At 38.5% G+C, this 70060-nt stretch overlaps 1 protein-coding gene and 1 long non-coding RNA gene across 2 annotated transcripts; one reads left to right on the top strand and one right to left on the bottom strand.

The window, feature by feature from the left end:
• Positions 1 to 20094: 20094 nt before the first annotated feature.
• Positions 20095 to 41508, bottom strand: mef2a (myocyte enhancer factor 2A). The gene is given in 6 exon segments (NM_001142033.1): positions 20095 to 20770; positions 23475 to 23697; positions 24921 to 25037; positions 37990 to 38193; positions 39869 to 40045; positions 41136 to 41508. Coding segments are annotated over 5 exon segments (660 nt in total). The 5' UTR covers positions 39923 to 40045; positions 41136 to 41508; the 3' UTR covers positions 20095 to 20708.
• Positions 41509 to 54611: 13103 nt separating this feature from the next.
• Positions 54612 to 59695, top strand: LOC101730683. The gene is made up of 4 exons (XR_001924255.2): positions 54612 to 55426; positions 55601 to 55928; positions 58180 to 58273; positions 59125 to 59695. It is a non-coding gene; the product is annotated as an uncharacterized LOC101730683 (long non-coding RNA).
• The last annotated feature ends 10365 nt before the right edge of the window (positions 59696 to 70060 follow it).

Raw genomic sequence — 70060 nt, 5'->3', positions numbered from 1 at the left:
TATCAAGTGAGCACGACAAAGGCCAGCTTCTGTCGCCAATGAATATACATCTGCACACTGAGAACAGCTTAGAGCAACTACAAACATTTGTCAATCTGTTTATTTAAATATCATCATTTACATGAAGCTAACAGTATCCACTAGGTATACAAAGTGAACTAACCCAAGCAAGAGATATTTGTGGTTTATCGGGGAGGGATCCTGTACAGCGTTTTTATAAACCCATTCCCGGTAAGTGGCTCTAAAGTAAGTATGCCGACACCTTCCACTTCATTGGTTACACTTGTGTGCGCACTATGCTTTTCTTGTGTGCAGATATCAAGTCATATTAAACATATTTTTACTGGATTAAAAAAAAAATGAAATAAAATTGTGTGGATGAGATACTGTACATAAATCAGCTACTGAAGCCTGGAGCTGGCAGTTTATACAGCAGGTTACTTTAGACTCTTGGTGTAAAAAACAGACAAGTGTGATCCGTCATCAGTTAAGGCTTTATAGGTTTCTAATTAAATAGAACAAGAATCTTAGCATCAGAAATCTTTGTTGGCAGAAAACAAAGGATTTTGGATCAATTCCAGGACCAAACAAACTTTTGCCAAATAAGGCAATAACTATTTTATGCATAGTTGTTACTGCTGTTCATTATGCCCCCCCCCCCCCACCTCTGATCAATCGGCCATTTTAAATAAGCCAAAAGCCTTTCAATAAATGTCCCAACTTGTTAAAACACTTCCCCTGATCGGAGAATTTACTGTAAAAGAATTCAGATTTCTAGGAATCGATAAAATATTCCCCAGTTCTAATTTTCATAAATCTGCCCATTTGTTTCCCTATACAAAGTCATGTTCAGGTCTCTACACACAAATATTCAAAATATATTATTTAGTTTGGAATGGGAAGGAGTGCCCAATTTTTATCCATTGAATAGTAGGGGAATTATAACCAGGGAAAATGTTTTATTACATAATGTAGACAAAAATACATAAGTTGGCAAAAAAGCGCAACTGATGATAACTGTAACCCTTTGCTTATTACATAATGACCAGTCTGACATCACTGGAATCAGTCTAGTATGTTAGCCATAACAATTGGTGCTTATAACGTACTGACAAATATAAACCAATAGTGCACAATGGGTTGAATTCTCTCTGTATTTCTATAGCCAAAAAATAATGAGAAATGTGAATCATTATATTTGTCTTTTCTCTTACTTCTAGAAAAAATGTTTCCTCTTGGAAACTGCTTTGTATATAGAAGCCATTGTATTGTCCCTCTCCCATGATCCTTATTTCCTTCTTCATCTCTCCAGTCACCCTTACCCTACAGTTATAACCTGAAGACAAAACAATGGCTTAGGGGCTTTACTTGGCATCACTGGAGGTATGGGCAATTAAGATGTTTGAGTCAATAAAAACTCAATCCCTTACCAACCCAAAGCAACAAAACCTTAACCTATACCTAATGTGAAAAATGTTGCCATTATAGGACCCGGACCCAACCCATACCCGTGTCTTTCTGCTCTGTATGCTACTTCTGCATGCATCTTAGGTTCCAAAACAGGAAATCTTCGGGAGTAGAGGAAAAGTGTACTTCCCCAGCCTCAACCCAATCCCACAGCGCTCACCTAAATTTCAACCCTAACCTGCCTGACCTGAAGGTTAAACCCACAGGGCCCAAGGTTGCAGGTCAAACCGCACATCACTAATGGACAGCACCAACCACCAACGGCAAAAAGATGGACCAGCAAATTCAGTGCAAACCCCAGTATTACACAAACAGAACACCTTTTGTCCTAGGCACAGTCAGTTTATAAATTCAGGGGCACAAGTATCCAAGGAATGAGGTGCGTGTACAATAAGGCTAATGTGAGCTAATCCAGTTTCCCTTGCTTTATAAATGATTCACCAATGTATCTCTGAAATCAATGGAAACAGAATAATGCAATTTTAGGAACCAAATATTCAATAGTTTTGTTTCTTGTAAAGTCAAATAAAACCCCGAATTACTGCAAATGTTCAAGTGTAATTTCTATGATCAAACTTAATCATGGTTAACAAATCAGAAACAAACCACAGAAAAATTCCCTAACTCTCTATGGGAGTATTAGAAGTGTATTTATCAATGGGTGAAAGTTAAGAGTCCACCGTTTGATAAATATGCTTCTAAAAATCCCACAGGGATCTCACGCTTTGATGAATATGCCCCTTAAAGTACCTTTACATGATAACGTTATTCTTGACATCTTAGTTATCTCCAAAGGTTCACTGAATGCTATCACCTGTTATATTGGTTAGGAAATTGGATGACTGCTAGAAGAAAGTAAGATGCAATCACATAGAACTGAATTTCTTTTAAAACTAATTTTTGGTCTTGTGGGCATTAATGTGAACTTACCAAGTAACCAGTGTACTTTGTTGCCACTACAAGTCCCACTCGTAGGAAGCTAGCCTCACGGTGGGCGATAAACATGTAGAGAATTTCATTTACTTGACCTTAAAATGAAGATAAAATGGTTCATCTGCATAGGAGCTTCGCATACAGTCAGCATAGCCATTTTCTTAAGGCACACAATAGACAGTAAAGTGGAGTGTGGTTTCTTGTATGTACACCGAAATAAAAATAAAAGCAGATTACCCTTTAACAACAACTCCCTTTACAAAGGAAAAGTCTCAGTATGGAACCACTGGAGTGTTTAACTCACTTCATAAACAGGAAGGCGGCAAAAAGCAATAGGAGGACTTTTTGCACAATATTATGCTCATATACCTGGGAATGATGAATGCAGATTTTGCATGATGTAACTGTGGCTGCAAGGTGTTTATACAGCATGGGTTATGTTAATAACAGTAGAAGAATAGTAAGAATAGCGTTTTCTTACATTTATAACATTACTTGTATTGCAAAGGGATAATAATTCCCAGAGTAAAGTGTATAAGAATTTATCATCTAGGTGCTATGACCTGTACCAAGCGAGGAACAGTGCTCGTCTTTATACACATCAGGCAACACAAACACAATACATTCCATTTATCCCCCCGCTACCACTCAAAATTCTAATTGTAAATTCAAATATGAGCTGTAAAAAACAGTCACATTAAAAAAAAAACATGATTTTTCGAACTGTATCCCACATTTATCATTCTTTTATAACTTTTTAAGCAAAAGAAAAAGATGGAAAAAGTATGGCGTTGCATAGGTCTCCCCATATAGCACTGTGTTTAATTCCACAGCTACATAAACTCTTCGCCATGACAACTTTCACCTGACAGAATCTGGAGCAGACTGCCATGGTTTTAACTGTTTGTCTCAATTTAAGTATTCTCCATAAATACCCACAGATCATCACCATGTGTTTATGGGAACTCGATGGTACTATTTTACTGATGTCTACAGTATAGAGGATACTTCAATATAGTTACTTCAATGGCAGCTCACACATAAATATTAATGTAAGTATGTAGGTAAATGATTTGCGCTAAGATGTATTAATTAGAGTAGTATATGTATAGGATTGATTACCCAGAATACTTGGGACCTGGGGTCTTCCATATAAGGAAAAATTTCATAATTTGGATCACCCTGCCTTAAGTGAACAAAACATGATTTAACATTTTATCACTGAAATAAACCCAATAGGACTGCCACCAACATAGATTCATGCAGCTTAGTTACCATCAAGTAAATATTAGAATTATTTGCTTATAAGATGGGCATCCTGTAATTCAGATCTTTCAGGTTAAAAGTTTTCTGGATAAGGGATCCTATACCTGCAGTTGCAAACCCCTTGAGGCTAATCCTTTGCCCTGGTGCTCCTTAAATCCAATACATATACTGTGAGTTTGATGGTGCTTTATTGTGCATGTGCAGGATGATATTGTTAATATAGCTTGAGAAAGGGTCCGGAGGGGCCCGAAACTTTGCTCTTGTTTTTTGTATGTACTTGGGCAAATAAAAACTTTTTTACACGGTTTGCAACTTCAGTGTGCTACTGGATTTTTTTTGCTGTTGGATATTGTTAATATAATCCTGTAATTTTGTTGCATTGTGCCTGAGTCTGAGCTTTCAGAAGGAGCCAGCACTACACATTAGAACTACTTTCAGGCAACCTATTGTTTCTCCTACTCCCATGTAACTGGAGGAGTCCCAAGCCAGACTTGGATTTCTTACTATTGTGCTATTCTGATATCTACTGGGAGCTGCTATCTTGCTCCCTTCCCATTGTTCTGCTGATCGGCTGCTGGGAGGGGGGTGATATGATATCACTCCAACTTGCAGCTCAGCAGTAAAGTGTGACTGAAGTTTATCAAAGCACAGGTCACATGGCTGTGGCACCCTGGGAAATGGAGACTATGGGGCAGATTTACTAATGCACAAACGGACCGAAAGCGTTTTTTCGTTATGATCGGTATTTTTTGCGACTTTTACGTTGCCGTCGCAACTTTTTCATATGTCCTGCAATTTATTCGTCGCCGTTACGACTTTATTGTATATTTTCCGCGACTTTTTCGTCGCCATCGCAAAAAAAACAAAAAATACAAAAAAAATCGTGACAGCGACGAAAAGGTCACGCAAAATATATGATAAAGTCGTAACGGCGACGAAAAAATTGCAGGACATACGAAAAAAACGCAACGGCGACGAAAAAGTCGCAAAATTTTACTTTCCAATTAAATTTTTTCCCATTCGGGATTCGGATTTGTGGATTAGTAAATGTGCCCCTATGGCTAGCCCCAAATGAAATTTCAAAATTAAATATAAAAAATCTGCTTGTTTGAAAAACAGATTTCAATGCAGGGTTCTGCTGTAGAAGCTCTATTGACAGATGTGTTTTGAAGAAAAAAAACATGTTTTTCCATGACAGTATTCCTTTAAATAAATATATCCTGCCCAGTACAATAAAAAATGATGCATTTGTGCATCCCTAATAACACAGGACAAAGAAAGTCAGTCCTTAAGGGTTACAGCACTGTTCTGCCTTCCCTTGCTCTTTGCTTGGATACCTGGGAGAATATAATAAAAAATAAAACAGGTATGGGATTCATTATGCCAGTAAGGAAATAATATAAACAATATGGGATACTGAACAGGGGATTTCTCAAGAACATATCTACATACTTGTTTTTTCCTATAAAAGTTATGTTTAATGGGTGGCACAAGCTATCTATTTTTTGTTCTTTTCAGGCATATGTAATTAAAGATCACCTTGCGCCCCAGAGTCCAGTTACATTTACAAGAAAACCCACTGTTAATAATTGTAACGAGATCCATATATTACTTTTTGCCGCTTCTCTGTGTACAGAACATTAGAACACGTAGATTAAAACATGGTACTGTGATTACAGCAATACCCAAACAATTTCTATAGTGCTCCCGAGGGGAAAATAAATGTGTAACAGTACTGGCAATTACCACCTAAAAGGGGAGTACAGCATATCTGACAGAATCATACATATTACTCACAGAATACTCTTCTACTCTTTAAGAATATCACCTTTAACATTTCAAGTCCTGGTGACATATTTATGATTCTATGTACAGAAAGTTTGGCTCAAAGTTTAAATTACAGATACAATATAATAAGCGTATCATGGCTTTTATCTTTCTAAAGTTGTTGCATTTTAATTTTTTGTACATTTTCTATTTGTTTTACTCTCAAAGCAAGAAAAACAAAACAAGACAAAAAAAATCTATAAAAAAAAATCAGGAAAGAACAGAATAAATCTATAGTCTACAAAAAAGCTCAAACGTACAGCTTTGGTTTATATAAATAATTCATAGCAGAACGTGTTCAAAAGTATATAACTTTTTATATATATATATATATTTATAGTCAATAAGGGCATTGTTTTCCCATAATATAAAATATACACAAGCTAAAATCAGTTCTCTGTCTTTAAGGTATGAAGGTAAAAAGAAACTTTAACATATCCCCAATTATAACTTAATATATTAATTTTATATGCCTTTTTTTCAAGGCTTATAGATTTTGTATTTTTTTTTTTTTTTTTTAAATCTCCCAACCCCCCCTACCCCAACAAGATGCCCTATGACTCCCTAGGTTTGAAACATAAAACTCACTTTTCTGACCTGATATAGTTGGTTTGTGTCGCACGTGCAAAAATAGTTCTCGTGGCTTCAGCCCTTCACCTGCTCCCTTTTAAAGAGGGATCCGTAGGTATGATTATTTTGGATAAAACATTTTTTTTTCATATACAGTATTGCTTTCTTTGTTTCCTGCATTCATTGTCCTGTTTGTTCTATCAAGCCAAGTGTCAAACCCATGTGCTTCCAGATGGGCTAATGCAGTTCACTGAATGCCCTCTTGTCAGCATAGGGGTTAAAGCACACTGAGGCAGGGAAAAGGAAGGGGAGATGTGATCTTTAAGGACCCCCCCCAGGTGCAGATAGGTCTCAACCCTCCACACTACCCTTTCAAAAGGGTGATTTACTATTGAGAGCTATGACAGGATTACACAGAGGCCTATTGCATTGCTTCCCCCCATAGTTGTTAGAAAGTCCACATTAAGTGCCACATCACTGCAGAAAGTTGTAGGTCTTTCCAGTCATTGCAGCAGGTACCTGATCGATGTGTGTATGACGCAAATGCGCACACACGAAGGATGGTCTTGAGCACCTGTGACATACAGTTTTAGATATGCTCAAGGGCTCCTTGCCACTAAGGTTTCCAGAGAAAAATTTATGTCACCCAAGCATCCATCCTCATGCGTTTAACAGAGGGGCTGTCCCTGTCCTCGTTATTGGAGGGCCTTCCCAAGCCAATTGGTGAATGAAAGTCATTTCTGACATCCTCTCGGTCGCTGCCATCATAGGAACTGCTGGAGCTGCTCAAGCTGTCAACAGGTGACCGGCCCATTTCTGGGCGAGGTTGGTGTTGGTGGTGCTGATGGGGCTGAAATCCAGAAGGAGTTACCCTATCACGAGGTGGTGATATGGGCTCAGACTTGATATTGATGTTTTGGTTTGTGTTGATGGACAAATTAGAACCCTGAGATAATTGTCCAGTAGCCCTGGGAAACCAAACAGAGAACATTATGTTATTACACAATGGCCACTGGCATATGTAGCACACTAATGTGGAGTGCCACGTCATTTAGAGCAAGTTAGTAAAGTATGCTCTCCTTGGGCTCTTATGAGCCCAGACTGGCAACCTGTGGATTCTGGCAAATACCAAAGGGGCTGCTGTAAGATGCCATAGACAGTCACTATTTGCAATGTGACATTTGCAACTATTAGCAATCTCAGGGTGTATTTTGAATCCCAGCCCAGACCAGGGCTCTGATCTTTAATTTAAGGACAGTGTATAAGGGTGTATAACAGTGGAAAATTTCGACCAAACTGGCCAACATCTGCCCATGTATTTGCCTCAAAAGGAGCATTTTTATAATTGCAACTAAACTTTAACTTTAACTCCAGCCACCTCCAACCACACTGGCAGCTCTGCAGGCCCCTCTGCAAGACACAACATTTCCATCTGAAAAGGATTAAAACTTAAAGAATGTAGCTGTTATTTTCATAATTCAGGAATACACGGATATGAATGAGAGACTGGAAAATGTAATGCACGTTGACAAGGCCGGACTGGGGTTCCAAATCGGCACTGGCTTTTTAAGTTCCAGAGGCCCTTTAAGCCCCCCACGAGCCCCTCTGGCATTGCCAGAATCCACAGATTGCCAGTCTGCCGAGGAGTTCTATGAACATATTAAAAGTACAAGGCCAAAGGGCCTAGTGCTTTATAACAGGTCATGAAACTCTGAGATGACTTCTTATATTCTCATATTTTACAACAGGGGGCACTTTATTATAATACACAAGTTACAAGTAAATTACATCACTAAGCACGGATTATAACTGATGACATCACTAAGCACCATTTATACAGATTATTTAAGCAATAGATACTCACACAAGAGAGCTGAGAGCTGTTTGTCCTAAGTGATGCTGTTGCCAGGCTGAAACCTGTCCTAGAGGCAGCATTCCTGGAGAGTTAAACCCCTGCAGCACTGACAGATCTGCACTGGTCAAAGGATAGTCTGTGGAAAAAACACAAGCAAACAGCATTGTTTCACTTATTAAACAATATTGTAACATGAAGAAGAAAGACATTTAATTCCTACAATTATTACATAAAGAAATTACTTGACAGTAGATTTGTTGTAGCTGTGTTGCTTTGAAAAAAAAATCAAAATTGACCATTTTTATGGTTGAACCAGTGCAGGGTAACAGTGCATTATATTGTAATTACTTTTATACACTCATTTTTTGTGTTACGGTTACGTTAGCCTTACTTTTTCAGCACAAATCTAATATAATAACTACAAAAGTACAATCATTATCTAGGAACAAGCTGAATAGCTTTGTCAAGGTGACCGAATGCCCAATCTCAGTGTGAAACTTAAATATGACAAGGAGAGGCCCCTTATCAAGCCATATCACGGTTAAAATGTACACCAATTATGTTTCAAAGTCAATCCCAATTATTACATTTACTGGCATACCAACTGGTGCAAATCTCAGTCCCACCAACCCAAATCATCAGGCCAATAATTAATGATTAAATTGCTGTATTTGTCTTATTATGTAAGCAAGACTAATAGGCTAGGACCAATATTTAATTTGTGCCACCATCCTGTCAAAGTAGTGCATGTATGTTGGCAAATCTGTCAAAAGTGTTTGTTTGCTAAATGTGCATTAATAAAAAGAAATCTGCCAAACTGCACATACAAATCAATCAAGCACTTGAGCATAGGTCAGCCTGTCATGACTTCCTGTACTTCAGACACTGCACTTAGCATTATACAGCAAGGGCAGGGGTACACGGGAAGATTAGTTGCAACACGACAAACCTCTGTTGTCGCTGGCGACTAATCTCCCCGAAATGCCATCCCACCATATAGAATGTAAATTGCCAGTGGGATGGCATATGCGGTGCCATGATTTGAAGTCGCCCGAAGTTTCCTCCAAAGGCAACTTCAGCAAATTGCAGTGCCGCATGGGATGGCACTGCGGAGAGATTAGTCGCCTACTACAATGGAGATTTGTCGCGGCGCGACTAATCTCCCGGTGTGTCACTGCCCTAAGAGTGCTCATTTACAACATGGAAGGCAGGGTTCAAACAGGGAGAAGACTTTTTTGTGCACTTTGCACCCTGCCTTCTAGCTTAAATGAGCTGATCTGTGGCTGTCCCCATGCCTATTTGGTAGCACTGAATTCATGAGGGGTAGTGAAAGGCACCTAGATGTGAACAGAGGCTGCATCAGACATGGACACAAGCCACATCATGGCCTGTACTTGCCACCTTTATTCTGATGGTACTTGATCTGTGTGTCTTTATACCTATATCAGGTCTGACTGTGTGTAATACTAACTGACAAGTTATAGTAACAAGTAATATGAGTATATTGTGCATTATACATTGAGATAATTTTTTGTAAACTGCTAAAATTATGTTCTGCTTTTTTTCTTTTATCCTTTATGTTGTGTTAACTGGTTTAGTATAAGGGTCAGCTCTGAGCACTGAGCACACTAACCAGGAACTATAAATCATGCATATTTACCTGTATTGTAGGCAGTAGGCATTGCAGAATAGACCAGCCCCTGAGGGGCCAAACTGGGAGTAGCTACTGAAACAACAGGGGTGGCAAGGGGCGTAGCTTGGGAACTGGTTACTCTTTGGACATTCTGTAAAAAAAAAAAAAAAACAGTGTCAGAATTATGGATCTCAAATATGCAAAGAAAAAAATTCTTATTAAACACCGATATTGTGTGTGTGCATATAACCACATATATTGTACAATAAAGGTTAACGTGGTCCTCCGCCAAAAAAACTATTTTTGCATAATGCAATTCTAGGCAACTTTTTAATATACTGGTCTGAATATACTGGTCTGATTCTTAATATGCTCTGCATTATTTGTTCTTAACCCTGAAACGATATACTGTAGCAAAAGCCAGCTAGTTTACAGACCTGGAGAACTGACTTCTGCTACATTGTTTTAAGAACCAGAACCAGAAAATAGTAAGAGCAAATGCAAATTAATTTACAAATATGTACTAAAAACATACAATTTTAATTAACTGTGCAAAATACTGTTTTTTGGCAGAGATTCCCATACTACCAACCAAGGCTGGAGGGCTATGTGTAATTTATGTCCTGAGTCATCTAAATAGAACCTTGAGCACTCATTTACTTAAAAGGTGAATTAATGATTAAATGTAAACATGATTAAGCATTTGCTTTGCAGCAATTATTCCTGCTGACTCTTTCAAAATAAAAGCAACTGTTCCAGCAGCCACATGGGGGCAGGCTCTGCCTATATATTAATCAAATAAGTGAAGAGCAAATAATGAATCTTTAAAACACGCTTCACTCCTCTTCCCCTCCACAATGGGAAGAATGAATATAAAAGGATGGACTGAGAGGCTTTAGTAACCAAACAGTTAGGAGATGATAGGGATGCAGGAAATGACTTCACCTGTCAGCACTAAAATCATGAAACCCTTTTATATTTAGTTGATTGCAACACTGGCATGGATATAGAATATTGCCGGTTGCCAATCTAACACATATAGTGGCCCAGATATTGAGATAGTAGAAACACTCACAGCACAACATGCACACAAAACAACAGCTGAATGGCATGCTGCATGCACATTTAACCACCTGAGGGTGCTGTGCCAGGTTAATACCTATAGAAAGGCTGAATTTTACAAATGCAGTTATTTCAAAGGGTCCACTAAAAATCCCTTTATTGGATCGGGTTAGATTTAAATGTTATGGCTCATCTTTTAAAAAACAAAAGCATATTGCTTTATAAAAGCCATCACCATCATCATGGTGGAACACACTGCCTCCTTCAATGAGATACAGACATCATTTACTGAGACCTGTATATGGGTGTGCAGTGATTTTACATATTAAAGGTAGAGAAGGAGTCGGCACTCAAGCTGCAGATGGTGGTGAGACATGAATAATGCAATAGAAAAGGCAGTGTGTGGGGCTTGGAGCAGTCTGTGATGATTCTAGCCAGGAGTTGTAGCGCTCCTGTGAAAGATGAGCTCATCCTCACTACCGTCAAGGAGTGACCTCACCAAGGATGATGTAACCTCGCTGGAGGAGGAGGAGGACACAATGCTCCAACGCTTGCTGCTAAGCTGGAGGGAATCCAGAATCACCTGAGCTACAGCAGCAGATGGTTGGCCCGGCTTAGGACTGTGTGACAGATTTGTATCTTTTCAAGGAAAGGGGAGCGGACACCCCAATGCCAATGTTCCCTTTAAAGCCATAAATACACAAACGGTTACATTTACTTTGTTCTTTTCTTTTACATGTTGGCGTGGATTTTTTTTTTTTAAGGACTGTAAGATTTTATTTTTAGGTTAATATGCTTTAAAGGGAGCATTAAATTCATGTTGTTTGTAGCCATGCATACACAACTCACCAAATCTAATTCATCCTCTTCCGTCTGTATGTAACAAATGAGGAAAACCAGAATTATGTAGACAATTGCATTGTTATCCATGTAAAGGCTATGTTTGCAGCTATTGGAACAGTCATGTTTTGCATCCACTGTAACACTTGTAAACTGAACCCTTTCCTAGGCAGGACCACCATCACATATCTACTGAAGCCCAGCATAAGCACAACAATGGCCACCTGGGATTACTTTAGAGCACAAAATGCTTCTGCACAGGGAGATTTCAATGACTGGGCCTAGAAAATGTGTACCCCCTGACCTTGATGCCTGCTCTGAGGACAGTCATAAGCCTGATCATTGCCAGACATACAAATGAGCAAAATGGGGCTGATCCACTTAGGGGAAGGGTGACAAAGCAGCTGAAAGCAGACCATCCTAGACGCCATTTAGGATTAAATGTAGAGCGCTCGTAGATATCCCTAGCTAAAACTATAGTAACCTTTACGACAATGTGTTTTTATATCAGTGACTTTGTTAAGGACTAAGGTGGGGCCCAACTAAATGGGCATACAAAGGAGGGGGGGGGATGTGAACCCAAAATGTTTGAAGTCTTCTGCACTAAAAGCTATTCTGTTGAAATATGACCTTTGGGAATTACTTTTCAGACTCACAGTTTTTCTGTGTTATGAAATCAGAAACACCAAGATAACATGGAAATGTTAGTTGACATCATCTCTCACAGAAACCAAAAAACTTGGCTGCAGAATATAAGTTTGTGGTCAGAAGCTCAAGCATTACTAAACAAAGTGTACAATAAAGTGCAGCATCTCTTTCAGACAAGACTGCCAAATGACTACTTACCAAAGGAGGCATCATGCCTTTACTGGAAGGAGGAATAACCACACGTAGGTCAGGTTTTCGGCTATTCATAACAAGGTTCCCTCCAGGGGGTGGGGGAGATTTGGTAGGCATCACCTTCCCTAGCACATTCCCTCCCGCTGGTCCTAAGAGGCTCGGAGAAGCCCGAGGGTTTACAAACCCATTACCTGCCAAAGAAAAAGACAGGCATTAACGGCATTTACCAGGCTGACAGTGTACAGATATGCACAGAAGGTGGAGAGGACAAAGCAAGCAGCAAGGATAAATGATTTAGTTGTGTGCTAACACTTCTCTAGTTTTAATTTTATTATCTCATTTTCCTTCAGGATGCCAGTTTTGCCTGTGTAGCAATATGACCTAAACACAATCACATCTATTAAATTCTCTATTTCTCTTTACAGTCTGAGACTCATCCTTTGGTCCACACCCTGTGCAGACATTACCTATTAGTGACAGTGGTGTGGCAACTATTATTTAACACCAGCACTGCAGTTTTCGTGCTACTAACAGCTCTCCTTGCATTTATGATCAAGTGATCGATTACTAAAGGCAGGATGATTAAAAGTACAGTTTCTTTCATATTTGATTACCATGAGTTATACATAATGGCACATAATAAATATTCCTCAGATCTAATAGCAAGTCCTTTCCTTTGTGTAGAATTCAGTCAGGCATAATTATTCCCTTTTATGAAAAGCTACTAACACAGTTTGGTAAGATGGAATAACATGGAACAGTCGCCCAAGTTCAGCAATTTATAGAAACAAATCAGGAATTTGCTTGTACAGGTATAGGACCCGTTATCCAGAATACTTGGGACCAAGGGTATTCTGGATAAGGGGTCTGTCTGTAATTTGGATCTCCAAACCTTAAGTCTACTAAAGAAACCCAATAGGATTGTTTTGCAACCAATAAGGATTATTTATATCTTAGTTGGGATCAAGTACAAGGCATTGTTTTATTATTCCAGAGAAAAAAGAAATCAGTTTTAAAATTCTGGATCATTTGATTAAAATCGAGTCTATGGGAGACGGGCTTTCTGTAATTCCGAGCTTTCTGGATAACGGACTAAGGGATCCCATACCTGTACTGTGCAACTTTAGACTGACCAATGATTTTAAAGAAAATTGATTGTAAGCTTCCACAGGACAGGGAGTGACCAAACATTCATTCTTAAGTTCTGTACAATACAGTATGCCATTACTTTATATAAAAAATGACTGGTCTCTCTGGTTTACTGCAGTACAGCAAACCCATATGTTACTGTAAAGCTGTAAGTATTCCATCTATGAGTTTACAGTGATAAACACACAACTATTCTTAATAAAGAAGAATTATACAAAATTTACAGTTTACAGCCTAAAAAGCATTATTTAATCTGCTCTTTTGACAGAAGCCAAAGAGTTTGGATAAAGACTGAAAATATTTAGCCAGAGAGGAAGCAATAGGCATGAGGAAAAAAGCATGAATTAGTGTCAGAAAATCTTTACAAAATACTGTATATGTGCTTGATTGCCAGCATTCAGTTGTATTAATCGAGCAAGTGCTTGTGATGGGGAGTGTGGAAAGAAAGCTGCACTGGATCCTTTCTAGAAAGCACATTCCAAATATTCCAAATAGACACAGGCACATGTGAGGGATACAGTTTCATGAGCAGAGAGACATGCTGGATAATTCTATGCAGGTTTAGTCACACAGTCCAGCATAATATTATACATGCTTTGTGGGTGGGGGTTAAATGCAGTTTATTGAATGATCATGTGCTGGAATCACACATACATACACATACTGTACATAATTTTAGAACTTTTGATAGGTAATCTCTGGACTAAACATTTGGTGAAAATGTGGTCCCTCCATTCTAAATACAATTAACCCTTATTATACTATCTAATGTACAAAAGCTGATGAGCTTGCCCACACATGTAATCTTTTACTGTATGGATAGGGCGTTACCGGATGCTGAACATGTGGCAGACAGGTATAGGTTATGGTCTTGTTCTTAGTCTGCTTGTGGTCACTTTTTCGCTTATAAGAATTATACCCTCTAATTTGCCCCATCTCATACAGGTTCTGACTTTGCACATACCATCCAGGCCTGGACTGGGATGCAAAACAGAACCTGGCATTTCAAGTACACAGAGGCCCAAACAGCCCCCCACCAGCCCAATTAACAATGTCTATGGCATTTTACAACAGCCAATCTGACATTTGCCAGAATCCACAGATTGCCAGTCTGGCCTGATGCCATCAGTTTTCCACAGTGTCAGATTGGGCCTTATCCATAGGTACATCTATATATCTTCAACTGTTATTAATAATACAGCACCCAACGACAACCAAACCATTATAGCGGTTTAATTTCCCACATGATAGAAATGCAATATTGTTTTAACATGTCAGAGGAAGAAAAACCGTGCAAGAATGAAGGGTTTTAGTCATATGCATCCTAGATGCACCCATACGGTTACATCTATCCCTTGCTCCGTGGTACCAGAGGGAGATACCAATCAATGTGGTTCATATTTCCTTATAGCAATCAAAGCTGCAGCAGGACTGTCAGAAAAGATGCTCCTATTACAGCAAAAAGAATAATGCATCCTTATGCTATTAAATATTTAGCACAGTCATATTGCTGTAACAAATGGCTAAAAAGGGAATTGTCTACTAAAGCTAGACCTCTTAAAGATATACTGCATTATTTTAATCATATGCTCTGCATTATCACTGTATTTATGTCACTTGAATCCAAGATTCCATTGGGGTTTAGCTGCCTCCTTGCATTCTTTTTAGGACTTGAGTTTAAAGGAAAACTACATCCCCAAACAATGTAGGTCACTATAAAAATATAGTGCATAAACAAACTCATATGTAAAACCCTGCTTCATATAAAAACACATTTTTTTTTATAAATATATACTTTTTTAGTAGTATGTACTGTTGGGTAATCCCAAACAGAAAAATGTCATTTTAAGAATGAACGGCTGCCTCCTGGGATCATAGGATTCACAGTGCACACAAACAAGCCAAGGCACACATACATGCTAGGCCCCATCAGCCAATTAATGGACAGAGTTCTGCCTTTTGCTCCCACACTACTTCCTGTTACAGTTAGAGCTGCATTATTTCTGGTCATGTGATCTCTGAGGGAGCACACAGCCCATCACTATGGGGATCAATGGAAAGGATGTAAAAGGGCAATATTTACCAATATATATATTCCAATTTGGTGAGATTCTTTAATAGGTCACTTAAAGGACAAGGAAAGGTTAATATAAATTAAAAGTAAGTCTAAAGGCATTCTTTTTAAGTACTTACTGCATATCTAAATTCCCAGATCCCTGCTTGCTTCTCTGAGATATGGTGCTGGCAGCCTACAGCAGTGTGAAGCCTACGGTGACATCACTGAAATCTCTCTCCCCTTCCTGTAGGCTGCCAGCGGCAGTGGCCTTCAGTAGCAATGCACATGTGCCTAACTTGATCCTGTCTCCTGTTCTGAGCTACACATGCCCACCAGCCAATCAGAAGCGGATCTGCCAGAGGGAGGGGGAGGGAATGAAACATGTGCAGTATGAAGCAAGGAAGGAAGGGAGAATACCTTTTTAGAGATGGCTGCCTGTTCTAGAAAATGTGAAGTAAGTGTGACTGAGTAAATATTTGATTAGGTGAGCCAAAAGTGTGGCGTTTTTACTAAACAATAGGAGGGCTATTGGGCAGTATGCTTTTTAAATTTTTCACCTGCCTGCTCTAATGAATAACTGTTGCTGTAAAGCAGTGAAAAGTGCTTTATTAGCTCACAAAAAGTGGCTTTGTTGCAACAGTTGTGCCTATTATACTATTGTTTTCCATATGATTTTCTGGGCCCCTGGCAGCTTGGGGCCCTTACACTATTAGGCACGTGACCCTTACAGGTATTTTTAGACTGCTGGAAGCACTCCATCCTATGTCTTACATATATTTAGCATCAGCTTATATGACAGCCAAACCTTATTTCCTGCTGATAATAATTTGTAGTTACCCCTAAGACATATCTCCCAGCATTTAAAAAATAGGACAAAAAAATATGCTGCGCTACAGCATATTGTCCACGCCAATTTTTGCTACCACTCCCACTAAATACCACTCCCATTTTACTAAATTTGGCAGGTTATTTTAAGTTTGAACACATTTCTGGAGGTTTTGGGGTCGTTTTATGTGTTATTACAGCTTTGCTAAAAAGCTGAAATTGCTCTTTAAGCTGCAAGTCTCAGTTCCCCCAAGAGACCTGTTAAGCTTATTAGTTACAATTGTATTTCAGTGCAGGTGTGGCTTGTTACGATTTCTGGGCTCTCTGCCAAAAGCTACTTTTTAATTAAGTTTGACAAACATTGTATCTTTCTTAGTGTTCAGTGCAGGAGATCAAGGGGAAAAGAGGGACTTTTCAGTAAGAATCCAGGACTGCAGACTGAGTTGTTAAAAGAGAGACTGTCCTGCAAATATGGGAACAGTAGGGAGGTATGCTAAGATTAGCTTCTCATAACTGCCCAGAGCGCACTGAGCATGTGCATGTCACCAACACTTCTAACAAAATCCAAGATGGGGAGCTTCTGTGACAAACTGAAAGACCTGGATCATTGCTACTATAGAGATGCTTGAACTTAGTTCTCCTTTAAAGAGAATATAATTCTAAAAACATGAGCCCAGGAAATATGCATTGAACATTTTGCTTTACTGTCTGACTGGTAGTTTTTATGTATGTTTAGAAACAGCACTGGGCAATTTCTCGCTACTAAAAATATTTAAGACTATTGCAGAGTTGCTTCCTTTGCCTCACTAAGCTTTCTTATATGGCGATATTTAGATTTCTTAAGGATATGACTTTGTATAATGACTTACACTAAAATAAGTGTAAACAAAAAAATAAGTGAAAAATAAACAAAAATTTCCAGAATCTCCCATTACAAAGAGCTAATCATGGTATATCATTTATTTTATACCATGCCAGTGTCTTACTTACTCAATTAATTTTACATCACCTCAGATGTGGAATAAACCATTTGAATCAAACTGGGAGAGGAATGGAAGGGTATAGGGAAAGGGAAAGAAAAGGAAAGAAGAAACAAACAAGTGGATTTGTGCTGTTATATACTGTATCCAGTGTAATCAAACACCAGAAAGGCGGAAATATGACCAGCGGCTAATAGTTAAAAACAACCATAAGTATTATTTTTCTTTATGATTCATAGCAATATCACTCTAACAATACTAACATTAAAATATACTGTATGCTCACTAATGAATCCCTCATAGCTGTGAGAGGCAATACAGCTATAGCAGCAGACAGCAGTGCAATTAAGCACTCAAAGAGTGCCAGAAATTGCACTAAATGCAATGTTATGATATGTTCAGAGTGCCTTTGCCGCACTCTCCCTCAAACATGTACTTCCAGGATGATCACAGAGGCAGCCTGTATCAGCTACAGTGTGCGTCATTCCCAAATTCCTCCCCGCTATGCATTTCCTTTAGCCATCACAGGCTGCTAAGTGATGGATCGCATGCACATACAGCCATATGTAAGCAATAATAGTAAAAATGCGGGGGCACGTGGAAAAGGTTTCTGGGGATGCAACAAAAAAAAAACACTGTTCCAGCTCAGAGCTTAGTGACTCTCAATCAGTGTGTAAAAGCTGTAAACCATTTCAATGCCAACAGAATATTCAGTTCACTGCAAGTCTGTCCACTTAAAGGTTAAAGGACAAGGAAACCTGAAAGTTAATAGCTTTCCAAAGTGAAAGGCCATGAATATTAATGCACATTTTACACACCCTTTCCTACATACATTCACAGTACTCACAACCATCTTCTCCTATTTCCACTTAAGGGCTGCAATCATTGTACCAAACACTTCACAACAGATTCTGACAAATAGCAAACCCTAATTTAATTCAGATTAAATTAAAATAAAACAGATTGCATTAACTGTATGCAAAAAAGTGTAACATTCAGTTACCAGAATTTAAAGTCACATGACATCAAGGGTTTGGATTTAGTCGACTGAAAATTTATAATTAGTATTAAGCCAAGTGTGACCAGTGTGAGCAATGTACAGAATGTGTTAACCCTAACCTACAGTTTAGAGCAGTGATCCCCAACCAGTGGCTCGGGGGCAACATGTTGCTCAACAACCCCTTGGATGTTGCTCTCAGTGCCCCCAAACCAGGTAGTTATTTTTGAAATCCTGACTTGGTGGCAAGTTTTGGTTGAATATAACAAGATTTCCTACCAAATAAAGCCCCTGTAAGCTGATAGTGTGCATAGAGGCTGCCTAATAGCCAATCTTAGCCCTTATTTGGCTCCTCCATGAACTTTTATGGTGCTTGTGTTGCTCTCCAAGTCTTTTACATTTGACTGTGGCTCACAAGTAAGAAAGTTTGGGGACCCATAGAGGATGTTAAATGGCAGCAAATAAAAAGTCTAAAGAAAATTTGCCTATTTATCCAATGATGTCAGAATGTCTTCCTAGATTCATCCCACTAGAGGATATTAACAAGCCACAATTTCACTCACCTACTGGGCTGGCACTTGCTCCATTTGGCACGGAGAGATCAGTCGTGCACAACATTACACCTGCCAACAGAACAAGGAGCAGACATACTGACTCAAACCATTAATCAACAAGTGCATCACAAGCAGTATAAAAATAACAACCATAAAACCATCAGAATTCTTATGCAGAGTGCTGGGAAATGTTGAACAATTAGCATTACTTCAGCTTGCATACAGTGCTGCTTCTCAGCACATCACAAGTGGTGACTTTTTTCAATTGCTTTTACTTGTTATTTAAAACAAATGTTTTTTTTCTACCAGAAGAAAGTTATTTTAACAAACTGGCACATTTGTCAAACTTTCAGCTACTTTATGCAGTCAAATCCAGTTCTTTTCTATGCGGTGTTCACAACCCCCCTCCAAAAAAAAAAAAAAAAAAAAGATGAGCTTTAGGTTAATTTATTTACAGTTTCTTTCATGTTACCATAAATGCAAAAAAAAGACTTAACTGTTTTCATTATTAGTTTCCCAAGTAGTTAATGACAATTCAATGTGTTTAAAACCATGTGTTTTTATAAACCTCATTCTGTTACAGCGCAACAATAACTAACTATCTTATGTGTTCAGACCTGTCAACTCCCCCCCCATGCCCCCAGACTCCCAATATTATATGCCACTCTCCACGTATTAAAATGTTTCCCCTCCTGTAAGATGTGCCATTGCGCAGAGAGCATTTAGTGACATCAGAGTAAAAAAAAAAAAATCAGGGCATGCACAGTGCCATCAGAGTGAAAATGTACATGTGCAGTGAAAGTAGCGCTTTATAAATAAAGATATACATACATACATACATACATACAGTGATACAGAGGCAAGACCAGGGGAACATTTTCACATCCACGAAAAAAACTTTTCAAGTTGACATCTCTGACTCGACCTCATCAGACCAAGTCGGCAATTTATGTTTCTGCCTACTGGCCCTCTCTTTTGGTGAGCTATAGGATATACATTTTATAAATAAAGTGAATGGAATTTTTGGAAGAAGAAACCAAACCCTTCGTTTGTACTGTTCATCTTTAGCCTTCAGTTCTTGTGGACCCAAATTTTTCCCTCTGTGCCTCTATGGGCCAAGCCGATCGGGCACCCTAGGCAAACCGGTTGGTACCTTGCCCCTGCACACTGCATAATGCTCATTTGAGATGCTGGTTGCCAAGCACACTTTCAAAATTACAACAATTTTCAAGATATCAACTTTTTAATATGTTAGAATTAGTTTATTATGCCCCTTCTGTAACAAGATATATTGTCCAAAATACAGAATAAAAGAAAATTTCATAAGAACAACCTAAAAAAAAAAAACAAAAAACTCAACTGACTTTGAAAGACTCCCCACGAACACCAATACCAAACAGGATTTGTACAGTTAAAACCCCCAAAGCAAAACAAAGACATCAATAGGAACTCCGTTTCGGGGGGAAAAACTAAGTTGAGGTATGTTTCCCAGAGTGGACATTGTTATGTAATAAAAAGCACCTAAAAGCTGCCAAACATTTTAAGGCACTCAGGCAGGGTTTTGGGGAAAGCATTTTTTACCAAGGAGGTTTTCTTAAATAAGAAAAAACTTGGCAGCTCTCAATTTTTTTTTTACCCCCAAAACCCTAAGAATTATTTCCTGATAAATTCAAAACATAGCTTACTAAATGTAACTATCTTTTACCAAAAATGTACATATTAACATAGAACACAAACTTAAAGCAGTAAAGGGGTTGTTTATGACCACAAGAGCAGTTGCAGTGGTGCTAAAGAATCCCATTCATTGCATCAACATGTACTCTTTGCACTTCTGTATAGTTCCGGTTCCGAATTTCAACAGTTACACCAGGGGACACAGCGAAACCAGGCCAAAGCTCCAGGGCTCCTACAGCGACCTATGTTAATTAACACAGCAAATGCACTTCAATTATGACTAAATTTTAGTTGTCCTACAATATTATAAATAAAAACCTACAAATGGCTTTATATTTTACACTTTTCAGCCCCAAACTCGATTATCAGTGATTCAAACACTATGGTGACCTCACAATTTATTACTGTTCTTCATTTACATGGTTTCGTCTAAAGGTTATACTGCACTTTACATTATTATTTACATGAGTTGTCACATATATTTGGAAAGCAAATGATAACGAAGAAGCAAATAAATGTTTAGAAAGAGGAGATACTGAAGGTTTCTAAATGGGTAAAATCTATCTTTGCACACAAAACTTACCAGGGATTTTGGGGTTTCCCAAATCATGACAAAATAATTGATTTGCATAGGGGATTTAATGATTTAGATGGGTGTTAGTGCACAGGGGATGAGCTGCACTTTGTATTAACACCCGACTGAAGAGAAGATTAATATGACTGTCTGCTTAAAACTCTTGAAATGCATTTCAGCACACCTTTGCCCAGTGGTGGAATAAATGCTGGAAAAGTTCATTTATTATCATGGGAAAAAATCAGTATAACATGAGTGTCTTTGTGCATAGTTAAAAGGTAATGAGCGGAGCTTTAGTCTATTGTACATTTTGTGTTTTACCATGTTTAGTGGCAAGATGGTCAGGTGAACTGCCCCTTCTCTGAAAAAAAAAAAAACCCATGCAATCCTTAAGCAATAATAAGAAGAAATACAGTGGCTTGCAAAAGTATTCGGCCCCCTTGAACTTTTCTTCATTTTGTCACATTACAGCCACAAACATGAATCAATTTTATTGGAATTCCACGTGAAAGACCAATACAAAGTGGTGTACACGTGAGAAGTGGAACGAAAATCATACATGATTCCAAATATTTTTTACAAATAAATAACTGCAAAGTGGGGTGTGCGTAATTATTCAGCCCCCTTTGGTCTGAGTGCAGTCAGTTGCCCATAGACATTGCCTGATGAGTGCTAATGACTAAATAGAGTGCACCTGTGTGTAATCTAATGTCAGTACAAATACAGCTGCTCTGTGACGGCCTCAGAGGCTGTCTACGAGAATATTGGGAGCAACAACACCATGAAGTCCAAAGAACACACCAGACAGGTCAGGGATAAAGTTATTGAGAAATTTAAAGCAGGCTTAGGCTACAAAAAGATTTCCAAAGCCTTGAACATCCCACGGAGCACTGTTCAAGCGATCATTCAGCAATGGAAGGAGTATGGCACAACTGTAAACCTACCAAGACAAGGCCGTCCACCTAAACTCACAGGCCGAACAAGGAGAGCGCTGATCAGAAATGCAGCCAAGAGGCCCATGGTGACTCTGCGGGAGCTGCAGAGATCTACAACTCAGGTGGGGGAATCTGTCCATAGGACAACTATTAGTCGTGCATTGCACAAAGTTGGCCTTTATAGAAGAGTGGCAAGAAGAAAGCAATTGTTAACAGAAAACCATAAGAAGTCCCGTTTGCAGTTTGCCACAAGCCATGTGGGGGACACAGCAAACATGTGGAAGAAGGTGCTCTGGTCAGATGAGACCAAAATGGAACTTTTTGGCCAAAATGCAAAACGCTATGTGTGGCGGAAAACTAACACTGCACATCACTCTGAACACACCATCCCCACTGTCACATATGGTGGTGGCAGCATCATGCTCTGGGGGTGCTTCTCTTCAGCAGGGACAGGGAAGCTGGTCAGAGTTGATGGGAAGATGGATGGAGCCAAATACAGGGCAATCTTGGAAGAAAACCTCTTGGAGTCTGCAAAAGACTTGAGACTGGGGCGGAGGTTCACCTTCCAGCAGGACAACGACCCTAAACATAAAGCCAGGGCAACAATGGAATGGTTTAAAACAAAACATATCCATGTGTTAGAATGGCCCAGTCAAAGTCCAGATCTAAATCCAATTGAGAATCTGTGGCAAGATCTGAAAACTGCTGTTCACAAACGCTGTCCATCTAATCTGACTGAGCTGGAGCTGTTTTGCAAAGAAGAATAGGCAAGGATTTCAGTCTCTAGATGTGCAAAGCTGGTAGAGACATACCCTAAAAGACTGGCAGCTGTAATTGCAGCAAAAGGTGGTTCTACAAAGTATTGACTCAGGGGGCTGAATAATTACGCACACCCCACTTTGCAGTTATTTATTTGTAAAAAATATTTGGAATCATGTATGATTTTCGTTCCACTTCTCACGTGTACACCACTTTGTATTGGTCTTTCACGTGGAATTCCAATACAATTCATGTTTGTGGCTGTAATGTGACAAAATGTGGAAAAGTTCAAGGGGGCCGAATACTTTTGCAAGCCACTGTATAACTCTACATTAAGTTCATGTGGCCCTGTTCTCATATGACTAGACTGTTCATCTCTTACACATACCTACTTAAAATAAGGTCATGCTGGCATATTCTAGCTCAATAAAATGTCTTCCTACAATAGGAAACTATAAACCTTGTGCAACAGCTTCCATACCTAATTCTGGTGCCAATTCAAAGTTTCTCTTGATTCCCTTGTCTCTAATAACTAGTTAATAACACTTTCATCACTTCAGATGTCTGTTATATATGCCCTACTCCTGTTGAATGTTCTCTTGTATTTGCTGCCGTAACAGTGAGGATATGTATCTACCCTTAGCCTGTAAGCGTTTGCAACCATATTAATGTGCTTACCAGCATTTCCTGTGCTAGGAGGCCGCTGGGGCACCCCAGGAGAAACCACATTTCGATGCAGTGTCGTCTGTGGTGGGGACAGCATGCTTGCATCCGTTAATGATGTGCTGGCAGCCAATGAAGCAGTAACCATTGTGTTCCCTGGAGTACTGTACGGTAAAGTGTTTGGGTTGGACACTGGTACAGTGACAGACATCGGAAAAGTTTGCTGTGGCAATCCAGGCTGAAAACAATAAAGGGGAGCAGAATTAAATTACAGGAAGAAGCATAATTGACAAGATAGCAATTTTACAACCCTTCAAGCCTAGGGTGCCTGTAATACAATATCAGATATTCCCTAACACACAGAGCAGATCATTCATCATTCTTGCCTTACTCAAGAGCTCTGATGACTTTCATAAAGACTGCAAATCTGTATAGAGAGTCTCTTTGAAAATGACTTCATGGGTACCTTCTAGAAAGAGAAGATGTCAGTTACCTATTTCCTGTGCAAGCAGAGACACTAGGCATACAAGTATTTGTGTATGCTAAGCAGCTATTTTCCAGAAAATAAGGTAAAAGAGATAGTGAAGTTTCAGTATAGAGTTAACATTTATCCGTTCTATTAACTGCACTTCTCAAGAAGCACTTCTATAATCTTGACAATGTTGTGTACTCACATCTAATTTCAAATGACAACAATAGGAAGGAAAGTGTTTTGCTTGTATTTGAAAGCATATATCTTACAACAGGCATACATTTATATATTGCATAGACCAATAATAGTAACACAAATACATAGCATGAATCTGCAACCTATTGCTTGGCATTCTTTTCCCAAGTTGCTGGGAACTGTAGTTTTTCAACAGCTGAAGAGCTACAGATTGGGGTATATGTATTTGTTCAACCTAATTGACACTTTGATCCACTAGTATTAATATGCAAAATCCAGTGGTGAGAAAAGAATGCGTGACTTTAAGGTGTTTTTAACTGAAATAGATATAATAAAATTTGCAAGCTGCCCAGGCGGCCCAGTTTTCCCCAATGAATCTAGCTATTGCAGTGCACAACTAGAAACACACAGCGTACCAGTCACCTCATTTCTAGTGTCACTACATATTGTTTTTCTCTGGCACAGCAAAGCAATGGATATTTCTCATTTACCTGAATAACATTTAGGCTTTCCTGGATCCAACAAAATTACTGTTTTATATCAGTTACAAAAATGTTATGAACCCAAATACTGTTGCGCTAGTACTCACTGAGATTTTATGACTGCGCATCATATTATCAAATTCCTCGTTAATTTTTTTGTACTTTTCCTCGGTGTGGGGGGTGAGCACGTAGGAGCCATCTGGGTCTGGGCTGTCACAACCTCTGTTTTCTTTCTTGTTCAATGCCTAGATGATAAAGTTAATAAAGAAAATCAACACATACAAGAAAGGAATTAAGGGAAAAAATACTTACAGAGTCTCGCTTGAAAACAAAATCACTATCTTCAATTAGTTTGTTGAATGTCTCCTCCTCAAAGTATCTCTGATCATCTGGGCTTTCACAACCATCTAAGCCTTTCTTTTTGAGAGTCTGAAACACAATTGAAAATTCATATGCAAACTGCACTAACTAATTTTGGGGCCTAAATCTGACAAGACCTAGCCAGTACAATATTTGAAAGGCTGGTGGTGGTACAAAGCCACCCTAGCTAAATGGTGGAATTATATTTTTTGTGAGAAAGGTCTATGTAGGAGCCTTTTGTGGCAATCAAATAGTGTCTTTTTTACTACAGAGAACTTTGACCTACTAATACACAGCAAGGGTAACTTTTATTCAGGCAGTTTTGGCCTCCAATACCAATTCTGGTACAGATCAGATCCCATCACAGCCTCACTCAGACACCCTGCAGCCAATGGAGAATTCTAAAACCCTCTTTTAGAAAGGTGCCTGCAATATATTTAACTCCCCTTTCGCATAGAAGGGTGTCCCTACAGAATGGAAGGTTCATTAGCTACAATTCTCTGTGCACTGTTAATCTAAGTAAAAAGAAACAAAACAAAATATACAACCATTCCACAATATGGTAAATGATCAGCATTAAGCAACCATATTTGCTATAAAGAAACTGAAGCGATAAGGTCAGGTATGAACTAACTTTCAGTTAGGAAAGAACAATAATGCTTTCAGTTTCACTGTTCTGCATGCTTTAGTGCATTGGTTATTTCTTATCATATCCACAGATGGAACACAATTCCCTCATTATGAACAAAGGTCTATACTCCCCCATAAAAATGTTAAGCATTGTTTACACTACTAAAGCAAACAGTCCCTGTCATAAATACTCTGACAAAAATGCAGTTTTGCAAAGGTTATTTAGGGAGACACACACATTTACAGTATTTATATATTCTTTGAAGATATTTTGTTTTAATATAGACTTACTAAAATAGAGTATTTAAATTGGTTAGTAAAAAATGGTCATTATATACTTTATGAGACCGCAGACTGCACTACAATAGAGCCATGTATAGACAGCAACCATTGCAAGAAAGTTATCTATTTGGAAAGCATGATGCCACTTTTGTTGCTGTGACCAACCAGAGTCCAAAGGGTTAAAATTAAATATCAGTGAAGCCATGTTTGAGGCTTCCAGGACTTTCCCTGGTGTTAGAGTTATGAACAATACTAGCCGAGCTTCTGATACTTCATGGCTTGCTCACAACAATGTCTTGGCTAAAAATCTAGGGCAATATCAACCCTGCAAAGTCTCCTGAGGTAACTAGCGTCTTTCCCTTCAGTTACCCTGACCCAGTTCTAGCACACAGAGATTGCCTTGCCTTTGCAGCACAGCTATACAATTCTGCTGTAAAACATATGAAATACAATCAGCTTTGAGGTTATATCAAAAAGTGCTAAAAATATACACATCTCAAGCACACGCTGTGCGCTAACGGTGTTAGTGGCTTATTTGCTACATGGCATGTGAACAATGTCTGGATGACAAGGGTTAAAAAAAAAAAAAAGAGACAGCTTTGAAACTGTACACTCCAATAGGGCAATATTTGTGAGGTCATAGGTCATCATTAGCTAAGATGTCCTGTAAGTCCCTCTCGCATTACTTGGCATGTGTTGTGTGTCGCCCAGACCTCATTGCCTCAGCACATGAAGGAACAGGTGTAGCTTGTGCTAGCACCTGTCACTGCTCTGAGCTCAGCCTGGCCAATTAGGTGGACAAGATCATGGACACAGCCATACAAGGAGCTGTTGTTTTAGTCTTTGAAGGTCGGATGTTGCTCTCCTCTAAACCCTTCTCTTACTGCCAGCTATCAGGCAGCCACTTTATCTACTTGCTATTGTTAACCCCATCAAGCTGCAACTCTACAGCAAGTGGAGAAAGTGTGTAGAATAATAGTGTGACCACTATGACAGACTCTGCCTTATAAACCCCTAATCCAGGCCCAGAGGAATATTCTTTAACTGATATTTAGCACCTAAATAAAATAGTCTGTACAATACAGAAATGTACATACGCATTTCTTGGTGTAGATGTGAAGAGATGCTTATTGATTAGCAAAAGGAGGATTCCTACAGTGCTGTGAGCATTACAGGTACCCTCACAGCACAAACACTGGCAGAGCTTGAACTAGGGGTAGTTCCAGAATTTCTGTACCTCCCGAGGCAGCTATGCTTTTGCACTTCGTAGTACACTCATCCAGAACTAAAGAATCTGTCTTGGTAAAGTCATTCATTGTGCACACATGGTGGGGGGGAGGGGGGGTTGGGGTCGAGTAAGGGCATGGGGCATAGGGCCTTGCCTTGGGTGCTACATTTGGCCCCACATTGAACACCCACACCTGACTCATATTCATCTTATAGCAAAAATGAGAAAGTTGGACTCAGCATTAAAAAAATGTAAAACTATAAGATAGGGCTGCGACCACTAAATTCATAGAGACATAGACAAAAGGCCCTCTGCATTCACCCATTACCAGTATATTAAGGACCTTAACACATTCTGTGCATTAAGCTACCAAAAATGCCCTCCTCTTAAAACAAAACTCACCACTAAACAAAACACTCCACTTAACACACCACTAAACAAAAACAACTCACCACTAAACAATTTTCAACCATTAAGTGGGGGTGCAATGAAGAAGTGACCGCAAAACACAAACACAAGTGTTCCTCTTTGGTCACCCAATATCAAAATGCTAAGGACATTTATACATTCTGTGCATTTAAGGGATTCTGTTGTGATTTTTATGGTATACTTTTTATTTCTAAATGCCACTGTTTGCATAGCGAATAATTCACACTACCATTCAAAATGTTATTCTTGAATCAACAAATGCATTTTTAGCTGTAATATTGGTGTGTAAGCGCCATCTCAGTGCATTGTGCCTGAGTCTGAGCTTTCAGAAGGAGCCAGCACTACACATTAGAACTGCTTTCAGGTAACTTATTGTTTCTCCCACGTAACTGGAGGAGTCCCAAGCCGGACTTGGATTACTCACTATTGAGTGCTATTCTGATACCTACTGGGAGCTGCTATCTTGCTCCCTTCCCATTGTTCTGCTGATCGGCTGCTGGGAGGGGGGTGATATCACTCCAACTTGCAGCTCAGCAGTAAAGTGTGACTGAAATTTATCAGAGCACAGGTAACATGGCTGTGGCACTCTGGGAAATGAAGAATATATCTAGCCCCATGTGAAATTTCAAAATTAAATAAAAAAAATCTGTTTGCCTTTTTGGATTTCAATGCAGGATTCTGTTTGAGAACGGGGAGGGCATTTTTTGGTAGCTTAATGCACAAAATCTCTCTCTCTATGTCTCTTTCCTAATCCTAACTATTTGCAGAAATATTCAGTAAAAATTCTGTAATAAGTACACACCGAATCTGTATTTGTGCAAGGGACACCTGAGAGCTAAGGGCAGCATGGCAGAAGCCCAGTTTGAACAAAAGTTTGCCAGGCAGGTGTGCTTTTTAAGAAGTGGGACACCAGTGGAAGGAGGTCAGTGATTAGATTCACTGGGGGTTCCCTAATGAAATGCTACCACCAGTGATTTTACTTTTTTGTCTTTAAAATTGCATGTGATTAATCTGGCAGGTGCCTATAGGAGGGGGGGGGACATAAAAATTGACATCAGGTTAAAACTGATGGGATTTTCAACCACTGTCTGAGCAAATATCTTGGGTCCATGGAAGACTTGAAGTATCTGCCAATTTGGTGACTGCATACAGAAAAGTCAGAACCTACCCATGCAGCCTGACATTCTTTTAATGGTGAGCGGGGGGGGATTCACATTGTGCACAGCCGGGTTACAATGCTTCTCCACCATCAATAATAACCATCAAAGAATTTGCCATGGAACTATAACCAACTTCACTACTTCCTACAAGCCAATAAATCCAAACAATGGAATAGGCCACTAACCCTGTGGGAACGAATTCTGACGGCATCACGAGCAATAGCCAAACCACTCTACAAAGCATATAGATATCTGCTGAATGCCATGCCTTTACCACCTAGACCATTTTGTCAAGCGTGGAATAAGGAACTTGCCAACAATTTACCCGACAAAGCACGGGCTAGAATCTTTATCACCATGCATAAAACATCCAGAGCGTCTAGGACAAACGAGGCTATCTTTAAACTGGTCACAAGGTGGCACTACACGCCGGCAAAGTTAAATAAAATGTACCCCTACAGTTCTGACGCGTGTTGGAGATGCAATAGCTACAGAGGTACCCACACACATATTTGGCTAACCTGCCCAGCACTGAGTCAATACTGGTCTGGTATACTAGATGTGATAAACCAAATCACGAAATTCGATATTAACATTGGGGACCCTGTCCCAATCTTACTTAATATCTATCCGGACAATAATGTTACCATTTCAGACCCCCTTACCCTACACCTACTACAATCTGCAAAGTCACTCATTTCTAGAAAATAGAAATCTCTAGAGGTCCCCACCTTCACTGAATGGTTAACCAATACATAAGAAATCAGGCAAATTGAAGAAATAACCTGCATGATTCACAACAAAAGCTCTAAGTATTGGAAAATTTGGACCCCCTAGTTAAATTATATAAAATCACTATAGCCCCCACCTCAAAGACAGCCATTCATGGTAGCATATCAGACATACTGTCCATAGGATACATTTTATTCAACATCAAATTTCACATGACAACCTAGCAATGGCTTGGTGACAGCTTTTGCTTGAAAACTATAACTGTTATACAATATAAAGATGTACATTTGCAATGTTTCCCCTCCCACCCCTCCTTCTTTCCTTCTGTATCCCTCCCCTATAAATGCAAAACGTTAAATAAAGAATTGGGAAAAAAAAGGATTTGCCATGTGTGCCAAAAGCCATGATTAACTTAGAAATATCTTTGTTTGCACAGCAAGAACTAAAATAGTGGGTGAGTGAGTGGTTACCTGTTCGGACTCAAATAGTCAGATCCTTGCAGAGTTCTGCTGGAACCATATGAAAGGAACAGTAATGGAATAAATAAAAAGGGTAACCATACAATTTCATGAAAATATACTTTTCTTTTCTAGTATACTTTTCCCAAAGAAATAAAATAAACTGTCTCTAACAAAGGTGCATGACAATCACCTCTAGTTGCAAATGCCACTGTTCTGAGAAAATCACTGCCTGTGTGTGCCGTTACAATAGCAACTCAAATAATAACTGCCCTTTTGTGTCTAGGTTTTACTCCATTGCTCATGCAAAGCAAAAGAAAACAAACTGTGCACCATAAGGGTCAAATTTAGCATAACAAGACTTTTGCAGGGTCACAACTGTACAATAAGCATTATGAACAATTAATTTTATATAAAACAACAATTTTCCAAACTGTTACATGTGAACATTAATATAACATAAATTATCTGTATACAACTCAGAAGCTTGGCTATAAACCTTTTCTTTTTTCCTTTACTGCTATTAGGGAATATTTAAGGCTGCACTTCCAGGTACTGGAAAAATATCCTAACCCGTTTGTTTTGTAGTGCCATTACTTGTAAAAGCCTTGCAGATACGAAGTTTGTGGAATGTTGTAATCTGTTAACAAGGACAGGCGAGGTCTGTGGGAGACAGGCTGTCCCTCATTTTCTCACAAGCGAATAGTAAGACAACAGATAACAAGTTTTCCCCTCTCTCAGACTTCACAGAAAGGTCATGGCTGCTGTAGATTATTACTATAATGTGTAGATTTAAAAAAAAAATCAAAAAAACAAGCACTGATCAGACCAAGTCCCTTGCTCTCAAAGCACACAGAAATAAGAATTATAGAATATTTTTCTAAAACACACTACCCATACTATAGAATACAGAATCACCCCCACTTTGGACCATGGCCCTACTCCTCCATACCTGCTCATAAAAGGCACAAAGGGTCTGCCTGCTTCACTTATTCTTCCTAGCTCTATGCCAGCGGTCACCAACCAGAAGCATATACAACCGAAGACTGCACATTCTTCTGGTTAACAATTGCCAGAAAGTTAGGAGCAGCCAGCCAGCAGGAAATGTTACAAGGTGCTGGTGGTATTTTGGAGGTGGTATATATATCAAGTTTGTTGATATAGTTGCTTTTAAAGGGGAACTACATCCCTTAACACTGCAGGTCTCTTTTAAATGGGGGTGGTTTTATGCTATAGAGTGTTAAACATGTTTGCAACTAAATAAAGCCTTTGTCTAAAATATTCCCGTATGCAATGTATTTAGAAGCAAACAGCTAAAGAGGTGCAAGACAGATTCCTATTTATGCCTTCAGTTCTAGATGAAACATATAATGATTTGTACCAGTGTTTTTGGTACTATTTATGGTCCTATGTTTGGTTAGGGCCCCTCTTTGCTCATAATAAGGCTACAGACAAGCGTTAAACCCAACTCTTACCTTAACTGACCTTCCAACTTGGCTTGCATTCTTTCTTAATATCAACCTAACTAGCATTCAAGTGGGATGCACCCACCATAGGGGAGGGGGGAAGAGAAGGCAGCCCCACATTTCGGGAGCCACCAATCTACAGGCTGAAATCTGTAAATTGTATTTGTTGTATATTGTTTTGCAAAAAGCTGGTGCTGCATCCCAGTTCTGGAGAGCTTCCAATAACCTTTATCACTGAGCTTCTGAGAACTAAAAGCAGCTATCTAATTTCACTAGTTTCCACAATAACGGGAAGCTACAGCCAGGACAGCAAAAGCTGGAGCTAAGAGAATGATTGATTATTGCATGCTCTTTGGAAACAATCATCATTACATGTGCTGCACTTCTATAATAAGAGTTAATGCTACAAGGCACCATAATGTACCTAAAACTAGAAGTGCCAAGGCACACCAGGTGAAAATTAAAATTAGGCTACTTACACCTCACTGTTCAGTTGGCAAGAAATCTGGGGGAGCAGTATAGTTATTCCCAGATATTCAGCATAAGCACTCAAGAGGATGCAGTTTAATGGACTGCTCATTATTTATATATAGAGGCATAAAGGGTTAGAATCCTAATTACAATGATCAAGGAAAGACTGTCCTGTTAACACCAGCAGAATGTAAATGGGCAACCTGTGGCTCTTCAGCTCTAGCGTGATGGATATAGATAAATGGCTTATCTCCAAGGTTCTGGGACCTCACTAGTGTATAGCCACCTTAACTTACTGCTTCTTGCGAGATACTTAACCAGATTACCAGTGAGCAGATAAATCCTTGCATATATGCAATCTGCTTAGGCTGATGCCACACGTGGCGTTTTTACGCCACGTGTGGCATCAGCCTTAGGGTAATGGCACACCTGGTGTTTTTTCACCCATGTGAAATCACCTTTTGCGTTGGTGACAAAACACCAAGGGGCAGATTTATCAAAATGTGAGTTTAGAGCATAACACATAAATAAAAACTCCCCAATGTTCTATTCATTCTTATGGTGTTTTTAGAAGTGTATTTATCAATGGATTAAAGTTAGTGTTTACCATTTAATAAATACGCTTCTAAAAATCCTATAGGAATGTATATAACATGGGTGAATTTCTATGTATTAAGCTCTAAACGCACATTTTGATAAATTTGCCCCCTGCCTTTATCTGCAATCCAAAACAAAAGGGGCGAAGGAAAATGCTTGTTTATAATGACCTTTAAAATCTGGATTTAAAAAACAAAAAATTATTCATGAAAAATTATGTTAATGTGCCTGGGGAATTCTGTTGACAGCATTACATTTTCTCTTGCCTGTACCTAGCCTGTTAAATCTGAGTCTGAGCTTTCAGAAGGAGCCAGTGCTACACATTAGACCTGCTTTCAGGTAACCTATTGTTTCTCCCACTCCCATCTAACTGGATGAGTCCCAGGCCGAGATTTCTTACTACTGAGAGCTATTCTGATATCTACTGGGAGCTGCTTCCGTATTTTTCACCGTATAAGACGCACTTTTTCTTCCCCAAAACTGGGGGGGGAAAGTTGGTGCGTGTTCCTCTATGTGCCGCGGCTCTCTGCTACATCCTCGCTTTTATAAGGTTGCGCCCGTGCGTACTGACGTCACATGCACAGGGCGCAACCATATAAAAGCACAGAAGCAGCAGGGAGCCGCGGCACAGAGAGGAAGACATCAAGGGCGCCGGAGGCCGCTGGGGGGAGGTTAGGGGGGAAATGGAAGGTGCTTGGGGGCCCTGGGGGAAGCTGAAGAATGCTGGGGGTGCCGTGGGGGAGCTGGAGGATGCTTGGAGGCCCTGGGGGACGCTGAAGGATACTTGGGGGGGGGGGCCTGGGGGAAGCTGAAGGATACTTGGGGGGGGCCTGGGGGAAGCTGAAGGATACTTGGGGGGGCCCTGGGGGAAGCTGAAGGATGCTTGGGGGGGGCCCTGGGGGAAGCCTCTTTATGTGCGAGCCCAGAGACAATTAACTTATACAGTTGATATAAAATATTTTACTACAGTATTTGGTTCAGAATCTTTTTTTTCTAGATTTTCCTCCTTTAAAATTGGGTGCGTCTTATATTCCGGAGCGTCTTATAGGGCGAAAAATACGGTATCTTTCTCCTTTCCCATTGTTCTGCTGATCGGATGCTGGGAGGGGGGTGATATCACTCTAACTTGCCGCTAAGAAGTAAAGTGTGACTGAAGTTTATCAGAGCACAGGTCACATGGCTGTGGCACCCTGGGACATGAATAATATGGCTAGCCCTATGTGAAATTTCAATATTTAAATATAAAAAAAAAAATGAATGAAAAATGGATTTCAATGCAGGATTCTGCTGGAGAAGCTCTATTAACTGATGTGTTGTGAAAAAAACATGTTTTCCATGACAGTATTCCTTTAAATGTACAGACCTCATAGCTGAACAACTGAAAAGATGAATCACTGGGAGGTCTGGCAAAGTGAAAGTAATCACTGTCCTTCTCGTTCTGCCTTGCAAACATAAATTCATTCAGATTTTTATATGAAAATAGTTTTTTAGGCATGCCCCCAAAGATGATGAAAATAACTAAACTGACCAGCAATACCTAGGTCTTAAAACATCTACAAAGATGACATCTACAGCTGCAAGATGAACTTGACCACAACCTGCATCAAACCAGCACAAAGTACATCTAATTTTATACAAGTTTGTGATCGGGGTCTGCTCAGTTTTCAAAATAAAAAGAAACATATTGTAAAGTAGAAAGCAGTAGTGCATGGTTCCATTTTTAGTCATAATCAGCCTGCACATAAGTATTTTCCTTTACAGAGGGCGTTGATGAAAATGTAATGAGGAAAAAGATAGCCATCATGTGGTATAGTTTCTTCCAGTGATTAAAAGCAGGGTTCCGTTTACTAAAATGACAAGGCTATTCTAAAAGGAACAAAAAGAAAGGGCTTCCCCATCATATAATATTAAGCTACTAGAAGTGCAATATTCCCTTTAGTAGTTTAGATCTTTGAAGATTTCTCTCTGTTTTGGTCAAATAGTAGTGGCCATATTACCTACACAGGTGGGCATTGCCAGCATAGGCACACTGTGCTGGATTATTTACTTCATTATATTGATGTTAAAAAGAGGTTCAATTTTTTTTTTTTTTTTTAAAAAGGCAGATTGAAGTTAATGGAATTTGCCAGGCATGGATTTCCAGGCATTAGATTGGAAGAAATGGATTGGTGGCTTTTTAAACTAATGACTTACTTGTGTCTTGTATTTATGCTGAAATGAATAGCAATGATCAGTTTTTAGGGCTGTAACTGCTTTGATTTAAAGGGGACTTTTTAAGTTTATTTTGCAAATGATGCATTATATTAAGTATAATATTTTTCATCTGGTGTAAGATACACAGATCTATTTTATAAAGCAGCAATGGAGATCAAATACTAAAGAGTGAATGGCTTGGTCTAGTTATGCCAGGGATTAAAGATGTCTCCAGACAGTTAGCAAACAAACCATAATAACAAATGTGCACTTAAAAGGATAAATTTTTCATTGATACACATTTATTCTCTCTGTGCCTAAAAACCTAGTAACAGTGGTTATACGTGAAATCACGTTAGTATAGCTTAATTAGGCTACATAGCCATTTTCACTACTGACGTTCAAACAACCCATGAAAAAAGTCGTGTCTGAAAAAATATCCACTTGAACTTCTCGTAGCAAAACATAACTGACGTCAAAAGACCATTTACTTAGGGTAAGTGTCCCACTTCAAGCGGTTTCCGAGGAACAAGTGGGAAATGATAGTTATTCTTGCAGAGGTACAAAATGATACTGCTCTGTCTATGCACCTAATTAAAATAATACACAATCCCTCACTTATCAAGATCAATATAAACAATGTCAGAAAGACTGGGGTGCATTGCAGATCAATGAACTAAACTAGGACAATATTACTTTCTTCAGATATATACCGGTTATTTCTGCAATTAAATGCATCTTTGAATAGGATGCTTGCTGTAGGTGCGTACACTATCTGCTACTTCATAATTTCTCTCTTATTTTTTTTTAAACTGGACTAAACTCGGTTTCCCGAATGTCTAATATTTACTGAAAAAAGTGGCACGGAAAAGTCGCTGTGAGAAAAGTCGCAAAAAACACGACTTTCGATTGTCGAAAGTTTCCAAACAAGTTTTCCAGACAAAAGAAAAAACTTCAAAGAAAGGGAAGGGACCTCTGCCATTGACTACATGAACTCGGTAAGTTTAATCTGGCAAATTGTCAAATTCCAATTTTTAAACGTTTAGACGCATAGTAAGTGTTGTAAAAGTCACAGCCTTTTTTCTTTTTAATTTAAAAATAATTTAAATTAAAAATTGATGGTTAGTAAATGAGCCCCTTAGTGTTGGCTTGTACTATTCACTAATTTTCATCTGCAGTGTAAGAACTTACATTTAACAGGTATTAAAACCATGGCAATGCATGTGACACTGGGTGCCATTCATTAGAAAGAGGCAGTCAAGTCTTTAACCCAGCAAATCCTAAAACGTTCTGCAATTTGTCTTGCACTTAAACCCCCTGATCTTATTTCTGCTGGCACAGAGAGCTCTTGCCAAAGCCCACTGAGTAAAGTATGTGATTGTCCGATTAGGCTGCCAACCGTATTGCTTTCTTATTTATTAAAACACATGTGCAAAACGAATTAAGCTTCTTGAAACACGGATGCCTTACAGTTTGCCTTTACAGCTTGAATAATATTGATCTCCGTTTTAAGATTAAATAAGAGCTGCCAGATACCGAACTTGTGGATTATATTTTATTTGGCTACCAGAATTGCCATTTTTTATTGCACTGAGAGTAATCCAATGCATTTTTACAGAAGCTTGGACACATCTGTGAAAACACTTCACAAAGGCTGGAATTCAGAGGGAGCCACATGAGGAAGTCTCTGCCCAGGTTTTATTTGAACTCAGACATAAAATGCTCATTGTGTCAGCCCAGGAGCTGTAGCGACTCTTGTTTTTGCTACGAGATGAACGGGGATATTTTCAAATATCTAACTTTTAAAAACTGTCATCACCGTCTAAATTCAGAAAATATATCATGTGCCATTCCACTTAACTAACGCCTATGGTTTAAAGTAAAGCACACAACCCTTCCACTTTACTTTTATTTTTTGAACCTGCATGCATTCCACTTTATTTTATTTATTTATTTTTTTAATTTAAAAAGAAAAAAAAAATGCTATAAGACCAATTGCTTTGCCCCCCCCCAACACCTCAGGAATGTGCAGGTGTTTCCAGTCTTCAAGGGAACATCCACTGACTTGCCAGACACCAAAAGGAAATCAAAACATAAAGAGACTTATGCTCATACCGAAAGTTTTTAAGCTTCATTTTGGGGCACCCAGCTCACAATAAGAGAACATTCTGAGATTCACACAAAATACCTGATTTAGTACAATTTTCAAAATTCTACAATTCAGCAAAAAAAGGCAATCACATAGAGAAAGATTTTCATTCAAGCTTTCTGCTGGACTTGAATTCCCCCAGTAGCTCCCAGCTTTCTGTTCTGTTGATTCACAATACATGCTCTGGGTTTTCATCAGCTACATGGGCCTAGGGACTGACTCGCAATATACAGGGCTGTACACTGTAAAGTCACTTCTGATTTAACCTTTTTTTTCTTGTTAAATAGACCATTTTTTCTATTGAGGAACTACTGGGCAAGGTGTGCACCCCAGAGTGATATAATTCACACAGAAGGAAATGGGCAGGTCTATCATTCTCCTCACTCTCTGGTGACTCTGCTGTGATACAGTGAGAACAAACAGTAGAGAAAAAAGAAAGGCAATTATGAGTGAGGTTCACCCATAACATATGAAGCTGCAATGGTTCCCTTTGTTTAAACATTTAAACAAAGCACAATGTACCTTCAAGTTCACATAAGGGGCATATTTATGGTCAGAGATGGAGATGTGTGTTTAATAAGGCTAATAAGGCTAATAAGGCTAATAAGAGCTAACTGAGGCTCCCCTTAAAGTACAAATTAAATTTGGTTGACAAATTGTTTCCACAATCCAGGGGAAACGCATCTTTCCAGAACAGATCTACTGAGATACCACTGAAAGCAAAGGGAAGTAAAGGATATTTAATTTATTATGGAACCATGGGATTAGATAAAAAAAAAGAGGTATTATTTATTCAACTGATTTGGCGATATGGAGAGTAATCCATTAGAGATCTTTATTAAATATGGTAAAATTTAAGGAAATTTGCACAAGGGACTATATGAGATAATCAAACGCAACCATTTTTGATATATGTGCCCCTTAGTTTTGAACAAATGGGAAAACATCAAAGCAGCTTGAGGCATATGGAATACATCTGAAACTGATTCTTTAAAGTTTGGTGTGCTTGAAGGTAACAGCAGGAAATAAAATGTGACAACTAAGAGAAATGACTGCTTCCTACAGCATATTTTGAACATTTTGTTTAAAAATTATAGCAATAGGATAGGAGAGTCTATTTAATATTAATATTAATATTCTATTAAAATAATAATTGAATATTAATTTAATATTCCATTAAAATATTTCTATTTACTATGTTAAACATAAACAATGAACACTGTTACCTCCACAATGTCAGAGTTGGTTCTGCTCTCATGGGGCTCATTGTACTCGGTGTACTTGAGAAGGACTTTGTCCATATCCGTGCTGGCATATTGAAACAGCTTGTTAGAGCCATTGAAAATAATCAGTGCAATTTCACAGTCACAAAGTACGCTCAGTTCGTATGCCTTCTTCATCAACCCAAACTTTCTCTTGGTAAATGTTACCTGAAGGAAAAAAATGTGAAACACTATTTATGCGATAATGATCTGCATAGTCTATTCCCAACACTACTGTTTTGATTTGTACACCCTCACGACCTTTACAAAAAAACTATAATACGTGACCTTTAAATACAAAGTGAAATATATAAAGGCTAAATCATATCCTGCTATTAAATACAATATATTATTAAGGAATTTCATAAGCAAATACAGTCAGGAGACATCAGCCTGAGAACTCAGAAGTGATTATATTCTTATATGGATACATTACTATATATTCCATGGTGTACAGCAGTGCTGTCCAACTGGCGGCCCTCGACCCCCCTCTGTGTGGCCCATATGAAGCGTTAAAAGTGCATTATATCGCTTTAATCTGTGCGCATATAAACACCTACTTGGGGCAGGCGGTACTTAAACAACACTGCGGTTCCTGAGCTTTTGGCAACACAACATGGAATTTGGAGTCGGATTTTTTCAAGTATGTGATTGTCCTAGAGTGATGCATTCTCCAGTTTTCAGGGAAATGGTAATTTTCAGAAAGTAATAGTTACGTGCGTAATATCGTGCGTTAATATCGCACGCAGCTAAATATATTGTGCGCAGCAGGATATAACGCACTCTGCGGAAAATAAAGCAAGAAAATCGCTCATCACGAGTTAGAGTTAAATAACGCAAAGAACATTGCTTCTTAATTATGACAAGTGTCCTTTATGTGAATCGAGCGTTAAGTTGCAAAAATTACGTGATGAAATTTTTAACGCATGCTATAAATAGCGCCCATTTTATCGACCTTTAGTGAATCGGCCCCTTTATGATTATGTTTTCCTCAACCAGTAGGCCGACTAGGGCCTACTAATCCCTACAGCATCCATTATGTCTCTTTCCATTTGTGAGGCAAGATCTCTACTGTTAGAATATTATACTGTATATAAAAATGAAAACTGGAGATTTTCAAGGAGATGTGCCTTAAGTGTCAATGTGACATCATCAGTGGGTATTGCAACAATTTAGACTGTTTCGATATATAATTGTGATGGACGTTTATATTCCTGTATTTCCGTCATAAATTCCTGCAACTCAGTTTCAGCTAGACACACGTGGCAATTTGTCTGTGCATATGCATCCCTACAGAAAAATATGACCTTTCATGGTGAGATACTATACATATATCAACCAAAAGGAAAATGGGGCAACTGAAGAACCAAATTGCAACAATCAGTAAAATATGGATATCAAAATATTCACAGGCTGATATAAGATATCCTAGAAGGAAGCTATATTATTGCAATTATACACACTATACACTTTTCTTCTGTAAATCTACAATCAAGCTTGTTAAACTGGATACAGATGTAGCAGAGAAAGTATCTTCCTCAGAGCTATTAGGTATACTGCTGGGAACCCACATCATTGCATTATTCTGTTGAAAAAGTACAGATACAATCAAAAGGGACACTGGGAGCCCCCTTAGCTATGCGAAATAGAAGTACAAGAAATGACTAGGCTTATCCAAATCTATACCACCTTGGTGGCTGCCCCAATTGTATAAAATGTTATGCACTGTAAATTTTGCACATTACCAACTAAACTTTTGCATTTGTATTACACGATAGGTAACATATGAAGTATTCAGGGTGATATGCAGGGGGGCTTAGAAAGAAGATCTTGCAATTTTTACCTGTCTGTTTCGTTCATCCATTATCCGCGTAATTTGAATTTTTTTCCTTCCCATTTTCGCTTTGTTCTTTTCCTTTGCCAGCTACAGCAAATTTATGGTCCACTCAAATAGCTTGATCCAAAATATTAATACATGGCTAGCAATTGTTGAAGTTCTTATTTACTCTGTCAGATACCCCTAGAAAAGCATAAGATAAGGTGTTAATACACAAGATTATATATTATGCAACTAGGGTACAAAACTGCTTCTGCTTCAAGCTAATGTTGTAATTAATGCAAACAGCATTGTGCTACAAAATAGAGAATTAATACATAGATAAATATGGATTCATATACATTCATAATGATATATTATAGTGACAAGCCTTAGGGAATCTGTCCTGTTTTTATTTGCCGAAGAATTTGCAAAATGGCAAAAAAACACATTTAAGTCAATGAATGTTTTTTCACAGCTACCGCACATTATTTTTTTACCACACACCTTTTTGCAACAAACAACGAAACTGATTTATCAGTTCCATAGGTATTTCAGTGCTTTTAAGTCACATGACATTTTAGATTCACTTCAGTTGTATACATATTATATAGAATATGGTTTGCAACTGCATGTTACCAGCCTGCTTGGTAGAAATTATGCTGAGTGCCAATGAAAGAAATAAAAAAATAAAAATAGTAAGGCAATTTTTTTCTTTTTTTTCTGAAAAGGTCGCAACTGTAAGTAGGAATGCACTGAATGAAGGATTCAGTCTGGTTCTCAGCCAAAACTTATTTTGAACCATTAGTGGCTGATTTATGATCCTTCAAGAATCATATTCAGGTTAACTAATGGAAGAAAACTTAAATCAGTTTATGAACTCACTCACATTTTCTGCAACCTTATTTTCTCCATAAGTGCTTTTTTGCAAAAAAAAAAAATTATAAACTTGTGAAAGATGAAAAAAAAAAACTTACAGAAAAAAAAAATGCTTTTTGCAATTGATTTACCCAAAGATGATCCTAGAAGAAGCATAAATCAGCCCCAAAAAATTATATCCCTTTAAAACACTGGATAACTGTATTTTGTTCACTTTGAATACACAAATAAAGGTTCAGCATTTGGCAGACCCTTTTAACAAAAATTCAGCATTTTGCTGAATCCTAAAATTATAGTGAATCCATAATACTTACAAACTGACAAAGGCTTTGTGTGTGTGTTTTTAAACACACACTAGCACAACCACAAATAGGACAACAATAGTATACAGCTTTTAACACTGAGGATGGCTCACCAAATAATAAAGATGAAAGTACAACAAGGCCACGGACGTGCATTCTTGGTGTGATTCATAAAAGTAGTAACTGGTATAAAATCTGCATGCAACTCATTCAGATTGCAGCTGCCCCTCAACTGTATGAAGGTTACATTGTACACTGGCCTTGTATACATCTTAGATTTATATAGGAGTGTGGTCAGAACAAGGGGTTGCAGGTAATATTGACTCCATAGGCTCATAGGAGCACTTACGGATAGTGATATTGTGTGCAATGGCGTATATGGAAGCATAACATTTAGGGATTGTGAGGAAAAGTGCCTTACCGGCACGGCGGGGACGCCCGCCGCGCCGTCTGCTCTCTGTGCCGGCTTTTTTCCTAGGTGCGCACTTCCGCATCTTAAAGGCGCATGCGCGCTGACGTCATGACGTCAGCGCGCAAAGGCGCGAAATTCAAAATATTTAAAGGGCCATCTGTATTAGATTCATTGCCCGTGATAGGATTTGATCCTGGTGCTTTTCTGAGCCTTGTTTCTGTATCCTGCTTGTTGCCTTCCTGTGTTTTGACCCGGCTTGCTCCTGACTATTCTGATTATCCATATCTGACCCCGGCTTGTACTTTGACTACGATTTCGTCTCATCCTGCTGTATTGATTACCCGGTTTGACCCTTGCCTGTCTGACTATCCTTGATTGCTGCCCGCCCCGACCTAGCCTGCCTGACGACGACCTTGTTTAACCCTATTTGTACCGTGATCTTTGGCCTAACTGACTTTCTACAGTCGTGTCCCATTGCTAGCCAGAACTCCTGCCTTGCACCTCTCGTATAAGTCCAGGTGGCATCCGAGTAGCTGAGGGCTCCTCCCGAAGCCAAAGGCGGTCACGCTACTGGTGAAGCACGAGCTGAGACCAGGGTGCTCGGCACTAGCTCTGGTATTGGGTGCCGACCGTGACAGGGATGCATCGAATCCACTATTTTAGGATCCAGCCGAACCCCAAATCCTTTGCAAAAGATCTGGCCAAATACCAAACCAATATGCAAATTAGGATAAGGAAGGGTTAAAGACAAAGAAGTGAAAACGTTCCACTTCCATGTTTAAGTGACAAAAAAAATCATGGAGGAATAGATTTCTCTGAATCCTGCTGATTGAGTACGAGCCAGTAGAACAGAAGGCCTTAGGAGGAACACAGAACCACAAAATGATGGTTCTTTACAAAAAAAAAAAAAAAATAGGTTTGACATGAATAGGATTACAGAAGGACACTGGACGCTGTATAATATATATTTGAACTGAAGGCCTTTCATTTAAAAAAAAACAAAAAAAACATAGAAATTCTGAGCATCTGTGCTACCAGATACCTAAAGCTTCTTCCCTATTATAGTATAGGATATATACTTTGAGGCAGCCCCAAAGAATAAGCAGGAAGTGAGAACTGGCATTCTCCATCAGTTCATGTGCATGCTGCTGTCTAGAATTATTCATCATGCAAAGTGTGTGATGTTTAACAGACTGGAAGCAGATGTAAAAGCTGTGGGAGGCACGTGGACAGTTTCTGGTGAGAATTTATTATATGCAGCTTCTTTTCTTAACCCTAGTTTGCTTCAAAGGGATCTACAGGAAAGACAAGAATCCTCCATCTATAAGTAAGTCGTTTCAACACGGGATATTAACAGAAGTCTTTAAAGGAGTGGTTCAACTTTAAGCTATCTTTTGTATGTTATAGAATACCCTATTTCTAGCAACTTTGCAATTGGTCTTCATTATTTATAGTTTTTTCTAATTATTTGCCTTCCTCTTCTGCATCATTAAACAATCCCTTTAATAGCCAAGTGGCAACCCATGATTGTAGAATAGTTAAATGTTTTGCATGTTCATAAAATAAATAGAAAATGTTCTCTTTTATTGTAAATAGAAAACAAGATTTACTGGCTAACTGGCCTGGGCACAACAGAAATTTTTTGAATAGGCTGGATGCCTTCAAGTTAATCCCAAAGAGACCAATATTGAGTAGAAATTTTATTTTACTCATATCAGTATGGTGGCTGGCATACAGGGGACATCTGGCACTTTCCTTCTGCCTCCAAATCAAACTGCAAAGTATGGGGCAAACATATAAATATAATAAAAGTAAATACTGCCAGTGTCAAAATGGGCCTTCTATGGTCCATCAGAAAATATGAGATAACTCACAACAAGTAAATGTAAACTGTGATAGATGTAATAAAGGGTTGATAAGAACTGCCCTAGGCTGGGAAAGCCAGTCTGATCCCGGTTATCTCCCCAAAATGTGGACATATGCCTTCTGATGTGCTCACTACAGATATGTCTTTAGATGTGTATGCACTATGGATTCACAAGGCCACATAAGGTTTGGGAATTACAGGGTAATATTACAATTCAGTTCTCACACTTTATTAAAGATGATATCTAGGTTTAATTGGTTTTCCATATGATTTTAGTTATCCTTTCTCACTTATTTTTGTTCTTTATTTCCTGGTTATTTATTTATTGCCAAATATTTTTTGCAGAGCTTTACAGAAATTATACACAATACACATCAACCCCTGCCCCAGTGGAGCTTATAGCCTAAGGTCCCTATTAAAATCACACATACTATGGGCAATTTTATCAGGAGCAATTAATCTGCCTGTATGTTTTTGAAGTATGGGAGTACCCACAGGTGGAAACCGACGCAGACAAGAGGAGAACATACTAACTACTTGCAGATAGTGCCCAGGTTGGAATCTAATTCAGCACCCCAACGTTGCAAGGTATTAGCCCTACCCAATGAGCCACCATTCTTAGTGTAAATATGGCAGACCAATTTTATTTTTAACAGATGCCCTGTTCTTTTGTATATAAAAGAACAAGAAAATTAGATGCTGGAAAATAAGGCAAATCTGTTTGATTTTGCAGACGGCAATATCTGCATCATTTCACAAGTATTAATTTCTTGACAAATTCCAAAGCTTCACTGAGAAATTGTCAAGCTTTTTACCCATACACTTGCCAGTTTTCACACATACACTAACAAGCCAATTAACGGTTCCACACTTTTGCTGCTGACAAGAACTCTAAAAAAAATGGATAAGTCTTTCAAGCACAGAAATAATTTTGCATGAGCCTGATAAGGGGGTTGAAAGTATCCCAGCTTGTCATGAAGTCACCCAGTGACATATAAAAGTAGAATGGGAGAGTAGCATGAATACAAAAGATAATTTAACAGACGAGACGGTACACTTGCACGCTTCATGTCTGAAACAGTGAGTCTGCAGGAATTTATGTCTGCACTTGCCCAGTCACACCTATGTCTTCTTACTTTTTGTTAACTAAGCTAGCATGAATCCAGGGCAAAGCTATACTGGCCTGGGGTACCTGCGAGTAAGTGATCCTCTTCCTTGTATTAACAGTATGCGGTTGACTGACAACAGTGTAAATCTATTGCCAGCATATCTTGCCAGTGATCAGTAAATGGTGACACTAGAATCCCTTAAAAGCCCTACACTAATATATCTACCAGGTGACAATAATGTTAGGCAGGTCTTCTATTTAAAATGAATTCCTTGTGCTCGATAGAACAAAAACAGCTGCAGGAAAATGCAACTTCTTTGTGGCTGACAAAAGATGCAGGGAGACTGGCAAACAGACTCGGACACTTAGGGGCAGATTTATCAAAATGTGAGTTGAGCTTAATACATAAAAAACTCACCCATGTTATATTCATTCCTATGGGATTTGTAAAAGTGTATTTATCAATGGGTGAAAGTTAAAACTCACCATTTGATAAATAGGCTTCTAGAAATCCCATACTAATGAGAACGTTGGTGAGTTTTTTATGTATTAAAGGAACAGTAACACCAAAAAATGAAAGTGTATAAAAGTAATAACAATATAATGTACTGTTGCCCTGCATTGCTACAACTGGTGTGTTTGCCTCAGAAAGACTACTATAGTTTATATAAGTAAGCTGCTGTGTAGCCAAGGGAGAAGCCATTCAAAGGAGAAAAGGCACAGGTTACTTAGCAGATAACAGATAAACCCCCATTATATGGGGCTTATCTACTAGTTATCTGCTATGTAACCTGTGCCTTTTCTACTTTTTTCCAGCTTGAATGGCTGCCCCCATGGCTACACAGCAGCTTATTTATATAGTAGCTTTTCTGTAGCAACAGCACATTATATTTTAATTACTTTAAAACACTTTAATTTTTTGATGTTACTGTTCCTTTAAGCCCTAAATTCACATTTTGATAAATTTGCCCCTTTTAGTTTCCAAAATCTATAGCGCACATACTGCAGCTACAAAACCATCAGTGTAGACAAAAGTACAAGCCAGAGACGCATGAACGCTATGCAAATATTTGCTACAGTTAGAATTTCCAGTTGTTCCTGAGAATTTATGTACCAATATAATGAGCTAATCTAATAGCGAAATATACACTATAAATCTTATTCCTTGAAAAAAAAACCTATCATGCTAAAGTAGTTGTGGAGTGTTAAAATCCCAGAATAAAACAGTCTTGCTGGTTTTAATCATACCTCAGACAAAATGGAAAGACACATGCTGGGCGCACAGTACTGGCAACCAAAAATTAAAAAAAGACACAAAAAAACAGGGGACCCTCAAATTTGCTGCTGTTTGCACTTGCAATGACTCGGGAATTCTGGGAAAAATGCTTGCGCTTTAAACATATACAATGACAGGTCTTTAAACAATAAGTAGCACTGGCTGAATTCCATAAATATAGTTTTGAACTCTCTCCCCCCCCCTCACTAAACAGAGAAAAAAAAAGAAAGGAAGCAATGGGGATCCCCAGTATAACAGATACAGACATTACACTGTCATGATCAAAGTTAAATTAAGTAAAGAGATCAAGATTAAACCAAATTATTCATAGTAAAACTTCAGAGTGGAATCTTAGTGCTACACCCAAATTAGCATAGTCAAGGCACTTCTTTCACTTGTGTATTTACGCCCACTTCACTTGTTCCTTCCAGCTTGCCGTTGCAACACAGAAACGTGGGCAATGACACCATACTATAATTAGGGCCAATTATTTCTAACAGAGCCTCAGGCTGGAAAAAAAAAACTGTTTAACATGTGAAGCTGTACTTATTTACTCACATCTTGTGATTCTATAGGTTTTATTAAAATATACAGTGGTGTGAAAAACTATTTGCCCCCTTCCTGTTTTCTTATTCTTTTGCATGTTTGTCACACAAAATGTTTCTGATCATCAAACACATTTAACTATTAGTCAAAGATAACACAAGTAAACACAAAATGCAGTTTTTAAATGAGGGTTTTTATTATTTAGGGAGAAAAAAAATCCAAACCTACATGGCCCTGTGTGAAAAAGTAATTGCCCCCTGAACCTAATAACTGGTTGGGCCACCCTTAGCAGCAAAAACTGCAATCAAGCGTTTGCGATAACTTGCAACGAGTCTTTTACAGCGCTCTGGAGGAATTTTGGCCCACTCATCTTTGCAGAATTGTTGTAATTCAGCTTTATTTGAGGGTTTTCTAGCATGAACCGCCTTTTTAAGGTCATGCCACAACATCTCAATAGGATTCAGGTGAGGACTTTGACTAGGCCACTCCAAAGTCTTCATTTTGTTTTTCTTCAGCCATTCAGAGGTGGATTTGCTGGTGTGTTTTGGGTCATTGTCCTGCTGCAGCACCCAAGATCACTTCAGCTTGAGTTGACGAACAGATGGCCGGACATTCTCCTTCAGGATTTTTTGGTAGAACAGTAGAATTCATGGTTCCATCTATCACAGCAAGCCTTCCAGGTCCTGAAGCAGCAAAACAACCCCAGACCATCACACTACCGCCACCATATTTTACTGTTGGTATGATGTTCTTTTTCTGAAATGCTGTGTTACTTTTACGCCAGATGTAACGGGACACGCACCTTCCAAAAAGTTCAACTTTTGTCTCGTCGGTCCACAAGGTATTTTCCCAAAAGTCTTGGCAATCATTGAGATGTTTTTTAGCAAAATTGAGACGAGCCATAATGTTCTTTTTGCTTAAAAGTGGTTTGCGCCTTGGAAATCTGCCATGCAGGCCGTTTTTGCCCAGTCTCTTTCTTATGGTGGAGTCGTGAACACTGACCTTAATTGAGGCAAGTGAGGCCTGCAGTTCTTTAGATGTTGTCCTGGGGTCTTTTGTGGCCTCTCGGATGAGTTGTCTCTGCGCTCTTAGGGTAATTTTGGTCGGCCGGCCACTCCTGGGAAGGTTCACCACTGTTCCATGTTTTTGCCATTTGTGGATAATGGCTCTCACTGTGGTTCGCTGGAGTCCCAAAGCTTTAGAAATGGCTTTATAACCTTTACCAGACTGATAGATCTCAATTACAGATTTGCCAGATTGTGTGAAGAAGATGGGAGTGTGATTGGCGGTTCTAGGTGAGGCTGATCTCTCTAACAGCCGGGAGACCAGTTTCACTAGTAGTGGTGGGGAGGAGAGCAGAGCTAGGCCTAAACAGATGGTGGTTATAGGGGATTCGATCATTTGGAAAGTGGACAGGGTAATCTGTCAAGCGGATCGCTTCAACCGGACAGTTTGCTGTCTTCCTGGTGCCAGGGTTCGGCATGTGGTTGATCGGGTTGACACATTATTGGGAGGGGCTGGGCATGACCCGGCTGTCTTGGTACATATCGGTACTAACGACAAAATGAACGGTAGGTGGGGGACTTTAAAGAGTGAGTTCAGGGATCTAGGCTCTAAGATTAGGCAAAGGTCCTCCAATGTCATTTTTTCGGAAATTTTGCCGGTGCCGCGTGCAAGTTTAGGGAGACAGCGGGAGCTTAGGGAGCTAAATCCGTGGCTAAAGTCTTGGTGTAGGAAGGAAGGGTTTGGGTTCCTAGAGCACTGGGCTGACTTTTCCTTAGGGTACAATCTATACAGCCCTGACGGATTGCACCTCAATGGAAGGGGGTCTGCTGTGCTAGGGGAGAGAATGGTTAAGAGGTTGGAAGAGTGTTTAAACTAGACAAGGGGGGGGGTGGGTGAGCTAGAATTCCATGGGAAAATTAGTGTAGACGGGGTAGGGGGACTAGCAAAGGGTTGTGGGGGAGGAGTGAGGGGGGCATATAGTTTATCAGATAAGGAGCTTCTGTTACAAGGAAAGCAGTCTCATAATTGCCTTAGCTCTAATTCTCCCTTAGCTAATGTAAACATCAGAGGGAGAAGTAATAATCTCCGCTGCATGCTGGCTAATGCGCGTAGCTTGTCGGGTAAATTAGGGGAGCTGCAAGCTATTGCATGTATTGAAAATTATGATTTAATAGGTATCACTGAGACCTGGTGGGATGATAAATGCGACTGGGCTGCGAATTTAAATGGTTATACACTTTTTAGGAGGGACAGAGAGATTAAAAAGGGTGGAGGGGTTTGTCTTTACGTAAAGTCAGACTTAAAGCCATGTAATAAAGACATTACCAATGAAAACGTCGAATCTCTTTGGGTAGAAATTTCAGTAGGGCTGAAGGTCACAAAGAAAATGATCATTGGTGTATGCTATAAACCACCCCGTATAGATGAGGGGGATGAGGCTCAGCTATTGTTGCAAATGGAGGAGGCTTCAAAACTGGGTCAAGTTGTTGTTATGGGGGACTTTAATTATCCGGACATTGACTGGAGTAATGGGGTGGCTAAGTCAGAAAAAGCTAGTAGGTTTGTAAATATGCTAAATGACAACTTTTTATTTCAGGCAGTTCAAGAACCCACTAGGAATGACGCTATTTTGGACCTGGTGATTTCTAATAATAATGAACTTATCTCTAACATTTGTGTGGGTGAGCATTTGGGGAACAGTGATCACAACATGGTCTCCTTTGAGATAATGCTGCAGAGACAGCGCTATAAGGGATTAACTAAAACACTCAATTTTAGACGTGCAGACTTTGCCAGTATAAGGGCATCTCTGCAATGTGTCAACTGGGAAAGGCTTTTCATGGGGTTAGACACAGAAGGAAAATGGAACATCTTTAAAACATTGCTTTGTAGGTATACACAACAGTATATCCCCCTAGTAAGCAAGGAGAGGCATCGCAAAGCGAAACCTTTATGGCTGAATAAAAGTGTTATTGTCGAGGTTGGTAAGAAAAAACGTGCTTTTAGGGCATTCAAGTTAGCTGGGACAGCGGAAACTTTCATCAGGTACAAGGAAGCAAATAAAGCATGCAAAAAAGCTATCAGGCAAGCTAAACTAGAGATGGAAAGGGATATTGCAGCTAGGAGTAAAAAGAATCCAACATTATTTTTTAATTATGTGAATAGTAAAAAAATGAAGCAAGAAGGGGTGGGAACTTTATTATCACGGGGGGGTACGTTGGTTGATGAAAACGGGGAAAAAGCTGAAATTTTGAACTCTTATTTTTCATCTGTCTATACATCTGAGGAGCCAGATAATGAAGGCTTCCCTTGTAATATGCCCAGTTCTAGTAATTTAGCTATTGACGCATGGGTCACTCGGGAGGAAATTCAAAAGAGACTTGAACATATAAAGGTAAACAAAGGTCCAGGGCCGGATGGGATTCATCCCAGGGTATTAAATGAGCTGAGCGCTGTGATTGCCAAACCTCTTCACTTAATTTTTCAGGATTCATTGAGGTCTGGCATGGTGCCAAGAGACTGGCGGATTGCTAATGTGGTGCCGTTATTTAAAAAGGGATCCCGTTCTCAGCCTGAAAACTATAGGCCTGTTAGTCTGACATCAGTAGTAGGAAAACTTTTGGAAGGGGTAATAAGGGATAGGGTACTTGAATACATTGCAGTTCACAATACTATTAGTTTGTGCCAGCATGGTTTTATGCGTAACAGATCTTGCCAGACTAATTTAGTTGCCTTTTATGAGGAGGTGAGTAGGAACCTTGATGCTGGAATGGCAGTTGATGTCATCTACTTGGACTTTGCTAAAGCATTTGATACAGTACCTCACAGAAGGTTAATGATCAAATTAAGGAATATTGGCCTAGAACATAATATTTGTAATTGGATAGAGAACTGGCTGAAGGATAGAGTACAAAGAGTGGTTGTAAATGGAACATTTTCTAATTGGACCAGTGTGGTTAGTGGAGTACCGCAGGGGTCAGTCCTTGGGCCTTTGCTGTTTAACTTGTTTATTAATGACCTGGAGGTGGGCATAGACAGTACTGTTTCTATTTTTGCTGATGACACTAAATTGTGCAAAACTATAAGTTCCATGCAAGATGCTGCCGCTTTGCAGAGCGATTTGACAAAATTAGATAACTGGGCAGCAAACTGGAAAATGAGGTTCAATGTTGATAAGTGCAAAGTTATGCACTTTGGTAGAAATAATATAAACGCAAACTATCTACTGAATGGTAGTGTGTTGGGGGTATCCTTAATGGAGAAGGATCTAGGGGTTTTTGTTGATAACAAGTTGTCTAATGCCAGGCAGTGTCATTCTGTGGCTACTAAAGCAAATAAAGTGCTGTCTTGTATAAAAAAGGGCATTGACTCAAGGGATGAGAACATAATTTTGCCCCTTTATAGGTCCCTGGTAAGGCCTCACCTTGAGTATGCAGTGCAGTTTTGGGCTCCAGTCCTTAAGAAGGATATTAATGAGCTGGAGAGAGTGCAGAGACGTGCAACTAAACTGGTAAAGGGGATGGAAGATTTAAACTATGAGGTGAGACTGTCGAGGTTGGGGTTGTTTTCTCTGGAAAAGAGGCGCTTGCGAGGGGACATGATTACTCTGTACAAGTACATTAGAGGGGATTATAGGCAGTTGGGGGATGTTCTTTTTTCCCATAAAAACAATCAATAGAGGAAAGGAGCTTCCATTTGAAGCAGCGTAGGTGGTTTTTCACGGTGAGGGCAGTGAGGTTATGGAATGCCCTTCCTAGTGATGTGGTAATGGCAGATTCTGTTAATGCCTTTAAGAGGGGCCTGGATGAGTTCTTGATCAATCAGAATATCCAAGGCTATTGTGATACTAATATCTACAGTTAGTACTAGTGGTTGTATTTATAGTTTATGTATGTGAGTGTATAGATTGGTAGGTGTGGGTTAGGTGTGTTGGGTTTACTTGGATGGGTTGAACTTGATGGACACAGGTCTTTTTTCAACCCTATGTAACTATGTAACTATGTAACTTTTGTTCTCATTTGTTCCTGAATTTCTTTGGATCTTGGCATGATGTCTAGCTTTTGAGGTGCTTTTGGTCTACTTCTCTGTGTCAGGTAGCTCCTATTTAAGTGATTTCTTGATTGAAACAGGTGTGGCAGTAATCAGGCCTGGGGGTGACTACAGAAATTGAACTCCGATGTGATAAACCACAGTTAAGTTATTTTTTAACAAGGGGGGCAATCACTTTTTCACACATGGCCATGTAGATTTGGAGTTTTTTTTCTCCCTTAATAACGTGAACCTTCATTTAAAAACTGCATTTTGTGTTCAATTATGTTATCTTTGACTAATAGTTAACGGTTTTTGATGAGCAGAAACATTTAAGTGTGACAAACATGCAAAAGAATACGAAATCAGGAAGGGGGCAAATAGTTTTTCACACCACTGTACATATATTTATGGGTAGATTTTCTAAAATTCAGACTGGGGAATCCTGTAAGATTTTCAACACTTTCAATTTTTTCTCAGTTATTAACACTATACTGAAGTTGGGAAAGTGTTTAATGAATTGACACATTTATCAAAGCAGATCAAGGTGTCAATATGACAAAACAAAATTAGATTGCTCTGAGCAGTTAAAATTTAGTTCATTCCTATAAGCTAAACTTACTCCTTACCTTAGGAAAGTGCCTAAAAAGAAAGCTTTGTGTTCATTTCACACAATGGTCTTCTAAGGATACTTTTCAAATTGTTAAAAAAATGTATTCTTTGATGGTACCAGAAAATTATTTCTGAATAGCAATTCCTCATTTATTTTACAGTCATTGTAACATCATTTTTTTTTTTAAATTTTATTTGACTTTTACTTTTTACTTTTTGGGCCTCTGTGTACTTAAAATGCCAGGACCTGTTTTGAATCCCTGTCCTAATGGGCAGCCTATGCCCCTTCAGATGTTAAACTACAAGCTTCAGCATCTACAGGTGATCACTACTATTGGCAAAATTAGTTTGGATCAAGTAAAAATAATAATTTATTAACTTTTCTGAAAGAAACACGATTAGTCACCTCCTATGTTAATACCAGCTGCTAATAAGTCACCTAAACCCTTTCTTTACTTTTCTAGCATTAAATATTTACTTTTAAATAATGTAAAACAGATGGGAAGGGGGAAGAATAATTTGGTGAAATGTCTAACCAAATCATGGATATAAAGTATCACGGTTGTTAAAGTGGGGCAACCTCCTTAAGAGCAAAGTCATGCTTTATCACTGGGATGGAAAAACCAAGACAGACAATCAATAGACTACTTCTCTTACTGAGAAAACACAAAAAGATCATATACTGTGTGATCCTGTAAAGGTGCATTAAGAGAGATAGATTGTGAACAAGATGTAGAGGGCAAGCTGTCAAGAGCGAATAGGGCATGTTTCTAAACAAGATAAATAACTATATACAGTCTAGTAAACCAAAGGCAATTGAAAACTGTCCATTCCTGCCCTCACAAGAAACTAGCTTAGTAAATATATTTCTTGCTGTTATGCAGAACAAGTCAATGATTATATTCCAGTACCAGCCAATGCAAGACCAATATTAGTCATTTAAAGGGCTTTATACCTTATTTTTCAATCCCTTAATGGAACATATTCCTCTTTATGTGCAACTAGTTCCAACTGAACTTTTTGTTTAGTCCTAAACCATTACCATTGTTAGGGCTAGACTCCACAGGAGATTTTGTAAGTTGGATGTATTGCATGGGTTAAAATATAATGGAACTGATACAAAAAATCTGATGTGTAAATTACATAAAGGGATTTCTACACGCTTGTTGGAAGGAAACCCTGCATGCTGCGTCTTCATCTGACGAGATCAAATCTGATGGTGCCTGACAGCCTTTTTTTTTCATTGAGATACATTGACTGTCTGATGTAGATGCAGAAACAAAACACACCTTCCAACTTTATTTGCTCTGACTTTACATTACAGCTTATAGAGATCTGATTTTGTAGGATTCTACTCTACCTCTTGTGCTGTTGCACCTCAAGAGGTTGCAACCCCAGACTTCATCTGGGGTTCATCAAGATTCAGGGAACACATAGTCCTATACACTAGATATATAGACGATTTACTTTTTATTTGGAATGGCCCCCGGGATCTTCTAGAGTCTTTCATTGCACATATAAATACCAATACCTTTAATCTGAGTTTTACCTCAGAGATTCATTCTAAGACCATCAACTTTTTGGATTTGACTCTTTTTTGCGAGAACAATAAGATAGAGACCAGGCTTTATCGGAAACCAACCGACCGGAACAGTCTTTTACATGCATCAAGTAGTCATTACACTCAATGCATCAGAAACATTCCCAAAGGGCAATTTCTGAGGGAAAAAAGAAATTGTTCTAGAATAGATGATTATCAACGTGAATGTGTTAGTCTTGAAAGCAGATTTATTGAGAAAGGATACAAAAAATCCTGGCTTCAGGAGGCTAGACATACGGTAGATAACATCAATAGGGATTTGCTTTTGCAATCTCAAAAATCTAGAAATAAGACCACTCATAAATGTAACTTTTACACCAGGTTTAATATGTCAGCCTATAACATAAGAAATATAGTCCAACGTCACTGGAATGTGATTTTGGCTGACCCTATTTTGAAAGGGTGTTGCAATCTGAAGCCACAAATTTATTTTAAGAAATCACAGACTTTAAACAATATGTTGGCTCCCTCTAAGGTGTGGGACCGCCAAAAATATAGAAAGGATCTAAACCCATTTGGTTTAAAGGGCACATATAAGTGTGGTAAGAAATTTAGCAACACTTATATATCTCCAGCAAAAGTTTTTATTAATTGCCGTTCCATATATGTGGTATATTTACTAGTTTGTCCATGTAAAATGTTGTATGTCGGGAGGACAATTAGGGCAGTTGGCACTAGGATTGGCGAACATATACGTAATATTAGGGCAGGTAAGATTAATCATAGTGTTCCCCGTCATTTTAAATCGAAGCACAATAGTGACCCAAAGGGCTTTTTATTGGATTGGAACAGATTCCTGCTAATATCAGGGGGGGCGATCGGTTGATTAAACTCAGACAACGTGAGACCTACTGGATCTTTAAGCTCAATACATTACAACCATCGGGTCTTAACACTGATTTAGATTTGGCGGCGTTTTAACGTTTTAAATTTCAATGTAGCTTTAGTTTGTACATTATATATTTTATTTATTATATGCCGTTTTTATATGTTCGGAATGCATTATTTTATATACATATAGAGGGGTTCGATAATTTTTGTACACTAGTATTAGATTAATTGGTAGCTAAGGGGTCTAACACTATTCTAATGCATTAGCACCTTTCATGTTTTATACACATCCTTGACATACCTTCGTTTCATTATTAGGTTATATATTTATGTACATTATTTGCCCCTTTTATACTCATATGCTTTTATTTATGCTCCACCCATCCTCTGTGATGGGTTATTATACGTCATCAGCACTCGGTCCTCCTTTAGGCCCCATATATACAAGCAGAGGTACCTCTCATACACTCCTGCACTATGTGCACGTAGCATCCAATCTACACTTTAGTTTTTAGCTAGTGCGCACAATTGGGGCGTGTGTCAGCTGCTGTCAGTGGCGCGTTTCCATGGTGACGAGTCACTCTCTGTGATCTTCCTGGTTCATTCTCATCGCCATGGTTGCACGCATTGCGTTTGCGTGTGGCACGCGTCACTCATTGATGCGCGTCCTCGTCTCTAACTTTTGGAGCTGATGCGTCTCCGTGGTGATGGGTCCTGTGAGCGAGCGGCCGCCTATCCATATAGCGGTCTTTACTCATCGCCACGGTCACGCTCCTCGTGCACTATACACGTACTTCCGGTCCTTCACCTGCGGTTTTCTCACTTAAATCCTAATTAGGATTACTATTAATATGGATGTTTAGGCTGTAGTTTGTACTTTTGATTTTGCTCCTGAGGAAGCGTGCAGAGAGCACGCGAAACGCGTTGAGCTACCATTGATTCTGTTTTCATACTACTACTACATTGTAAGTAGCCTGTATTGTGCAGGATTTTATTATATTAAACGTTTTTACACTATATTTGCCTCATCTTCTATTCTACATATGTTGTGAACTGGGTTCCTCTTCAATCAATGCCCGGCTGGGATTCACCTATATGCTTCTTACTAAGTTGATCTGGTGAGCAGTTACAACATCTAAATTGGGGTCATCCCACCTAGCATTGGTGTTTTATTTAACATACATGTTCTTAATATGTTTTGATTCTTTTATCTCATTTATTTGCACTATATTTTTACTTTGTTTTTTCAACTTTATGCACTTCCATCTACACCACGGCACATATATTTTGAGGCTCATCTAAAGGGGAGCTGACATCAGGAGGAAGCAGCACGTGATTTACATTTACTTTCACCATTTTTGAAGATTGATATACACGGATTTTGTCATCAAGAAGCGCCGGTTTAGGAGTGATCATTTACTCCTCAAATACTAGACTGCCTACTGGGCATGCCTGGTTTCCACTGGAGCAGAGGCAGCAAGCATGCGCTGTAGACACCTCATTCATAATCTTCACATTCAGAGAAAAGAAGAGCTCAGCAAAGGGGGCAGAGCTTCACATTAGTATAGGACGCAGACAGAATTGAAGTTTAGCTACATGAGAATAAGTACAGGGAGAAAGGTAAGCTCTTTTGGGCAGGGCTCTCTTCACCTCTTGTATCGGTTATTGATTGCTTTATATATTACTCTGTATGTCCAATGTATGTAACCCACTTATTGTACAGCGCTGCGGAATATGTTGGCGCTTTATAAATAAATGTTAATGTAATGTAAAAGGTAAGTTATTCTGGGGGTTGTTTTTATAGTGTCATTTTGCTGTTTCTTTAAAAAAAATCTGCCCAATGCTTTTACATTACCTATCAGATCCCCTATGTTCCTCTATGAGGGGGCTGCAATATTTGTGCAGTAGGAGTCCAATAGCAGGTTGGCAAAACAGTAAGGTTTAGGAACTCCAAGTAACAATTACTTACAAAAGCAGTTCTATCAGTGAAAAACATTAGAATTACCTATAAGTAACCTTTAATGTATATTAATATTTCAAAGAGTAGTTTTTTAGTGTTAGTATCACTTTAAGGTCAGTACTGATCTTGCTAGCCACAAACCATAGGCAGGCACATAACACAATACAATAATGGTCACCTGTGGGGCCTCAACTGTGACCACCATCTTGTGATGTCTTTTATTGCTTTTTGCACTGCAATAAAAAGAACATTTTTAAAATACAGTTACCATAACAAACAGTTACTTTACCTGATTTGCTGCAGATATTGTTTATCATGTACTTGAATGCACATAGGTCAGCAGAAAGAAGACTAATGGATCACGGTACAAAGTCATACCAAGATGTTCTAGGCACTTGGGATATGAGCTGTTTATGTGCTCACATGGCTTTTACCAATTTATCAAGTGGAAGCATCACAATACAAATGGATCAATGGGAATAGGCTGGTCTCAATGGTCTTCGTATTACATTGCAGTTTCTTTGGTAATGCACTAGGATTTATTTCTGACCTGCATGTTAGACATCTTACAATTAAGACTTCCCAGTGCAGATTGCTACATTTAATAGTTTATCTCCAGCTTTTAAAAGTAACACAAATGTTAAAATACTTATTATTATCCTTTATTATTTAAGCAGGAACTTTTAATTCATTTGCATGCCATGTTTTAAAGTAACCTGTACATTTGTAAATATAATTGCTTGCTACTGAAGCAGTGTTTTACTTTTGAAACAATGTAGCAGAAGCCAGATCTCCTCTAGCCAATTGAAATTTCCCATAATCCCTTGCATGTTTAATCACAAGTCACAAGTTATCCTTCATTTATACAGCCAGCACATTTACACAGTGTTATTCAGAGATTGCTCACTATTCATAACAATTTCTGCCCCAGTAAATTTCTTGTATAAAATTTTGCATACATCAGATATCATAGGCTCATTGTACAGTGCTATGCAAAACGCTGGTCCTTCAGATATAGGAGACTAATTCAATATTGTAAAATAAAAAGTAACAAGAGAGGTACCCTATTTGTAAGCAGATATTGTTTTTAACTAATTTTTAAGCAAGATAAAAGACAAACTACATCTCCCAGAATTCCCTTTCCTATAGCACTGGCTTCCTCTAGGTCTCCCTAGATCAGAGATTCATGTAGGGAAAATAAACCCTACTTTTGCAAAGAGCTTACATTTATTTAGATATATGTAGAAAAGGTGCATAAACACTATCTGAACTACCAATAAATATATATTGTTACACAAACATATGTTTATGTGTTAGATAAGCCCAAGTGAACACTGTAATCTATGCCTCTTTGTCTTACAAATCAAAATGCATCCCTATGCTGTTTTAGAAAGAATCTGCATAATCCCCCTGAATATAGTGAAGTTGCCTTCTACAGTGGTTAATAAGTCATTAACACATGGCACACAGTTAAACAGGATCTTTCAATTAATTTGCGTGCCCTGTAAATCCTATGGTTTTAAGTTAACCTGTAAATTTGTAAATATAATTGCTGCTGAAAGCAGTGTTTATCTATCTCATTCTGCACTCCTGGATTTTACTTTTGAAACAATGTAGCAGAAGCTAGATCTCCTATCGTCAATATTCTGTTTACCATAATACCTTGCGTGCTTATTCACAAGTCACAAGTTAAACATCTGTCTTCTGCTACACAGTTTCAAGGTCAGAAATAGCAATGAAGAGAAAGTGACATCAGCTACCTTCCTTAGCAGTTACATTTAGAAAACTGAAAAAGACCAGAATGGGTTCTCTGTTAAAAATTTCATAATATAATAAATATATTTTTTTCTCATTGCACTAAACAGGTTCAAGGTCTTGTACGCCTATTTATTTTTTTTTCTCTTTTAACAGAAGTGGAGTGCCAGCCTAAGTTAAAAAAGTAATCAACTGAATTCACTAGAGGTGTGCTAAAGGAGGCTCGCGCCAAAATGTGAAGCACAAAGAGGTGTCTGAAACCAATAAGTTCAAAGATCAATGCTAATGTTTTTTGTAGAGAATTTGATATTCAAACAAATTTAAACATACAGATTATATTAAAAATAATAATAAAGGAGGTAAAAAAAGGGCCCTGTTGGATCTTACTAGTAAAAAGGGGAGGCACAAGGAGAAGGAAAACGGGAGGCACAAGGTGAAGTTCTGAACAAGTTGGGTGTGCAGGAATAATAGATAGATATACAGTAATATGTATTTAACTTTAGGAGGTGGCATTTGCTTATAAAGGTATAGCAAAAGTACGTAATGTTTAGCAAACTTCTGCTCTGAAAATTGATGTCCATCACGTTTTTTTTATTACAGCTAATCTTCTAGAGTAAAATAGGGACAGAACACACTGTTCAGTAAAAAAATCTGTTAGCTGTAGATGGCAGCATGTGATTAAATGGGTAAAGCTATTGTCACCACTACATATCACAAAACTAGCAAACAGACAGACTATTTTGAGTTTTATTCTATAGTCATGCAATACAGTATAACCAAATCCTAATGTACATTCCAGTCGAGTTACGTTGGGGCAAGTAATACAAATGACTAGTGGACCGCATATTAGCCTGATGCCACTTTCCCCATCTGGTATAGGTCACAGTGACAGTATACTCAGTGCACATTTTGCTGCTGCTCTGATCTAATGTGTTCGTTGGTAGGCATTGCTGGCATATAACAAGCAGATAATAGCTGCCCCCCACCCTGCTGTAAAATTGTACAATGAATTGTACAATGAAATGAACAATGTTTTGGAAACTTCAGGTTATGGAACATTTTCCAATGTATTTGTTAATGTTACATCATGGCTTTTCCTAGAATGAAGATAGGAAGCAATTCAGCGGGGCTGCTGAAGAGATTTGCTTGTGAAGAGGGACAGACACCCAGAGCAGGCTGAAGATTTTCTGCACTAAACACTAAAGTCTTTAATCTCTGTAAAACTGCTTGAGGAGATTTGACTACATGACACTTGGAGAGAACATCACATCATTCAGATCCTTTCCAAGGACAACTGAGCGCCTCCTGTATAGATAAAACACCCTAAGACTTTGTCATGACACAACACGTGGTGTGGGAGAAAACAAAAATACCAATATGTATGTATGCATGAATGACTGTTTATGTATATAGCGCTACTTGTATATACAGCTGTACATGTACATGCTGTACAGCAGAATGCATTAACAGCACAGAGGTCAAACAACAATAATAAATTACATTCAAGCTAATTGCTTGTTGTTTTGAATAGACACGCCCCATAACATCCACATTTTCACAGAATAGAGAGCTTATTTACCAGAATAGGCTAATCAGTTTGCCTCTTACAACAAATTTATATATATATATATATATTGTGCACCACAATAAAAGCCACTTGTGCTGTACCGTAATTCCTGTGAGTGTGATCTTCATTATCTGGACTTCACCATTTGAACTTGTGTATGTATGTATATATATATATATATATATATATATATATATATATATATATATATATACATACAGGTATGGGACCCATTATCCAGAATGCACGGGACCTGGGGTTTTCCGGATAAGGGATCTTTCCATAATTCGGATCTTCTACTTAAAGTCTGCTAAAAACATTATTCAAACAGTAATTAAACCCAATAGGATTGTTTTGCCTCCAATAAGGATTAATTATATCTTAGTTGGGATCAAGTACAAGGTACTGTTTTATAATTGCAGAGAAAAAGAAAAATCATTTTTAAAAATGTGAATTATTTGATTAAAATGGAGTCTATGGGAAATGGCCTTTCCGTAATTCGGAACTTTCTGGATAATGGGTTTCCGGATAAGGGGTCCGATACCTGTATATACACCGTTAGCTGTTCATGCATTTTTTTAATACACAATTGATTTTTTTGTAATAAACTTAGTGTTGCTGGCCTTTTCTCAATATATATAATAGAGAGAGAGTTGCTACTGAAAGCAGTACCGCTCAGCGAACAGAACATAAATACTGATTTCATCTGCATTTGCATTATATAAATACCTAAAAAACCAAAGTTATTATTAGAATGACATTTTCCTTTATTATGTTAAACTTCTTTTAGGTGGACAATTCCGAATCCAAATACTCCAATACTCCATATAAACCTTGTACAGATCATGTAGAAGTCAATTGCAGATGTCCCCCCCATACATCGAATCTTTCTTTGCTACAAATCTTTCCGATTTTTGACTCTGGCTTTTGTGCGACAATACAAAAAAGTCACGGTTATCCCGTGGTTAACACGTCGAAAAAGTCACAGCTTTTGCAACTTTTTACAACACATGCTTTTTCCAGTTCAGATTTTCAGCATAATCTGAATAATATGTACCTAATATGTACCAGTGCTTCTTTAGAACAAGAAATCCCTTTGAGTGAGGAAGGAAACCATTGGCCCACAATAATCACCTTCCTTTCTTCATTACTTTAGTCTGGGAGCTACTAAACAGCACAGACCCATGTGATCAGACTTTACAACTCTGAGCAAAACATTAACACTAGTAGATCTGGCACTAATGTGTGGGATGCTGATTTGGCTAAATACCTACTTGATTAGCAAGCCAGTAAAACAAAAGTATCTTTACAATAATATACAGCTTAATGCATAACAATAGTTAACAGTACACTTTTTACATGCTCTTTAGAGCCAAGAGATAGATCAGGTAACTTAGAAAATGGTTTTGGGTCCTTAGCCAGAAATACTAACATTTTGGAAGTGTCACCTCAAATACTATGTCTCAAGATGATGAGATGATTTACTGCTAGAAATGATCATTCTGGAAAATAAAATAAAACCTTTCTATTACAGTTTTAAACAAGTACATTGTGCTTCAAATTAGTAGTGTTTAATAACAACATATTTAGCACAATGATGTGCTTACTTGAGACAAAGCAAAACATGGCACAAAAGACCTAACACTTGTAAATATAACTGCATAATAAAAGGACTTTTCAGCCATCAAAAGGATGAAACTCCAACATCTGGAAAATATAACAAAGTCTGAATAAATCTGCTCTTGTTAGGTTCTGGGCCAAAAAAACAGTAAATACAACACCAGGAAAATTGCATAGGTTATCATAAAAATCATAAAAGTGCATAGATTAAGAGGTGGGACTGGGGGCGCATGGCCACAGGGGCTGCTGCCCCAGAGGCCTCCACTGCCCCCCCCCCCCGCACCCTCCACAGGGGCCCCTGCCGCAAGGAATCCTATAGCCATACTACTAGTTTATCAATGCATTCGAAAAAAAAAAAGAGCATGGGCATGTGATTATGTGGAGATTGCCAGTGCCTTTTACAGACCACCATCTTGGGCCACATGTTTTTGTAATGCTGAACACAAGCCAGTGTTGGGAATTAAATGAAACCTGTATCCAGTGTTTGCTGCCTTAAAGGAACAGTTCAGTGTAAAAAAAGAACGCTACTTACTGCCTTCAGCTCTCTAACCTCCTAGTTAGTGACTTTAGGGGGGGGGCACATGGGCCATAACTGTTCAGTTAGTCTGACGCAGGTCAGATTCAAATGCAAACTAACTGAATAGTTATGTCCCAATTGCCCCCCTCTCAAGTCACTGATTGGTTACTGACTGCTTACAGCTTAGACAGCTGTAAAGGAGGAAGTAGTGTTCTGGCTATTATGTTGTGATGACATCTGCCCACTCCAGCCTTTATAGATTACATTTTTGCCTACGTAACTATATTGAAAACACTTTTTATTTTGGAGCAGTCTGTCTATTTTACCCAGTTTCATTTTTACACTGAACTGCCCCTTTAAAAAAAAGTTTCATTTCAGTACCAATATAATACAGAGCTTCTTCTTTTTACTGTTTGCTTATAACAGATGTGATGAAGAATATGATATTATAGCATTACAGACAGGTTCTCAAATTGAGCTGATATAAATGTATCACTAATTCCAGGGCTGGATTTGAGAATAGGGCACCCCGAGGCCACTCCCTTTCGCTGCCCATCCACCTGCCCCCCCCACCCATGCGAGCACCACTTAACTCACATATGGAGCAATGGGGAAAGGGCACGTCCAGTTTCTGTGCATTCAGTCCCCATTGCTCCATATGCAAACAAAATTTCAGTGTAGCTGGGTGGCCCTAGGCCCAGGCCTTTGAGGCCTCGCCACAAATCAGGGCCTGACTAATTCCATGGCAGAAAGCTGGGCTGGGGGTATAAAGAAGGCATTATAGAGTAAAGGAATTGTACTTACAATCAGACACATCAGAATATAAAAAAACATTAAATCAAGTTCAAAACAATACCATTTTTAAGGGCATTTCACATCCTTGATTGCTATACCCCTTACTAATGACTGCCAACAGGTTAGTAGTGGAACATGTCCTGTAAATTTCTGCATTAACTGAGCCTAAGGGGTTAATCAGATCTAGAATGTGCTGCTCTATGGAAAGTATTAAATGTCATCTTCAAAGTCTGAAATGCACCTTTCTGAGCACTCCAGCATTTTGTAGCTACTTGGAGGGGAAAGAAATGCTCAAAATCACCCTCCAATCATTTGTAAGGGAATAGCATTAAAGCTCCTTATAAAAACATTTGCTGCTGCATTTTAAACTAAAAGCTCACTGTCAAGAAAGTGCACTACCATCTTTTAGACAAATGGCAATAAAATGATTGGTGAGCGATTTAAAGCAACAAGCTATAAAACACAAAGGGAACAAAACATTGAAAATCTCCTTAGGTGTTACTGCCATTAGTAGCAAGTGGAAATATTGCTTTTTTATGTTTCCCCACCAATAACCAACCAGTAAACCTCATTGCAGCACCTGTAACAGAATTTAAATCTCCCTTTAGAAGTAGGTACAAGCATGATATGATCAAAACAGTGTTGTGTGGCTGACACTGTATTTCTCACAATACAATTAGACATTACAAGGAGAAATGGTGCGCCAGCTGTACTGCCACCTGCTTTAGGGAAATATGCTAGTCATATATATTAAGCTCCAACAAGCAAACCTCAAAAGAACAAAATAAACCCTTCAGAAAAAAATATATACGAAGGAGGCCAAGACATATACAACCAGTATTTGCAAGAGAGGACAGGCACTGGCCCGCATATTATGGCTCTTTCACTTTTTGCTGTTCCAACAATAAGTTTAAGAATATTTTGGAATAAAACAGTTTAGAGAAACATTAATTTTTGCATTTTTCCTGCCCACAAATATTTTTTTCACTGTTAAATCATTTATGAAAGTTTCATCTACTAGGCTGAACTGATAATAACAACATATGTATCAAGTAACAGCCCTGCCAACTCATGTATTGAAAATCAGAAGGACACCAAGAAATATTCTTCTGGCTGGTCTCTTCCCAGCCATGTCCTATTTCCCCCAATACTAAACTGGATATTAAACAGACTAGGACAATTCGACAGAAATAAAAATGTAAAAGTATACATACATATTTGTACATTTCATCCTGCGGTTTACACAAACCAGTCTCTGGCAAAGGGTTCTACTGGAAGATGTATAGCAACTGAAGGGACCCGGGCCAGCAGCAAGGTCCAACTGTTGTCAACTTGTCACAAAGCCTGTTGAGAAATGAGAGTGTTCCATGCTCACAGAACACTGCCATCCCTATCTCGAACTCCAATTCCATTTGAGAAGCAAAGGCAGCTGAAGCAATGAATATTGATGGTTGGCTGGCAACAGCTGAGATAGCACAGACATACATCTTTGATTTCATTGACATCAGCAAAGATACTGCTTGGAAGTAGGAAGTTATGGGCCACCAGCCTTGAACATTTTGTGCCACTTTGCTTTTATCAATTTAAGTTAAAAAAAATTAAACTGTGACCAGATATCTAGTGATTATTTTTGATCATTGAAGTATAATTCTTGCCTTCTCATTTCCAACTTTATACATAAAAAAAAAGAAACCAGAATGGTTGCCAAAGAGTTCATATTTATATTCCCCACAAGTTATTTATTTAAAGTACAAACCACAAAAGAATTATGCCAATACTCAGATAATAATCAATAGCATGAAACACCTAAATACATTAAGGTACAACTCTCCAACTAAGATCAGAAATGCTTAACGATAATTTAGTTTCAAGGGGTGGTTTACCTCTAAGTTAACTTTTAGTATGCTATAGAATGTGCTATTCCTCAGAATTTTGCAACTGGTCCTCATTATTTATTTATTAATAGTTTATAAATTATTTGCCTTCCTTTTCTGCCTATTTCTATTTTTTTTTAAATGGGGGTCACTGACCCAGGCAAAAGTTGTATTGTTACTTTTAATTGCTTATCTTCCTATTTGGTCCCTCATCTATTCATCTTCCAGTTTCTTATTCAAACAACTGCCTGGTTGCTAAAATAAATAAAGATCCTTGCAACTAGAAAGCTGCTAAAATGCCAAAGAAGAGAGCTGCTAAACAAAAAACTGTAAAAGCAATAAAAATAAAAAATGAAGACTAAAAGTTAATTTAAAGGTGAACTACCCTTTGATAAATATTGATGTAATAGGTAGGTCTTCATTAAATGAGAACAGTAACTTGTTATTCCTTATAGTTAAGGAAGCAATATAGTAGACTGGCTTATTCATATGTTTGCAGGGTAAGCTACCTCTTTATGCTAGGAGGGCCATTTACTAATGTTTGTATTTTGTTCTGCAACTTGTGTTTTGTTTTGTTTTTTTGCTCTAAAACTGCTCAAAAATTTTTTGTGTAAAAAAAAACAAAAAAAAACAACCCAAATTTTTCCCCATTTATGCATCAAAACCACAAAACCTGCAAATGTAAAAATACACCATCTAAAAGCTGTCTAAGTCATGCTGAAGTTGCAGGGTTGTCCTAGGCAAATTAAAAATATCTTTAATTTGTGGTTTTAGAGGTTTTCAGGTTCAAGTCCAAGAAAATTTGTATAACAACTTAAAAGCCTAGAACAATCAGAGGTTTTTATTCCCCGTTTTTTAATTTGTTAGTGCTGTCTCAATTCAGATCTTTTAATAAATGACTAGGCATTTATGGTTTTAGTTAAAGTGAGTTTATCCATGGTTCCAAATTTTGGTTTTGAAGATAAATGTTGATAAACCTGCCTCCACAGTTTTCTAGGTAAAGAAAATGTCATTAATCCCTGCATCTGAAGTAATTTGCCCTCTGCATGGAGCCTTCTTCTTTAAATTCATTTTAGGCTTATCTGCACAGCTGATGTTTAGTCACACATTGTGCTAAGTGACACTTGGGTGTCAGGAACACATGGAGAAAGTGACATGCTCAAGGTTAAAGGGTTAGCTACTTCAGACACCACACTGCAGCTGGTGTTTTATTCATGGTAACCTAACCCAAACAGTTCCAAAGAAATTGGGATGTAAGCCTGTGAGTAATTCTAAGGGCAAATAGCTTTCTCATTCTCTGAACAGTTCTCAAAAACGACATAAAGTCTTAAATGCCACTAAGAGATCAGTCCAACTGGACAAACAAAGCCATCTGCACATTTATTGGCCAATATGTTGTGTGTGTTCCTATGGAATAAGCTTTATCAGCATTTACAAACCTGTGCACCACTTTCTGCCTGGCCCAAAGAGAGAGGCGCAGAAGAACTTTTCTTTAGGTCCAGAATCCTATTATATCTAGTTCTAAATAGATTGACACAGGATGATAATTATGAATGTGTAAATTATTAAAACAAATAAAAATTGAAACAGTCATATAATTACACAGTCTTGGATCTTTAACTCTCCATTTTCTATTATCTATGTCTTTGTCATTTAGGTTAATTGCAGGGATAGTTAACAAGATTTTAGGGTAATAAAGAGATGTGCACTTCTGATATGAAATGTAAAATAAACATGGATCCATTCAAAGAGAATCTATTGTGTACATATATAAAAATTTATCATAAATGTTTATATATGATTAACTTTATTTCGATGAAAACTGAGCTTTTGTATTTGTATTAAAAATACATTTAATAGGAATGTAGAAAGAATATATGCATAATCAACCCAATACTGCCCCTTTTTCTATGGAGAAAGAATGTGTTAGGCTCCTAATGCCAGAGGTGAGTTCAATACAGTCACTATTTGTGAAGTAAACCTGTGCAGCTTTTTTTTTTTTTTTTTTTTTTTTAAAAACACACTACAACTCCATGGGACTCATGGACCACACTTATATAAGCTCTACAGCGACTCTGTGTACCTCAAAGACTATATAGCACAAACAAAAAAAAACAAAAAAAAGAGAGAGATAGGCAAGGAAAGGCAATCTGTCCACTGGTGCATTGGTTCAGGAAGCAATGCAAAGCGTTTTAAACATAAAAATGTCCAATTTAGACATTGACTGGGTCAGAAAACTGGAAAGGGTCAGGAGGAAGCTGGAATTTCCTGTTGGCCAAGGATCAGAGGTGTGTTCCCTAGGCTATAAAATGGAGGGGATCCCAGGTTGTCCTTGGCCATGGACCCCACTTGCTGGAGGAGGAAGAGTATTGCCTCAGTAGAAGTTGTAAGACCTACAGAGTAGAATAGCTGGGGTGAGGGGTAGCTCCACTAACCCCTTACTCTAGAAGTGAAAGGCTGATAGTAGTTATTAGGGAAGCCAGAGACCCCAAAAAAGGGAGCTCAGATGCTAATAAATAATTTATAATATTAAAGTACCTAATATTGGATATTTTAGCATCTTGACAGCAAACTCTCAAGCCCACAAGACACAGTGTTGAAAAGTGAGACAACATGGGGGACCCAATGGCTCTATCATGCATTTAGTCCAATAAAATGTACTGGCCAAGGCAATCATTACCAAAAAAAAAAAAACCATTCCCAGGGAGATGCGGACTACAGTCAAAAGAAAGTGCCAGCCATGTGCCACAGACTTAAACATAAAACTAGAAAGAAAGCACATAAAAGTGAAAACAAAATAGAAATATAGTACAGAACGTTTTAAATAGCCATGTGGAAGACCAATAGTGCACTTGTGCAAATTATGAATGACTTAAAATGTGAAACGTGGTAAGTGTCCTCCACCAACTCAGTTTGGTAGGGTAATGTGCCACACGTGGTCGTATGAAATTTTGTGGTTGCGATCCGAAACTTTTAAAATTTTCTTATCCAAACGATCTTAATTGGTACAAAACTTTTCTGACTTTGAAACTTCAATTCATGATTTTGGAAGCCTCCCATAGCAGTCAATAGCAGCTCAAACCTGCCCAAAATAAAGTCACCGATACCGAAGCTTGAATGAATTCCGAAACTATTGTAGTCGTTGCGACAAAAACGATTTACGACAAACTGACACAAAGCACAAAAAAGTTGCGGAATGTGAAAATAATGCAAGGTCCTATAAACTAGAAAAAATAAAAAAATTTCTTATTCGGATTTTGATAAATGTGCCCCATGTATAAAGTATTAGGAACATTTATTTATTTAAGTCTACAAGCCCTTTAAAAATAAGATACTATTTAGCCACCAGAAGGGGAATTTGTTTATGTGGTTTTGGTTGTTTAAACATAGCTGAATACAGTAAATATACGTCAGGAAACTGCAGGGTTTTCTTTTGTGATAATGTGTATGCCCCTTTTCTACATGATTTGAGTTAAGAATGATGTAGCTGCTTTATCCAGCTAATCACAATGCACTAAAGCTAATGTGATATTGGGGCTTATTCATATAATAGTAAAAAAAACAGTTGGCCACAAGGAACAGTATTTTGGGGCATATTTAATAACTGGTGAATTCTATATACATAATTATATCTCCAAGTCCAACATCTCAATATACAAGACAATTTTTAACAGCTTACAAAAAGAGAAACAAATGTACACATCTGTGGTATGGGAGGGCCATGACTGTAAATGTGTGAAATTCCTACAGAGTGTGATCTCGGAAACCTTTGGAAAGGAAACATGCTATATTATCTGATTAGAAAGCACTTAATGGAAACACTTCCTGAATAAGCATCGTTTGGGTTAAGTATTATTGAAAAAAATGTGTGTAGGAGTATTTAACCATGTACTTGCCCTAGAATGTAAAGTTACAGCACCAGAGTGCTGAAGATTTTACATTCCCAGATTACATATATGGTTAGTCAATACCAAATGTAATCTTGTTTGCTTAAAAACAAAGCAGATCAGCTCGCATCCGCTCGTCACTGTGAAGTACACTGGCAAGTAAGGAATCAGCATGTGTGCACATGAAGCAGATTTTGGTGCAAAAATGGGAAATCATGCATATGCATTTTTCGCACAGAAACCTCTCAATGTGGGCAAACAGGATGACTGTCAGTGCAATTAACACAAAGAAAGCAGTATAGCACTTGGATTTTAATATATATATATATATATATATATATATATATATATATATATGCATCAGGAGAGAGCCGGCACTCACGTCAATCGGGTCACAATAGCCTGGGTGCAGGTCCAAGTGAAGAATTAGATACAGCAGTGAAGAGATCCACACTCACAGGACTTATAGAATTAATCTGGTGTTTAATTAGAAGACTAACGTTTCGGCTACCTCAGTAGCTGTCCTGTGAGTGCGGATCTCTTCACTGCTGTATATATATATATGTTAGTAGTTAAAGGAGAAAGAAAGGTAAAAACTAAGTAAGCTTTATCAGAAAGGTCTATGTAAATACAGCTATAAGCACTTTCTCTTTCAAAAGAAACATATAAAAACTACCCCCCTAAGGAATGTGGATCTGAGCCAATCAGCAGGAAGCTGACTCATAGGGGCACATTTACTAATGCACGAACTGGCCGAATGCGTCCGAATGCGTTTTTTTCGTAATGATCGGTATTTTGCGATTTTTCGGAAAATTGTCGCGACTTTTTCGTAGCCGTTACGACTTTTTTATAGTGTTACGACTTGCGCGAAAAGTCGCAACTTTTTCGCAGCTTTCGCGCCGAGTACGAAAGATTCGGATTCATTCATCTTGAGTATGGTGACTTTTCTTGGGCCAGGTTGGAGCTGCAGAGTGCCACTGAGTCCTATGGGAGGCTTCCAAAATCATGCTATGTCTGAAAGTTTTGCCCGCAGTTTACGAGCACTCAATACGAAAAAGTTGCGACAAGATACGAGCATATCGTAACAGCTACGAAAAAGTCGCGACTTTTCGCGCAAGTCGTAATGGTTACGAAAAACCAATTTACGAAAAGTCATAACGGCGACGAAAAAATCACTAAAAAATTTGAAAAAGTCGCAAAATGTTCATTTTCCAATCGGAATTTTTCCCAATTCGGATTCGAATTCGTGTCTTAGTAAATCAGCCCCATAGTCTTACTAACTGAGCATGTACACCAGTCTGGGTCTCGGTGAAGGAGTGAGGCATTATGGGAACTTTCTTTACACAGCTCAGCGTTTTTTCTTCCTGTTTGGCTTCTGATCATCTGAACAGGAGAAATATGGGGAGACTTTTGAAACAACTGAAGGTATGCCTGCAGCTTGAGATTAACTCTTTATTAGCCTTTCCTTGTCCTTTAATGCAACTCCTGGAGTGAATACATTTTAAGGAGAAGAAAGGTAAAATATAATGATATTTGGTACAATTGGCTCCCCTGCCCATCCCAAACCACCATATTTGGCAGAAATAAGAAGCATATAATCATCAACCATATAAAACATCCCTGTTCTGAAGATCCTTTTCAAAGAAGATTTATGAGCAGTGACACAAGGTATTTTCTTGTAAGAATTTATGTTAGTAACCCTATAACAAATAGATATATAATACTGTTCCTTGTTCATTTGGCACTGAGTAGTATTATAGTGGACGTGCCCAATTAA

The sequence above is a fragment of the Xenopus tropicalis genome, chromosome 3 (assembly GCF_000004195.4).
Source record: "Xenopus tropicalis strain Nigerian chromosome 3, UCB_Xtro_10.0, whole genome shotgun sequence".
Classification (NCBI taxonomy): Eukaryota; Metazoa; Chordata; class Amphibia; order Anura; family Pipidae; genus Xenopus; species Xenopus tropicalis.
This window is presented reverse-complemented; position numbering and strand designations above follow the sequence as displayed.